General features: G+C 41.5%; 2 protein-coding genes and 4 non-coding genes across 12 annotated transcripts; 1 reads left to right on the top strand and 5 right to left on the bottom strand.

Annotated features, from left to right (window-relative positions):
• The first annotated feature begins 19,516 nt into the window (after positions 1-19,516).
• On the top strand, positions 19,517-19,598 carry TRNAL-AAG (transfer RNA leucine (anticodon AAG)). The gene has a single exon. It is a non-coding gene; the product is annotated as a tRNA-Leu (tRNA).
• A 515-nt stretch (positions 19,599-20,113) lies between these two features.
• Positions 20,114-20,186, bottom strand: TRNAV-AAC (transfer RNA valine (anticodon AAC)). The gene has a single exon. It is a non-coding gene; the product is annotated as a tRNA-Val (tRNA).
• Positions 20,187-21,069: 883 nt separating this feature from the next.
• TRNAP-UGG (transfer RNA proline (anticodon UGG)) lies at positions 21,070-21,141 on the bottom strand. Its single transcript has one exon. It is a non-coding gene; the product is annotated as a tRNA-Pro (tRNA).
• Positions 21,142-21,731: 590 nt separating this feature from the next.
• TRNAT-UGU (transfer RNA threonine (anticodon UGU)) lies at positions 21,732-21,804 on the bottom strand. Its single transcript has one exon. It is a non-coding gene; the product is annotated as a tRNA-Thr (tRNA).
• A 5,361-nt stretch (positions 21,805-27,165) lies between these two features.
• On the bottom strand, positions 27,166-45,077 carry LOC106547983 (E3 ubiquitin-protein ligase TRIM7). Of its 4 annotated transcripts, none has more exons than XM_087708623.1 (7): positions 44,114-45,077; positions 38,933-39,028; positions 37,064-37,294; positions 34,506-34,528; positions 32,200-32,315; positions 30,645-30,680; positions 27,166-28,382 (listed from the first exon to the last, which is right to left on the bottom strand). In XM_087708623.1, exons 1-7 carry the CDS (start codon positions 44,651-44,653, stop codon positions 27,868-27,870), a joined length of 1,557 nt encoding a protein of 518 aa, XP_087564749.1. In that variant the 5' UTR covers positions 44,654-45,077; the 3' UTR covers positions 27,166-27,867. The 4 variants fall into 4 exon arrangements, with proteins under 4 accessions (XP_087564749.1, XP_087564750.1, XP_087564751.1 ...); XM_087708624.1 differs by having other exon boundaries at positions 30,654-30,680; XM_087708625.1 differs by lacking the exons at positions 32,200-32,315; positions 34,506-34,528 and having other exon boundaries at positions 27,166-28,380; positions 30,645-30,716.
• A 3,703-nt stretch (positions 45,078-48,780) lies between these two features.
• On the bottom strand, positions 48,781-60,560 carry LOC106547978 (E3 ubiquitin-protein ligase TRIM15). Of its 4 annotated transcripts, none has more exons than XM_087708605.1 (8): positions 59,511-60,560; positions 56,518-56,631; positions 55,785-56,015; positions 54,145-54,177; positions 53,890-53,912; positions 53,114-53,229; positions 51,219-51,275; positions 48,781-50,226 (listed from the first exon to the last, which is right to left on the bottom strand). In XM_087708605.1, the coding sequence occupies exons 1-8, from the start codon at positions 60,465-60,467 to the stop codon at positions 49,649-49,651; spliced, it is 2,109 nt and encodes a 702-aa protein (XP_087564731.1). In that variant the 5' UTR covers positions 60,468-60,560; the 3' UTR covers positions 48,781-49,648. The 4 variants fall into 4 exon arrangements, with proteins under 4 accessions (XP_087564731.1, XP_087564732.1, XP_087564734.1 ...); XM_087708606.1 differs by having other exon boundaries at positions 56,518-56,613; XM_087708608.1 differs by lacking the exon at positions 54,145-54,177.
• Between the last annotated feature and the right edge of the window lie 2,136 nt (positions 60,561-62,696).

Here is a 62,696-nt window from a genome sequence, read left to right as displayed (position 1 = left end):
TATCTATGATACTAAAAAGACCAGCTGGATGGTGCACACATGCTGGTTTTTCGGGCCATTTTCAGGCCATTTTGGGGGAGTGTTCAGGCCATTTTTTAGCTGTTTTCTGATGCTCCAGCGCCATGAAGACCAGCTGGCCAGTGCACATGTGCATGCGAAAAAGTAGAAGAGCAGCTGGCAATGGCGTATGTGCCCAGAAAGAGGGCTCTGAGTGCCACCTCTGGCATGCATGCCATAGATTCACCATCACAGTCCTATGGACTTGAGACCTATGTGGCAAGGTATTCAGGTTATTACTGACATGTAAGGGTGACACGGATACTCTAAACAAACTAAATATGTTTTGGACGGCTTGAGGCCACAAACAACGATCCAGCAAGGACGACTGTTCCGCTCCCTGATGAGCAGGTTCTGAGGTACAATATTTGGGAATTTGGCTGACGGAGAGATGTTCCTCTATCAAGGTAGATAACTATATGAAATTGCTACAACAGGTATCCAAAGATATGACTAATTGGAGTAGCAAACAATTGTCTCTGATGGGCAGGATCGCGACAGTCAAGACACATGTATTACCAAAATTTTTGTTTTTGTTTCAAACGGCACCAACTAAATTGGACAAAAAATTTTTTAAATCCTTGGAGACAATAGTGACACAGTTTATATGGCAAGGCAAGAAAGCACGAATCAAAGCCCAAACTTTACAAAAACGCAGAGGACTGGGAGGCTTCGGAGTACCCAACTGGGAAGCATACTATAACGCAGCAATCATGACATGGGTAAAAGATTGGGTGATGTTGAATAGAAGGCGCCTATTGGCTATAGAGGGACATGACCTCCCCCAGGGATGGCATGCCTCCCTCTGGCAAGAAAGAGACACCCCCCATAGGTACTTCATGGGACATTATATTCGGAAGATTTTGATGGGCGTCTGGGAAAAAATGAGGAAAAAATATTATCTTAGGGTTCTGTGTTGGTTGGCACCATTAGAGGCCTTAACGCATCCGAGTTTATTTAATTGGACAAGAAACATAACATATAAAGATATCATGACAGAAGAGGGCAACATAAAAACAAAGATGGAATTAGAGCAACAGGGAAGGAATTTGGAATGGTGGGAATATTTACAGGTTAGAAACAGGTTTAAAAGTGATAAGGCACGTTTCGGGATCTACCCAAACCCTCAGGGGCTAGATAAGATCTTGTTTGGTGGAGACAAAAAAATGTTATCGAAGATCTACCAATTTTTGACCTGCCAAGATACTAATGAAGAGATGGACAAAAGCCTTCTAACAGTATGGGAGAGAAACCTAGGTTATGAAATTGAAATGGGCAAATGGTGGGATCTATGGAGTAAGACCATTAAACTTACAACTTCTACTGCATTCAAAGAAAACATATACAAGATGGTTTATAGGTGGCACTTCCCCCCAACGAGATTAGCTAAGATGTTTCCTGGGTTATCTCCATTGTGTTGGAAATGTGGAAGAAAGGATGGCACATTCTACCATATTTGGTGGTCCTGTACTGAGGCCACGAAATATTGGAAAAGGATTAAAAAATGGTTAAAAGAGGTTACTGGGGCAAACATTGAATGGAGACCTGAGAACCTGTTACTAAGCATCAAACCAGATAACATAAGCAGTTCAATATGGCATTTGAGCCTGCATATAATTGTGGCCGCAAGAATAACCTATGCACAACTTTGGAAATCCACCACTATACCGCCGGAAGATGCTTTAATTAAAAAGATCTACGAATGTGCAGAAATGGACAGAATGACGGGTTGGCTGAGGGACAAAGGAGAAACAGAACATTATCTTAGCTGGAACCTATGGTATATGTGGGTGACTAGGAGAACAGCAGGGACTTAAAATGGGGAAAGTTAACATAGGTACCGTAATAGATCCCTGAATCTTGCAATGAGAAGATGTGGCTTAGAGACCTAATAATGAGGAAAGAAAGAAAAACCAGGCTGTGAATGACTGTCACCGTGGGGGGGGGGAGGGGGGTTTGTATGTTTAAAACGGTATTTGTATCTGTATGTTTTACTTTATATTGTTATGTATGATTTGTCTTGCTTATGTCGTTGTATTTATGTCGCTGTATTGTTTTTTCCGTTTTTTTAAAGGTAATAATGTTTAATAAAAATTATATTTAAAAAAAAAAAAAAGACCAGCTGGATGGTGCACACATGCTGGTTTTTCGGGCCATTTTCAGGCCATTTTGGGGGAGTGTTCAGGCCATTTTTTAGCTGTTTTCTGATGCTCCAGCGCCATGAAGACCAGCTGGCCAGTGCACATGTGCATGCCAAAAAGTAGAAGAGCAGCTGGCAATGGCGTATGTGCCCAGAAAGAGGGCTCTGAGTGCCACCTCTGGCATGCATGCCATAGATTCACCATCACAGTCCTATGGACTTGAGACCTATGTGGCAAGGTATTCAGGTTATTACTGACATGTAAGGGTGACACGGATACTCTAAACAAACTAAATATGTTTTGGACGGCTTGAGGCCACAAACAACGATCCAGCAAGGACGACTGTTCCGCTCCCTGATGAGCAGGTTCTGAGGTTTGATGCAACTGGTGTTCGGAAGATTCTGCGGAAACTTGATATTTGGAAAGCTGCTGATTTTGATAATATATCCGGGTGAGTAGTTAAGGAGGGCGCTGACCACTGTTCTCACAGACATCTTCAATCTCTCATTGTATCATGCCATCGTGTTTTAAGACTGCATCATTGTACCGGTGCCCCCAAAAAACTATCATCAGATGCCTTAATGGCTACTTCTGCTGACTGCAATTTGGCAGTTCAAATCTCACCAGTTCAAGGTTGACTCAGCCTGCCATCCTTCTGAGGTGGGTAAAATGAGGACCCAGAGTCTTGGGGGAAATATGCTGACTCTGTAAACCATTTAGAGAGGGCTGTAAAGCACTGTAAAGCAGTATATAAGTCTAAGAGCTATTGCTAACGATTATTGTCCAGTTGCACTCACTTCCATTATGATTAAGAGTTTTGAGAAATTGGTAAAGGACTACACGGTTTCATGCCTCCCCCCTACATTTGACTCAAATATAGTTTGCCTATCAGAAGAACTGCTCTATAAAAGATGCACTTTCCTGCGTTCTTTATCTTAGCTTGGGCACATCTGGAGGAGAATACTGATGTGCAAATGCTGTTTGTTGATTAGTTTGGCATTCAACACATTCATTCCTCAGCATTTGGTGAACAAACAGGGCCTATTGGGTTTTAATACTTCTTTATGTAATTGTATACTGGATATCCTAATTAATAGGGCCCACATGAGTTTCTGCGAGTTGAAAAAAACGTTTCCAGTTCCATCTCCTTGAGTGAGGGCTGTGTCCTGCGTCTGCTACTGTTCACCTGGATGACCCATGATTGCTGGGCCAAATCTAGCAGTCTCATCACACTTCTATCATCGGGCAGAAGACAGTGAAGCATAGCCAGATGAACAAATGGGTTTAAAAATAGTTTCTATCCTTGGGCTGTCAGATTCTTAAACACAACCATAATCACTCCACGCACACACAGAAACATATGACTATTTTTTTCCTAATTATTTGCATAGGGATTATTCTTTATACTATTTATGTTTTTGTCACAGATTGAACCAGTGAGGCTAAAACCAATTTCATGTATACATGATGTACAATGACAATAAAGACTATATTATCTGAAATCTGCTATGAATCTTATTTAAAGTATGAGGAGGACACGGCAGTGGTGAGACGTATCCAGGATGACAATGAAGATATTTTATGGGGAAGAGGTGAAGTCTCTGGTGGACTGGTGCAATAAAACTAACCTGGTTCTAAATGTTAATAAAACAAAGGAGATCATTGTAGATTTTAAAAAGAGCCGGCATGATCATACTCCACTCCATATCAAGAATGCAGCTGTAGAGGTAGTCAACACTATTAATTATCTGGGGGTGCAGATAACTAACAATCTGAACTGGTCTCTCCACACGTCATCGTGTGATTTCGAAGTATTTATAGCAGGACTACACGATTCTGTAACAGCTCTGTCCCCTATGCCATCCATCCGGTAAACTTGCAAGACTCGTTTTTCTCGCCATGTACCTGTATACCATCCGGACTAGACTGTGCTGTTTCTCTGTGTCATATAACACATGTGGGTATGTGCATAATTTTGTATTTATTTATTTATTTTGTCATGTTTATGTAGTGTATATATTGGAGGGGACTACCTTTTGAGAGCTGTACAGTATATAACAAAATTTCATTTTAATGCATGCCGGTTACTGTACATTCAAAGTGACAATACAGTTATTCTATTATTTTATTAACATATTAAATACTCATTGTGTATTAGTTGGTCCAAAGTCAACATGCCCACTTCCATCAACATTTTCCATATGCTCATTCATTTTCCAGTGAATGAGCAAGGAATGATACAACTTGTTTAAAGTTAACTTTACAAAAGGGGAGATAAAATACAAGTGAGGGATGATGCTAAAGTCTGTTAGTTTATTTTAGAATATGGTTGTTAATGTGTATACCCTATATTTGCTTTGGGAGGTTGGGGGGGGGGGAGCTGGGTTCGCGGGGGGAGGTATATATTTGTAAAAAAAATTAAAAACTTTTAATTAAAAAAACCATTTTCCATATTACCAAAGAGGAGAAGAAGAAGGAAGAAAGTAGAGAAGGGAGGGAGGGTGAAAAGAAAAGAAAAAATAGAGTGGTCACAATACAGAGTAGGTGTATGGGAGAGTAAGAAAAGCAACCCAGGATGTATATTTTAACTTTTTATATGGAAAAACAAACATGTAAAAGTGATAAAGATAAATAAGAATAACTATGTGAATGTATACCTGTGACTACGTATATATTAGAGAATAAAAATTAAAAAAAACTTTCTATGAAAACATTTTCCATATTACCATCTATATCCTAATTTTTAAAATTGAGTTTTTCCATAAAGTCAATCTAGCATGGGAAAAGGGGTCAAATCTTCTTTTAATAGACATTACATTTCATAACTTTCTGACGTAATTGTTTCCAGACATACTAGAGTTCTAGTGTATTTTGATTCTTGTACTGTCCATCCAATCAAAGGTGATATACATTTAAATTCCAAAGTGGTCCAAATTGGAAAATTAATACCAATTCTTGGTTTCCAATATTTGATAATATGTAAGTATGATTATATAGCTCCAGATTTGGAAAACCAAATTCTTCTGTGCTAATTGGTAGTTGCATTTTCTGCAATATTCTTGGAATCAAAGAATCCTGTAGTATACAGGATATTTTCTAAGCATATGAACTGAGATTCCTCTCAGAATAAAAGTTATTATCTGGGAATAATATTCATTTTGAAAGTGTCCACCTTTCCCCCAAGGGTAAGGTTTAATTACTCCCATTTATCAATATCAAAATTGCACATTTCATTTTAAGACTATATTAGGAATGACAGATAATGTAGATCTATAAAGATCTATCTGAATATTATGCAATACCTGAAACTGTGGACATACCATTGTTTTATACATAAGGACATTATAACGTTGGCATCTTTATTTGCAATCTGACATACTGAAGAAACTCTAAAAGACTGGTGAGACACCTTTGTGGAATTCATGCTAAGTTTCCTTCACAAAGGACTAATTTCCAGGCCTTTAGCACTGAGCCATACTTGAGTAACAATTTTTATTTTCTCACTTAGAGATCAATAATTTCCTATTTGAGTTTTCTTTAACACCTTTCAGGTGGATCTTTCATCAGAACTCAGGGGTTTGTTACAATAGTCAATATTTTGTGACTGTCTTCTTTCTACATCTTAAATAACTATTGGATCCCCAGAAATTTCTGGCTGTTTAAATGCAGGGTAGCCAATTTGGAATGGTTCATTGGGTAGAGTGGTTTAGAAACCCCACAGTTGTGAATACTAAGCTCACATTCCTTTGGAGCTTAATTGCACATCATTCTGTATGGAAAGGATTTCTAATTCAACCACTATTTTCTTCAAATAAAATTAAGAAAGATATATGTGCTTGAGGCACTGGATGGATGGAGCAACACCATGCATGAGGCAATTTTTAATGGGCCTGAAGCATGATTCAAATGTTTTTTATAGGACTGATATCCTAGCAAATCAAGAGGTAAAATAAACTAAACGTGTATTTTAGGGAAAAATAGGGAGCATAGATGTCATCACAGTGCTTTAAAATCAATGGGTTATATCAGTGAGTTTCAAAACTATTATTTTGTCTTAGAATGTTGTCCCTTCCTTCCTCTTGTCCTCCCTCCCATCCACTCATCTATCACATTTATATGGCCACCCCTCTCACTGGAAGCAAATTGGTTGGCATACAATAAACATCTTAGCAATATTGTAAGCATCTAATTCTCCTTAAGCTTAAACTGTAGAATGCTTACTTGATTGGTCTCTATATCTCTTTCTGGAATTTCTAAATTTATCTCACTGTTGAATGATGGTACATTTATTGGAGGAATATATTTCAATTGAAGTCTTGAAGATAGATTGCGGCTATCTTTTCATTTTCCAGTAATGTTATTACATTTTGCAAAGCACACACATAAAAAGCAGCATAAACTAACAATCCAGAGAAACAATAAAAAGAAGAAAAAAGAAAGAATATGAATGGAAATGTAAAAAAAAAGAAAGGAAAAGATTGGAAAACATAAATATGCAAAAAGAATAACTTCTGACTTCCTTCAAGGATACAAAAAATGCTGACATCCAACTCTTAGTTTAAGACTAAAATAAAATGTATATTTTCCTCTCAAAAGAAAAGGGGGGGATCCGTTTTGTAAATATTGACAATCATCAAATTCAAATGTCAAAGTTTGATTTTTCTCCATCACCTGCAAAAAGTCCACAAAGGGCTTCCAATTAGAGATGAATTTTTTCATCAATTTTTCTTTCATGAGGGCGTGGCCATCATTGCCAGCTCTGTCATCTTTATTAACCATTTGTCTAATGTAGATATCATAGGATTTTTCCAACACGGAGCATATAAAAGTTTATTACTGTAGCAATAAAACATCTCATGATTTTCTAACTGTTTTATCCCATAACAGTAACCCTTAAATATTTTGCTTGTTTCTCAACCTTAAAGCCTGTTTTAATCATTAATTCTAATTGGTCATTTTGTGCCATGTTTTTGGTTTAAAATTGTTTGTCTTCTATTTATTAATTTTAAATCCAGCTACCGTTTCGGAGGTCAAAGACAACCTGTATAATCAGGATGTGGTGACCTATGAGCCAATTGTGATTCAGAAAACTGACTTTCTCAACTGAAACTTTTTCAATGGCCAAACATTCCTAAGATAGGATCCTTAGTTGCACACCAACTTCAAACAAGTACTATGAAGAATTCCATGCCACAGTCACGCACAACCTACCAATTAACCATTCAGATCTCATGTACTACAAAATAATAATAATAATTCTTTAAATGCTAAGGGAAACAAAAATGCACAAAGTTTTAACAATCTAACAATCTCCCCTTTTGCTCAATGCCCTTTCTGAAAGCAAGACATATTATAAGGGCCTCATAAAAAACAGGGAGAAGAATGACGATAAGTCTTCCCAGGAGGAAGAAAGCTTGGAAATTACTGTGTAACTTGCTCTGCCAGGATCGTCTGCCCACATTGCTGTGCTATTTTCTGATTGATTAATGTAGATAAGATTAGACTAGGTTCTAGAAAAGTTGCGAAAGATTTGAATGGATTAATTTAATGAATTCAATTAAATATATTAATAACTGACTTCATTCATTTAGAACACCTTATTGTTTTTTTTCCACCTCCACTTTATTTATTTAACAGAGCGATATGAACATCCATCATAATTTCAGACACTTATAAAAATATATATCAGAGATATAAAAAAAAAGGAGCAGCAAGACACTCCACATGGGCCCCCACTACCATTTTCTCTGCTATTACTCCAGGGCTCCCATTCAGATGATCACCCCCTCCCTGAAGACTGTGAGGGTCCAGACGGAGAGGAACCAGCTATCCGTCTCTTTGAAGGCTTGGAAGAGGGCCTGGACCAGGATACTTGCGAGCTGCCATGGAAGTTCCAACAAAGGACTCTATAACCCTTGAGACCTACAAGTCTCTCTGGGTAGGGCAGGGCAGCACTCTGGCTAGAAGGGGGAGGTGACTGTGGAGGGGCAAGTGGGAGTTGTCGTAGTGGGTGAGTTTTGGAACAGTTGGGCAGAGCGAAGTCCTCTTTTCATCTGTTGGGCACTTTGGGGGTGTAGGAACATGTTTTGAAAAAAAAGGGGGGATTGTAAGAAGTTATCACCCAGCCCTTTCCCAGAAAAATGAAATATCCTAGGAAATATTGAAAAGGCAGAATATTTCTCTGGATGTGAAAAGAAAGAAACATGTTTTAAAAGACAGAATAGCTGCCTGTAGCTTCCTGCCCATCCCCACTTTGTCAATGGGCCATTAAGAGGGCCAAGCTAGTCCACTTTACATAATAAAGACTTCTCCACTTCAGCTGCAGGGGGATGGGGTTAAAGCATGATAATATTGGCCCCAACTCACCACATGGCATCTGAGAACTCAACCAAACCTGGATTCAAAACACAGCCTAGAGAGTTGCCCCTGCATGGCCCCATGGAAATCTGACAACCAATCAGAATACATTTTCTGTTCTACAGGAACAGAAAACAGAGAGGTGGGACTGAACAGGTTATAAAAAGCCTAGCAAGGCCCTCCCTCAGCCCTTCCTTGGATGGTGAGTTGGGGCCAATATTATCATGCTTTAATGCTTCATCCTTGTCAACAATACTCCCCAAAATACAAACTCAATATACCACTTCAACCCTCCATACACCCTTTCTTTCACCCCCCCTCCAACTTTCCTTTCTCCCCTCCAACATTCCCCTCTACCCTACTTCCCCTCCCCCTCTATCACTCCTCTCTCCCAATACACTCCCTCCCTTCCATCTCACCCTCCCTCCGATCCTCTCCCCCACCCTCTCTACCCCTCTTTCTTCTTTCCCTCTGCTCCTCCCTTCGGTGTATTTCTACTATCTATCAATATATTCAGCTTCCTATTTTTACACTAGAATTAAAAAAGCAACAGTATACAAGTGCAATCATGTTACTTTAAAATCTAGCACATACTATATTTCCCCCCTCCCCCTCCCCCCTAGGACCCCACCTCCCTCCCCCCCCACAACTTCCCAGAGCCGGTACACGGTATAGCATTTTATCAAACACAGTCTAAAATATATTAAAACCAAGGAAATTTTAAAAAAAGAAAAAAGAGAAAAAAGTCAGTAAAATCTCTGCGTTGAACTCAGCTTCTTGCCGTTACACAAACTTTAAGCAGTTTACATTATTCCTAATCTTAGTTGTTTGATTACCTGCAGGATTTCCCCAGAGGTTATTTGTTGGTTCAACTTTTGCCTGTACTCTTCTCTAACTAGGGGTATTATCTCTTTATCTAAGTATCTGTCTATATCTAAACCCTTAATTTTGTCCCCTTTGTACAATTCTATAAAAAAAAAAATTCCTGGAATGCCTTTTAAATCTCCTCCTGTTGAAACACCTCCTTCCCTCTATAACACAATTTGGATACATTTCAAATGTTTCTTTTAATTTCCTCTTCCAATTCTTTTCGTTTTTGCCTTTGTTTATGTCTATGTATTTTGTTTATATTCATCAGTACTCCTCTCATATACGCTTTACTTGCATCCCCTACAAATTCCATGAATGTACCCTTATTCGTATTCAGAACAAAGTATTCAGATAGCAATTTTTTACAATCATTAATATACTTTTCATATCTAAATAAACTCTCATTCGACCTCCAAAACCTTCTTGCCTGCACTACCCTTCCCAATTCCATCCAGACTGGGTTATGATCCGAAAGGACCCTCGCCGCAATCTTTGTCTTCTTCACCCTAGAAAATAAATCATTAGTGATTTGAATAAAATCAATCCTTGAAAGGGATTGATGTCCATCAGAAAAAAGGGTGAAGTCATATGCCTCTGCGTTTCTTTCTCGCCAAACATTTCTCAATTCAAAGTCGTCCATCAAGTCTTTTTCCCTTCTAGAATTAGGTCTAATGCTATATATCTTCCAACCATCATAAATATGAACCATTTGCCAAGCATCTGAATTTTGATCATGTGACCATGGGGATGCTGCAATGGTCATAAGTGTGAAAAGTGGTCATAAGTCACTTTTTAAAAATGCCGTTGTAACTTTGAAAGATCACTAAATGAACTGTTGTAAGCCGAAGACTCCCTGTATTTGCAATATTCCTCTCTCAGGATCTTGTATTCACACATCTGAAAAAGTAAACTGTGGCCCACAATAGCAATAGCAGTAGACTTATATACCGCTTCATAGGCCTTTCAGCCCTCTCTAAGCGGTTTACAGAGAGTCAGCATATTGCCCCCAACAATCTGGGTCCTCATTTTACCCACCTCGGAAGGATGGAAGGCTGAGTCAACCCTGAGCCGGTGAGATTTGAACCGCTGAACTGCTGATCTAGCAGTAGCCTGCAGTGCTGCATTTAACCACTGCGCCACCTTGGTCCAGTAATTGGGTTAGTTTTTTAGATTTTAGATTTAGATTTTATTTGTGATTTATAGGCCGCCCTTTTCCCTGAGGGGACTCAGGGCGGCTTTTTAAAAGTCACAAGATATTTTTTTTGTTGCTTTTACAGCATAGAATTAACATGCTGGCTCTCTAAAAATAACTTTACTTGGGGAATTTATATTATTACAGGGCTTTTCTTGCTAAAACTTAAGAAAGAAGATAAGATAACAGACTTCCGCCTTAGGAGATGTTGCATTTAAGTCATTGTGTAGATTCCTGTAAAAATTACAGAAGCAATGTTAATCAACCAGTGTCACATTCCAAAGTCAGAACAAGGAAGGGGTACAAAGTTCAGATAAAAAAAACTGAGAAGAATTTACTCATCAATAAACAAACTCAGATGTAGACCCAATAGCATTTGATATAGAAATAGGCCTGATCAAAGTATTTCTTCCAAATAATGAGAGATAATGTTCAAATCATGAGAATCCCAAATATTTAGCCACTCAATTGCAGAAAAAGGAGGCCGGCTGCTTACATAATTACACGTATTTTCCTACAGAAAGGCCTCAGAACAATTGTGACGGGAATTTCAATCACTCTTGATCTTCCCTACCCATCTATCTCTTCACCGCTACCACCTCTGCCCATTTGGTCACACTTGCACTGTGGCACTTCTTTAGTGGCACTGCAGCTGAAATAGAGACCCAAGACTTGCAGAAGTCTCCACCTCTCAACTTAAATCACAACTGGCTCATAACAAGTTGCATCTCTGTCATCATGAAGAAGAAAGAGAGAGAGGAGATAAAAATGGTTATCAAGAGTAGAAAAATTAGTCCGGGTAAATGAAAATTGGGCCCAGGAGGAAAGTCTTGGCAAGCTTTAGCTCTCACTGAAACTCTTCAGCAAGAATTACATGTTTTTTGCTGTAGCCTGAAGTCTATAGGTAAAGTGGTGTAATACGTGCTGGAATAGAGGTATTCCTTGACTTATGAATGAATGAATGAATGAATGAATGAATGGAGCTCAAATTGCAAAGCAAGACAGTTGTTAAGTGAATGGTGCCGCAGTTTGCCACCTTTTTGCCACACTTGTTAAGTGAATCACTGCAGTTGTTAAGTGAATCATGTGGTTGTTAAATGAATCTCACTTCCCCCCCATTGTCTTTTTATTCTTTTTTTTTCCAAAGTGTTCAGAAGTTTTATTTCTTTTAAAACAAACATTTCATCATTCCTCAATCAGTAAGACATCGAAGTACAATTTTTTGTATGTCAAAATAATTCTAGTTTACCACCAAATTCTTGTCTAGCCTAATGCATACCCCTCCCTCCCTCCACCCTCCCCCCCAACCCCCCTCCTCCTTCCCGCCCCCCGACTTCCCAGAACCCGTACACGGTATGGATTTTTAACAAACATAGTCTAAAATCTATTGGAAAAAAAAGAAATAAAGAAATTAATGACATTCTACATTGACCTTAGCTTCTTCTTGCTGAACTAACTTTAAACAATTTAAATCATTTCTGATCTTAAGCATAGGCTAACTGGAATTTCTTGGTCCCATATTTATTTTGTATATAGTCAATCCATTTTTTCCAGTCTCGTTTATATCTCTCATTTGAGTGATCTTTAATATATGCTGATATTTTAGCCATCTCGGCTAAGTTTGTAACTTTCAATGTCCATTCTTGAGTTGTAGGCAAGTCTTCCTTCTTCCAGTATTGCGCCACCAACAGTCTTGCTGCCGTTATTAGATGCAAAATCAAGTTACTCTCTACCACTGTAAAATCAGTACATATACCTAGTAAAAATAACTGAGGAGTAAACTTTATCCTTCTTTTAAAGATATTTTGCATAATCCACCATATTTTTATCCAGAATGCCTTAACCTTTTGGCAGGTCCACCATATATGATAATATGTAGCATCGAGAGAACCACACCTCCAACATTTAGGGTGAACATTCAGATACATAGAAGCCAGCTTTTTAGGATCTAAATGCCATCTATAGAACATCTTATAAAAATTTTCTCTCAGATTTTGAGCTTGTGTGAATTTCACATTTGTTACCCATATTCTTTCCCATGTATCCAACATTATTGGTTCTTCAATATTTTGAGCCCACTTTATCATACAATCTTTAATTAATTCTGTTTCCAAATCCATCTGTAATAATACATTATATATCCTCTTTATATGCATTAAGCCTTGATCTCTTATTTGTTTAAACAAATTATCTTCAGCTTGGATAAAACCAATTTTTTGATTAACTCAAAACCTGGTCAACATTTTGTAGCTTCTGCTATGGAAAAGAAGAATGGTATAGTTGTATACTTAAGAAAAGACATGAAAGCTGAATTAATTGAAGCAGATCCCTTCGGAAGATATATCGCTTTAGACCTAATCCTAGAAGGGAAAAAGACATTACTTTTGGGAATTTATGCCCCTAATCAACAGCAAGATGGATTCTATAGAAATCTTCATGGTAAATTAGTACAGTGGGACTATAGCTCCTGTATACTATTGGGTGATTGGAATGGAGTGATAGACACTAAGAGAGATAAGAAGACTTCTCGCCCAAATACTAAGATGCGAGCAAAGTTACCCAAACCTTTTTTTGACATCATGGATGACTTTGAATTGAGAGATATTTGGCGAGAAAGAAATGCAGAGGAACATGATTTTACTTTCTTCTCTGATAGGCATCAATCCCTTTCAAGGATTGATTTTATACTAACCACTAATGATTTGTTTTCTAGGGTCAAGAAGACAAAGATTGTGGCTAGGGTCCTTTCGGACCATAACCCAGTTTGGATGGAGTTGGGAAGGGTAGTGCAGGCAAGAAGGTCTTGGAGATTGAATGAAAACTTATTTAGATATGAAAAGTATATTAATGATTGTAAAAAATTGTTATCTGAATATTTCGTTTTGAATATGAATAAGGGTACATCTATGGAATTCGTATGGGATGCAAGCAAAGCGTATATGAGAGGAGTGCTGATGAATATAAATGAAACACATAGATATAAACAAGGGTTAAAACGAACAGAATTGGAAGAGGAAATTAAGAGAAAAGAGTTGGAGTTAACAATGAATCCAGGCAATACAAAGGTTAAGGAAGCTATCACCATATTAAAATCTCAATTTGACATGTTGATCTCTGACCAGGTAGCTACTAATTTATTATATGCAAAACACAATACCTTTTGTAACGCAAACAAACCTGGCAGATGGTTAGCTTATCAGATTAGGAAAAAAAGGAAAACTCGAAATATATCTAAACTGATTTACAGAGGGAAGGAGGTGTTTCAACAGGAAGAGATTCAAAAGGTATTTCGGGAATTTTTTACAGAATTGTATAAAGGGGATAAAATTAATGGTCTAGATATAGACAAATATTTAGATAAAGAGAAAATACCTTCAGTTAGAGAAGAGCACAGGCAAAAATTGAATCAACCAATAACCTCAGGGGAAATTTTGCAGGTAATTAAGCAATTAAAGTTAGGGAAAGCACCAGGTACAGACGGTTTGACAGCGGTTTACTATAAAAATTTACAGTTAGAAATGGTAGAACCTCTTAGAGAATTATTTAATATGATTCAAACGGAAGGTAAAGTCCCTCCATCTTGGAAGACAGCGTTTATATCTTTGATACCCAAAGAAGATCAAGATACTACCCAACCAAAAAATTATAGACCTATCTCATTACTTAATGTAGATTATAAAATCTTTACTAAAATACTAGCAAATAGGTTAATGCTGGTTATTCAACAATTGATACACACTGACCAAACAGGTTTTATACAGGGGAGACAGATGAAAAGTAATGTCAGATTAATTATTAATGCATTAGAATATTTGGGAAAGAACAACCAGATCCCTGCTGCGTTCATATTCTTGGATGCTGAGAAGGCCTTTGATTGAGTTAATTGGCAATTTCTGTTGAAGATATTGCAAAAAATGCAGATAGGAGATAGCTTTTTACGGTCAATTAAAGCAATATATCAACAGCAAACAGCACAAATTATAGTCAATGGAAGTTTAACAGACTCTTTTCAAATTGGAAAAGGTACAAGACAGGGCTCTCCTTTGTCCCCGCTATTGTTTATCATAACTTTGGAAGTATTGTTGAATAAAATACGGGGCTTGGATGGTCTAAAAGGGATCAAGATTAGGCAGCAAGAATACAGAGTCCGCGCTTTTGCGGATGATTTGGTCATAATATTGGAACAACCGCAGGAATCCAGTAGGGTTTTAATGAATACGATAAATCAATATGGTCAAGTATCTGGTTTTAAAATAAATTTAGGAAAAACCAAAACATTAGCTATAAATATGAATACTAAACAAAAGGAAGAACTAGGAAGGACGTTAGGATGTGAGGTGGTCAAAAAAGTCAAATATCTTGGGGTTAATATTTTAACCTCAAACGGGAAATTATATAAGCATAATTATGAACCACTTTGGCATAGTATACAGATAGAGATGAAAAAATGGGAGAAATTGCACTTATCTTTGCTGGGTAGGATAGCAGTAGTGAAAATGAACATTTTACCAAAATTTTTATTTCTCTTCCAAATGTTACCTATACTTTAAAAAGATGCGAATCTTTTAGAGTGGCAGAAGGGTATCAACAAATTTGTATGGGCAGGAAAGAAGCCGAGGGTAAAGATGAAAATAATGCAAGATGTATGGGAGAGAGGAGGCTTGAAATTACCTAACCTAAAATTATATTACGATGCAGTGGCGCTATCTGTAATTAGTGATTGGACTCATTTAACTAATGATAGAATACTGAATATCGAGGGATGCGATCTGGTATATGGTTGGCATGCTTACTTGTTATTCAACAAGAAACTGGATAAGAAGTTTAAAAGTCATATTTTAAGAAATGCTTTACTCTGGGTCTGGAAAAAATACCAATATAAATTAAATGACAAAATACCCATGTGGGCAATTCCTAGACATACAATTGAAAATATGAACATAGCACAAAAACAGGATAGAACTACCTATAGACAGCTTCTCATTTTGGAAAGGGGGGTACTACAACTAAAATCTTTGGAGGTATTAAAAGAGGAGAAGGTAGTTCAAACATGGTTCCAGTATGGGCAATTACAGGCCAGGTGGAAAATAGACTTCTCCCCATTGTCAAAAGCTGGCTGGGAAGGCTATATTAATGGCGATGAAGGCTACCATCATGTGATCATGGGAATGTTGAAAGTGTGAAAAATGGTCCTAAGCAGGGGTGAGATTCAGCCGCTTCATACTGGTTCGGGCAAATTGGATGTTAATTTTACATCTGGTTTGCCGAACCGGTAGTTGCAAGGACTGGCTGGCCACACCCACCCCTCCCCTTCCCTCCCAGGAGTCTCCACGCAGAGCGTTCATCATGCCAGGTAAGTGCAGGGCCCACACAGAGGCTCTGAGAGGGTGAAAAACAGGCCTCCTGGAAGTACCGGAAGTTCAAAAATGTGCCTGTTTTTGGCCTCCGGAAGGCCTCCGGAGCCCAGAGGAAGCCATTTTGCCCTCCCAGAGGCTTGAGGAAAACCTCCAGAGCCTGGGGAGGGCGAAAACCCTACCGTGGTGTAGGAGGCTGAGTAGGCCACACCCACCATGGCCATGCATTTTTCAATGTTAGCTAAGTCACTTTTTCAGTGCCGTTGTAACTTTGAACTGTCACTTAAAAAAATAGTTGTAAGTCGAGGATTATCTGTACAAGAACACCACCCCCCTTGACATTTAACACATAGGCAACTCCGGTTGTTCTTCAGTAGCTATTGAGAAGGGCTACTTCTGAGCTCTGCTCTAGAGCTTTAAAAAAAACTACTCTGAAGTTTTAAGAAAACTGGTGCCTCCAGATCTGATTTTTCATTCTTTACGATAAAGTGTATCGTAACAACTTTACGAGAAGAGTTGTAAGCTCTTGTAAGCACACCTCTTGGGTTCAAGTTATTTGATTGCATAATGACCATAGTCAATCAGAGAGAAATCAAATGGAGTTTAAGTACTTTAACTGGGAAAAATAGTAAGTGTTGTTCTTGGCCATCAGCACATTACAATCTGGTAAATCTTCTCCAGAACCTGGTGCCAATATTCAAGATACTCTCAAATGCTCTGACTTCTTGATTTATTGCAAGTTACCTGGGGTTTTTTGCACTTTAAGATGCTCGGGAACATAAGACACACCTAGATTTTGGGGAGGAAAACAAGAAAAAAAATCTGCCTCTGCCTTCCAGCATCCATCCGGTATTCATCTGGCTAGCATCCTTACTGCTGTCTAGACTTGCCATCTAGAAAGATTGAGGGCAAAAGAAGAAGGGGACGACAGAAAATGGACTCCAGAGGATGGTAGAGGACATTAAGGCCTGAAGGAATGTTGTCCATAGGATCACGATGGGTTGGACATGACTTGGCAACTAACAACAAGCGTCCTTACAGCAAACAGCCTGGTCATCTTCAGCACTTTATCACAGCCTGATTTAGCATGAGCAGCTGATTGGCGAGTGGATCAGCCTCCTGGATTACAACCAATCAGTTGTTCCAGATCTTATATTTCATTCTTTACGGTAAAAGTAAAGTGTATCGGAGATTTGTTAAGAAAGCTGCTATCACTTGGAAGCACACTTCTTGGGTTCAAGTTATTTGATTGTATAATGACCACAGTGAATCAAAGAGAAATCAAATGGAGTTTAAGTACCTTAACTGGGAAAAATAATAAGTGTTATTCTTGGCCACCAGCACTCTACAGTCTGGTAAATCTTCTCCAGATCCCGGTACCACTCTTGTCTTGCCTTAGCAGAAGTTGACTGTGTGTTCAACCTTCAGCAAATAATCAAGATGTTCTCAAAAGCTCCAACTTCTTGATTTCTCGCAGGTTAAAAATGGAGGTTACGCATTAGAGAAGAAACACATGAAGAAGAGAACAGTAGCCCTGACTACAGCAGAAATCCAGTGATGTATTAACCAGTGGTGGGTTTCAAAAATTGTTCGAACCTACTCTGTGGGTGTGGCCTCCTTTGTGGGAGTGGCTTGCCACCCATGTGACCGGATGGGAGTGGCTTGCCACCCATGTGACCGGATATGAAGATGCCGACGACACTTGTCAGAACCACCTTAAATTACCTCACACACAGCACTGGCATGCATAAGAATATGATGTAAACTTGTTCTTTAAAAGGCATCTTTGGTTTGCGTTAAAACAACTTCAACACACGCAATGTTCCGATTGCACCACAAACACAGTAATCATCCTTACCTTTCACAGAGGCACTGAGTTTTATAAATATGAGCATGATAGCGTAGAATAATCATATCCAAGGACCAGTGGTGGGTTTCAAAAATTTTTGGAACCTCTTCTGTACGTGTGGCCTGCTTTCCGGGTCCACTGGTGAAACCTCTTCTAACTGGTTTGGTAGATTTGACGAACCTGTTCTACCGAATAGGTGCGAACTGGTAGGAACCCACCTCTGGTATTAACCATTAAGCAGACTAAGCACGTGCTTAGGGCACCAGGCCCAAAGGAGGCACCACAAAGTTGAGAAAGAAAGAAAAAACCAAATGAAGATTTGTACAGTATGTATAAAGGAGGGGGGCACTAAGATTTGTCAGTGCTTAGGGCACCAGCGAGCCTTCATCCGCCACTGCAGACATCCATTGGTAGCTGTATTTTAATAACAAAATCCGCTGCACATTAGCGCTCTGGAATGCATAACACAAACAATACTTTCCATAGTACTTGAGCACTTTCCTGTTTCATAAAATACATGAATAACTTTTGGATTTTTGACCATTTCAGTGGGCACAATGGTCCTGTCTTTGGGCATGGCAATTCAATAGTTTTCAAGTCAACATAAGTATTGTGATCCATCCCATCTAGAGATTACAATATTATTATTTTTCTCCTGGGGTTGTGAATTAATTGTAGTGACTACAGTAGTTCCTTTATTTTTTATATTTTGTCAAGCATGTATAAGATGGCATATAAATATAAACATGATTATGAATACAGGAAATGGATACGAATAAGTGGGAACATTAGGACAGGGACAATAGCTATGTTGATGCACTTATGCATTATGGACCTCTTAGGAATGGGGTGAGGTAAACAGTAGACAGTCTTAGGTTAAAATTATGGGGTTTGGGGGATGAAACAAGGGGGTCAGGTAGTGCATTCCAGGCAATGACCACTCTGTTGCTGAAGTTGTATTTTCTGCAATCAAGTTTGGAACGGTTTACATTGAGTTTGTATCTGTTGTGTGCTCTTGTATTATTGTGGTTGAAACTGAAGTAGTCATTGACAAGTAAGACATTGTAGCAGATAATTTTGTGTACTACCCTCAGGTCAGACCAAAAGTCGCATAGTTCTAAATTGTCTAAGCCCAAAATTTCAAGCTGGTGGTATAAAATATTCTATTGTGAGGAGAGAAAAAAAAATTCTGTGTAAATCTTTCTTTTGGCTTCTCCTAGTAATTGCTTGGTAACCCAAAGGTGCTTTTATTGGAAGCAACTGGACTTCCTTGTTTTTTTCTTCTTCTGGAGATGTTTCACTTCTCATCCAAGAAGCTTCTTCAGCTCTGGCAGTGGGTCCTGTCAGAACTGAAGAAGCTTCTTGGATGAAAAGAGAAACGTCTTCAAAAAAAACCCAAGAAAGTCCAGTTGCCTCCTGAAAAAGCACCTTTGGGACAACCATGACCTGGATGACTGAGAATCTCTACAGGCTTCTCTTTCTGGTTTTCTCTTCCTGGGAATATACCTGCTGTTTAGATGGACCCAGCCCTGCAGCTCTTTTTACACTTTTTATGAACTGCCTGTTTAAGAAAATATATACGTCTTTTTGTCACTGTTTTTGAACTGGACTATCAGCTGACTTTCTTTAGAAACACATAGTTTTCATTATCAAAAGAAATGGAATTTGAAAAATAAGAGTGATGTCTCCAGCATCTGGTAGCGTGGCCGAGCGGTCTAAGGCGCTGGATTAAGGCTCCAGTCTCTTCGGGGGCGTGGGTTCGAATCCCACCGCTGCCATTTCAATTTTATTATCCATCTTTCACTTTCGCCATTCGTGATTATATCCGGTTTGCGGCATATAATGAGTGCATTTTTACTGCTGTGCCCATACGGCTTCCGGATGCGAGACATCACTGGATCCGAGAGAGACGGATCGTAGCTTCCATCTTTCAACTCGTCCTGATTTTGGGATGTCTTGATTGACACTTTGGTAAAACCAAAGTAAAGCTATTAGGCCGATCGTTTAAAATTCACAAATGATACACATTCACAAAACTCACAAATCACACACACACACACACACACACACACACACACACACACACACACACACACACACACAGACATTTGGAGAGTTTTCGGAACTAAGTTGGTTGAGGCTCCAACTCATTATGGGGCACCATACATGCATTTTGGGTGGGAAATAAATTCCATTGTACTGAGACAAGCGAAGCATTTGCAAGGCAAGGATTGCGGTGTAGGACAATAAATCATTTATTTTCCATTTTAAGAAAAGAAAAGAAACCAAGAGATGTTTCTGCCCGGTTTCGAACCGGGGACCTTTCGCGTGTTAGGCGAACGTGATAACCACTACACTACAGAAACCCCTTTCACTTTCTTTTTCCCCGAAGGTCCTTATGATATATTTTTTGTGGACGAAGACCTGGATAATATGGCTTTGTTACATTAAGAGTAATTAACCGGGAAATCTTTAAGAGTAGAATAGAATAGAATAGAATAGAATAGAATAGAATAGAATAGGAATAGAATAGGAATAGAATAGGAATAGAATAGGAATAGAATAGGAATAGAATAGAATTCTTTATTGGCCAAGTGTGGACACACAAGGAATTTGTTTTTAATTATCCTTAACAGACGAAGATTTCGGGCTAGCTTCGTTTTCTCATCCTGCGACCGGAAACCCAAGATTGCATTCTGGATGTAGACACGTGTATTTCAACCCCAATTGGTTGTTTTCCCTGAGCCTTCCTCATGCGTCCAAGCAAGAAGGAGGTTGCCAAAATTAACTGGATTTTGTGGAAAGAGATGGTCGCCACATCGGTTTCCTTTGTTGCAAACTTTCCCTGTCCAGGGCCAGGAGGGACTCATATTTTAGGCTTTCCCGGGTCAAAAAAATGAAATATTAAATAACCCAACAATGAAAGATTATAATTTAATATAAAGATGTGTATTCCTATTAGCATTATGTAAGCTTGTTAAAATGAAACAAATGTGATTGATACTAATTTTCTAGTATGAAATCTACGATGCTCAGGTACTACACTTTTCACACAGATATGTTTGTAAAAGATAAAGAATAAAAAACGTATAAGAAGAGGGGGGGGAGACTTTCCGGGTCATTTCTGTTTTCACTTTAATGCCTTTTTAAGATACGTAAAAGGAGAAACTGTAAGCTATGGAGATGGCGGGAAAGTCCCGTTTTGCAAATACGGAAGTCTTGTCTCTTGAAACAAATGCACCAAAAGAAGGGCTCGTCCGGGATTTGAACCCGGGACCTCTCGCACCCAAAGCGAGAATCATACCCCTAGACCAACGAGCCGGCGATATAGAAGCCCTTTCCAGTAGCTTACTTACTCCTCGCTTGTACGGGAGCAATTGGTGTGTGCGTGTTTTCTTCTGTGTTGTTTTGCTTTTTGCTTGTCCGTTTGCTTTGAAACTTTCATTCGCTACTGGACCGTGATTTCCCGGCTCTTAATCCTCGCTTTTAAAAAAAAAACTCTTCTGATTTAAACCACGCTATGATTGACATACTTTAAAGCTGGAGAAGCCCCCACTGCTATTGCCATCTATTAAAATGCCTCCTAAACCAGCTTTTACTAAGAAGGGTACATTGCAAATCTACCCTTCACCACCGATCTCCCCTCCTCCCCCCCACCTGAACTGTTCTAGCAATTTAAACAGCAGAATTTAAATGATCCTGTTTTTCAGGGCTTATCCAAAAAAAAGATTCTGAACTGCCCACTTATCTAGGTGATATGATATTTATTAGGCAAATTCGGGGTCTTGTACAAGCTTTTGAAATGCTGCTGTTGCTTCAAACAAGGACTTGACTGCAAGATTGGGGGGGGAAAGTCAATCCTCTCCCAAAGGCAGGAAAAAAGCAAACGGGGAAGGAGAAAAAAAAAGGGAAGGCCCCAGCGAGATTTGAACTCGCGACCCCTGGTTTACAAGACCAGTGCTCTAACCCCTGAGCTATGGAGCCCACATGCTACAGGCTCTCCTCTTTCCTGTAGATAAGGCTAACGCTCCGCTTGGCTGGAGCCTTATGGTAGTATGCCAACTCGTTCCTCCCTAAAATGGGGGGCCATCTTCGGAGCTTAGCCGAGGATCCTTCTCGAATAGCCCTACATTTTGTCCCTCCCACATCGGCAAAGATAGCAGCTCCACAATAAGCAACCCACTTACGTGAATGTACTTTGCAGGGGAAAAGAGACTGCGTGGAAACAGTGCCTCCTGCTGTCTAGAATGAGTCTTGACGGCGCACAGCTCTTCAGCAGAGAAAAAAGGGGAAAAATAACCCTATGGGTTTGTGTTATGGTGATCCTACGTCCTTCCTTGATTTCAGAAAACTATCCTTGTTTAGATGTATTTTTCGAAAACTCATTTTTTACCTTTCTTTGGTCATTTATCGTAGGTACCACTTTCAAATTCATGTGAAAAAACAAAGAAATGAAATTGTCAATAAATGTACATATATATACCACTTGATTTTAGATATTGTTAATTAGAACAGGCGTTTTTGTAAAGCTTGCCTTGGGTTTGATCTCTTCGTAAAGCAAAGTCATAAACAATTGCATTTTTAAAAAATCTTTGTGGAGTTCTTTCAAATTTGCCCCCTGTTTCAGGTTTGTTTTTTGTTTTTTCCCCCCAAGAAATATATGATGACTGTCCCAAAAAGTAAAATGTCCAAAACCTGAGAAGGCTGTAGATCCACCACAGCTGTTATTAAATCATAAAACAGGCCTAATTTTATTTTATTTTTTTAAAAGACCCAATTTTTCCTTAAAAAGAACAAAGATTCCTCACCTTTCTAAAGCTTCCTGATAGCACTTTGAATTGACTCTGATTTTCTTCCTAATTGAGCATCTTAGCACAGACCCCAGAAGAGAGAATGCTACTGTTTTTAGTTGTGATGCTGTGTCCGACCCATCGCAACCCCATAGCCAACGTTCCTCCAGGCTTCCTGTCCTCTTCCATCCCTGGAGTCCATTTAAGCTCACGTCTACTGCTTCCATTCAGCCACCTCATTCTCTATCATCCCCTCCTTCTTTTGCCCTCAGTCTTTCCCAGCATTAGGCTCTTCTCCAGTGAGTCCTTCCTTCTCATTAGGTGGCCAAAGTACTTGAGTTTCATCTTCAGGATCTGGCCTTCTAAAGAGCAATCAGGGTTAATCTCCTCTAGGACTGACCGGTTTGATTGCCTTGCAGTCCAAGGGACTCGCAGGAGTCTTCTCCAGCACCAGAGTTCAAAGGCCTCAGTTCTTTGGCACTCAGCCTTCCTTATGGTCCAACTTTCACAGCCATACATTGCAACTGGAGAATGCTGACCCCTCCTCAGTAAGCCTCTGAAGGAAAAGCGGGGTTCATTTAAATGCAGAAATTTACTCTGGCATTTCCAGCTTGGGGGAAGGGGACTTCATTGATAGAAAAGTCAAATAAGAGAAGGAGCTATGAAGAGTTAATACAATATGCAAGCTTGGGTTTAAAGTATGTATCTGCAGATTTTCAAATCAGTAATGGAATAAGGCCAGGATGTCCATTCTCTCTATTAGAAATACTGGCAGTAAAAAAGGCAAGGTTAATAAATCACAGGCCTCAAAATTTGTGGCGAGGAATATAAGTTCAAATTCTATGTGGATGATGGTAGTATTGATATCATATAGAATTATATGTTAATGATAGAATATATGGACAACCAATAATCTTCCTTCCTTCCTGCTGAGAATCTAGATATCTGCTCATGTTTTCCTTGTTGTTGTTGTTAGTTGCGAAGTTGTGACCCCGTGGACAATGTTCCTCCAGGCCTTCCTGTCCTCCACCATCCTTTGGAGTCCATTTAAACTCATGCCTACTGCTTCAGTGACTCCATTCAGTAAGGTGACCAGATAAATTGAAGTGAAACCATTTTTAAAAATTCTATGCACAATACTTTGAAATATATTGTACATAGAATTTTTAAAAATAGTTTTACTTCAATTTATTCTGTGTGGAATAGTTTGAAATGTTTTACTTCAATTTATTCTGTGTGGATTCTTTTTTAAAATTATCTTAGACTGTTTAAAAAAGGATTCTATCCAAAATACAAAATACCAGCTGCAGTTATTCACTTAAGAACTGTGGCAATAAAGGTGATATAGTGACCAAAGTTACAATGGCATTGAAAAAAGTGACTGATGACCATTTTTCACACTTAGCAACCATTTTCACACTTAGCTACCGTTGCAGCATCCCCATGGTCACGTGATCAAAATTTTGATGTTTGGCAACAGTTACAATTTATATTTGTAAATTGTAGTTATGTTGAAATAAAAAAAAATTACAATACTATTTTTGCGTTGTATGAAAATTTTTGTTGCTCCGTATAAAATTTTTAATCAAGCCTCCCCCCCCCCCCCCCGGTCAAAGGTGTCCCTCTTTACCAATCTGAAAATCTGGTCACCTTACCATTCAGCCACCTCATTCTCTGTTGTCCCTTTCTTCTTTTGCTCTCAGTCTTTCCCAGCATTAGGCTCTTCTCCAGTGAGAAGAGGATAAAAGAAACTTAAGCCCAGCAATTAAATCTTACTCCTGAACAAACATACATCCCTGCCATACTCCTTAATGGGGTATAGGGCAGGTCCTGGGGTGCAGATCCAGTTTTGCGGCCCCAAGCATTCCCCATTGCTGCTTTCACCCTTATGTCTGCATCTGTTACCTGAGGCCGAGGCCTCCTCTGGCTAATTCCAGGCCTGGTCTAAGAGGAGGAAACGTAGGAGCTTTTCATCATTGCCTATGATGGCAGATAATTTGGAAATGATGCAGGATTGACTTTATGCCCCAACTGTGTACCTATTGTTTAAAATAACACTCTTTCCTTAATCCCCCTCCCACCTGTGGGAAGTTATCACCCAGCCCTCTCCCAGAAAAATGAAATATCCTAGGAAATATTGAAAAGGCAGAATATTTCTCTGGATATGAAAAGAAAGAAACATGTTTTAAAAGACAGAATAGTTGCCTGTGGCTTCCTGCCCATCCCCATTGTTAATGGGCCATTAAGGCCAAGCTAGTCCTTTTACATAATAAAGATTTCTCCATTGCAGCCCCAGGGGGGATGGGAGTAAAGGCATGATAATATTGGCCCTTTACTCAACTGACCACATGGCATCTGAGAACTCAACTAAACCTGGATTCAAAACACAGCCCAGAGAGTTGCCCCTGCATGGCCCCATGGGAGTCTGACAACCAATCAGAATACATTTCTTACACAGGAACAGGAAACAGAGAGGTGGGACTGAACAGGTTATAAAAAGCCTAGCAAGCCCCTTCCTCAGCCCTTCTCTTCTTCTCCACCAACATTGAAACATGTGATCACCTTTTCTGTTCAGGGTTCAAGCCATGTGGCCCTGTCCAACAATAAATCATCTTTCCAAGCAGCCTCCATGTCTCCAGTGTCTTTTTCCCCACTTGGAGCTGAAGCCAGAAGGATATTTCTTTCATCACATCTTTGCATGGGACCTTCAAGATAGATTTCCTAAGGCCATTTTACTCCAAAGCGGGGCAGGGGTATGTGAAAAGAACACAGTCTTGGCCACACATCTTAATAAGAACCAGTTTATTTACATGTGGACAGGTTAATTTCAGGGTTGCAGGCGTTTACAGGAGAGCATATTAAATCCACACCTAGATTATCAATATTGTTCTTCTTCCAAACCACACCAAAGCTCGGTCAATCCCAGGTCCCATTTCAGGATAGATTCTAGTAAAGCAAGTCCACAGCATTCCGCCCGACAGATGGTACATTCCACTATTTGGGATAGGCAAGCAAAGCCCACTGAATCCCCACAATGGGCTTAGCTAGACAAAGAGAATGGCTTGCTGTTCTCTCGGTGCACATATACAAGGCCCAGGGGCGGGGGTCGTCTTCAGGCATCCATAGGCATCTTCAGGATTCATTTGCAAAAGCCTCTTCACCACGATCAATCAATTCTGTGCTGCAGGGTATATATAGCAAGTGCAAAAAACCCACAAGGCCACACCCAAGAGAATCTCCCCTGCATTCAAGAGCCAGTCACACATTGAGATATCCCAAAGTCCCAAGAACTAAAGCTGGGGGGAAAAAACTTAACAAAAGTAATTATTTTTTTAATAGTAAATAGAATCATTGGCTCTAATTGTGCCTGATCCTGTAGGATGAAATCTTTCTTCAACTGTCCCTGGGAACTGCACAGTGTGTGGGCATGTTATATTTTGATGCCCCAAGCATTCTCTTTCCTCCACTAAGATACCTTGAGAAGGAACAAAGAGAGAGGGGGGGAGGAAGGGAGGGGGAGAAGGGGAGAGGGAGGGAGAGAGATTATTTTACTCTTTCCTGCAACTCATGACCAGCTGTCTTTTTTATACCAAGGTTCAAGAGCCATGTTTATGTGGGGTTCTTAATGCTCCCTGAGCTTGGTTGTTTTCTCTACCTTCTATTGTTTACAAGCAATTATACAAGCAGTAAACAATACCCCAATCAAGACACTACCCAAATGAGACAAGCAATCAAGCAGAAAATAATAGCCTAACACTTGTATATAAACAGAGAGTAAAGCCCACTCCCTTCTAGCACTGATGATGTTATCTAGTTGGATAATGAAATGTCTGCAAGAAAACATCCCCATTCAGAGAGCACTAAGGATCCCAACGGTTCAACTCGGAGCTACAAATATTATCTTCTATTAGTAGCAGTGTTTGTATTAACGTCAAATCTGAGACCCTGCTGGAGAGAAAGAACTGGACAAGGGAAAGCCTTCCATCTACCACTTTCCTGTTGCAAATCCTCACCTTTGTAACTCTTTTGGAGGAATGATGAAGCAGCTGGGGGGGGGGGGAACAGTCCTGTATGCAATTTGGACACACTCTACCCTCTCTCTGTCATACTCATTCCCTACAGCTATTCCAAAGGAAGAAAAAAAATACCATGTTTTTTGGAGTATAAGACACACTTCCCCCTCAAAACAGGGTGAAAATTTGGGTGCATCTTATACACTGAATGTTGCTGAAGCCCTGCCCACCTGCCGGGCCCTGCCCTTTGGCTGTTTTCAGCCTCCACACGCTCTATTTTAGACCTGTTCCAGGCTTCAGGGATCGCCATAGCACATCGCCACCTCCATGCCTCATGTTTTTGGCCTCCTGCCTCATGTTTTTGGCCTCCTGTGTTGCGTTTTCGGCCTCCAGGTGTTGCGTTTTTGACCACTATATGCCTGTTTTTGGCCTCTGCGCACCGCATTTTTGGGCAGTTTCAGGCAGCAGGGATTGACATCTGGAACTGCCCAAAAATGTGATGCGCAGAGGCTGAAAACAGGGCATCCGGAGACTGAAAAAGCAACATGCAGAAGCGGTGATCGGCAGCAATGTGCTGTGGCAATCCCTGCAGCCTGGAACGTGTCTAAAATGGAGTGTTCAGAGGCCAACAAACACGACATGTAGAGGCCAAAAACACAAGACACAGGGGCAGCGATGGTCTGTGGCTATTCCTGCAGGCTGGAACAGCTGATTGAGGGCATTCCGGGAGGCTGATCCAACCGCCAATCAGCTGCCTGTGTTGAACCAGGCTGCGATAATGGGCTGAAGCTGACCAGGCTGTTTGATATTTGTTGTAAGGACACTAGCCAGATGAATATCGCTGGATGCTGATAGGCAGAGACAGATTTTTTTTCTTGTTTTCCTCCCAAAAACTAATGTGCGTCTTATACTCCAAAGCGTCTTATACTCCAAAAGATATGGTGCATTTCTTCTCAACATTCAAGGCAGGCAAGATGAAATCCTGCCTGTGTGATAGGATTGGGTTAGAAACAAAAGCTCAAACATCAAGCCTGTTAACAGATTCCTGCATGGTGTAGATAAATTGGTGGCATCTTCTGTAACTTTGCCCAAGATTTAGTTTTCAGCCCCACTGCAGTCTGAAGGTGGCCAGGTTTCTCACATATTTTTCCTACAAACCCTTGCGTCTCTCTTGAGGTCAACCCCATATCAAAACAAGCATCGCCATGGCTTCTTCCTGTTTCTATCGAGGTATCTCTTTCATCTCAGGAGCATAATTTAATATAAGTGATAGTGGAGCACACCGAGAAGAGCGGGAACATCTTCTCCGTGAAAGCAATGTTAAAGGTAAAGATGTGTTGCATGGTGTCAGCATTGTAGAAGGACACTTCTTCCCCTTCGTAGTCTAAGTAGACTCTAACTTTAATCAGCTTCTCATTCAGGAAAAGTGGGGTGCGTTGAGGAGTGGTGACCGCCCAATATTGCCCTCCGTTTTGCTGTAGGGCCCAGATGCCCTCTTCGGGGCAAAATTGAGTCAGCCCTTTCCTTCGCACCGATTCCTTGGCTACTCCAAAGGCCCAGCCGTCGGCAGACCCCACCTCCACCTCCCAATAATGCCGCCCAGACTTGAACCCTTCTGTTGCCAGGACTCGAGAGTTGGTGTCAAAACGCTTTGGGCTGTAGGAGAGGTCTTGCTTCCGGCAACCCATCCGCACTGTCTTGAGATCCGGCGAGATGAGGAGGAGGTGGTTGGCCGTCTCCAGATCCAGAAGCAAGTCCTCTAAGTTGAAGCACATAGCGCTATGTCAACTATCACAACCACAGCAATAGCAATACAATCAAGATCAAGTGAGGTACTAATACCACTCTATAAAGCCCTAGTAAGACCACACCTAGAGTACTGCATCCAGTTTTGGTCATCATACTATAAAAATATGTTGAGATTCTAGAAAGAGTGCAGAGAAGAGCAACCAGGATGATTAGGGGACTGGAGGCTAAAACATACAAAGAACAGTTGCAGGAACTGGGCATGGCTAGTTTAGTGAAGAGAAGGACCAGGGGAGACATGATAGCAGTCTTCCAATATTTGAGGGGCTGCCACAGAGAGGAGGGGGTCAAGCTATTTTCCAAAGCACCTGAAGGCCAGACAAGGAACAATGGATGGAAACTGATCAAGGAGAGATTCAACCTAGAAATAAGGAGAATGTTTCTGATAGAGAGAACAATAAAACCCATGGAACAGAAGTTGCCTTCGGAAGTTGTGGGGGCTTCATCACTTGAGACTTTCAAGAAGAGATTCGATTGCTATCTGTCAGAAATGGTGTAGGGTCTCCTGCTTGAGCGGGAGGGGTTGGATTAGGTGGCCTATAAGGTCCCTTCCAACTCTGTTAATCTGTTAAAAGCAGCAGCGAAAAGCGGGGTGCAAAGGTCTGCATGTGAAAATTAGTGGGTTGAGTATTTTGCTTTGTTTTCATTTTCTTTTTTTAAAAATAAAAATAAAAAGCTATGCCTAGATAGAGTCAGCAAGTAAAAAGAATTTCTCTCCTTACTACGGGTGGGGAATTATGGCCCTTTTACAATCTGTGAACATGAGCATGGCCCAGGAATTCTGGGAGCTGAAGTTCACAGATCATAAAAGGGCCATAGTTCTCCATCCCTGCTTAGACCAAGGCAGACTGTTGTAACAGTACTGAGCAACATATTTATTTTTCACTGAAATCTCTTTGCTTACTGGGAAACCCTGAAGATTTCTAGCTGAACCTACTTAAACATTCCCATTTATTAATTGGATACGATTTGTCTTGCTTATTATGCCAGCACCAAACATTGCATTCTCTTATGGATGTTCCTCACCTTATGCCCATAAATGAGCCCATCCATTACAGTTGTAAGTTGTGAAGATCACACAGTGATCATCCATATGACCAACCCAATTTTATGACCCTTTTTGTGGTTGTCATTTAGCAAACACCACAGTTGTTCTCTGTGGGCCAGTTTTGCTGAAAACTGGAGGTAAATCCTGGTTTTCTGCAAAATCATCATAAAACACAGTTGTATGATCACTGGACTCTGCAAATGGCTGCAAACATGTGGTTGTGTGAATGTGGGGCAGTGGGGATGGAAGGCAGCTGTTGGAATTTCAGAGCAGAGAGGTAAGTACCCCTGGGGAGATCTGTCATAACTTCAGTAACAAAGTAAGCAGTTATAAGCCGAGGATTACTTGTAGCAAGTAATCCATTATTGAAACAGCCTTTTTAAAATCTATCTTATTTACCTTTCCATCAAGTCCAGAATAGCAATCATGAAGTATCATGACTACCGTATTTTTCGGAGTATAAGACACACTGATGCACCAAGATTTTGAAGAGGCAAATTTTTTTAAAAAAAATTTTTTTCTTGTTTTTTCTTTTTCTCTGCAGACTTCCCAAAAACGGCCTGTTTTCACAAAAACAGACCTGTTTTTCATGAAAACGGCCCTATTTTTGTCAAAAAAGGGGCATGCATAGCCTTTAGGAGGCTTGTAGAGTGCTCCTGGGGGCGGGGGGGGGCAAAAACGAGCAAAAAATGGCCTGTTTTTCACAAAAACAGGTTTGGTTTTTTTGTCAAAAAGAGGCATGCATAGCCTTTAGGAGGCTTGTAGAGTGCTCCTGGGAGTTCGGGGGGGGGGGCAAAAACGAGCAAAAAACGGCCCATCTTTTGCTCATTTTTACCCTCCCCAGCCCCCAGGAGCACTCTGGAAGCCTCCTAAAGGCTATGCACGGCCATTTTTGCAAAGCGGGTAGGGTTTTGGGAGGCCAAAATTGCTGTATTCAGTGTATAAGATGCACCCAGATTTTCACCCTCTTTTTAAAAGGAAAAGGGTGTGTCTTATACGCCGAAAAATACGCGTGTGTTCTGTTAAATTAATGGAAAAACAACATTTAATTGCAACTTTGAAAAAGTCCCCTACCATGGTAACAGGAAGCATAAACAGGAAGCCTACACCTATACACTGTATGCATGATTTTGTCTTTAACAATTTTGATTGGCTTATAACATTTACCTTTCTCACCTTTCCCCAGTTCATCCCGGAGATGATCTGAAAGAAGAGAACACACCTGTCAAGGAGTCGGATCTAAAAGGCAACAGAAAGCAGTTTTATCCAAATACCTTGAACTCAGTGTTCCTCAGTCTCATAGGCTCCGTATATATTACTCATAAGAACATAGGAACAGCTCTGCTGATTCAGACCAAGGACCATTCTGTTATAGCATTTGGTTTCTCACAATGGCTAATCAGGGAAGAGATCTGACCCTTTCTCTGTAATAGCCCTTGGCTTGTGAGCACAACTGAACCCAAAATTTCTATTGCTGAACAAGACAATTATTAAGTGAATTTTGTCTCATTTTACAACCATTTTTGTCAAGGTTGTTAACTAAATAAGTGCAGTTATTAAGTTAATAGCACAGTTGTTAAATAAATTTACTTTGGTTGTCAGAAAGTCCAAAGGGGGAGGGGGAGGGAGAGATGACATGGCGGCATAATGATGATTACTCCATAGGGCTCTGTGGAGGTTTGCCAAATTCATCTTGCCAAAGAGTCCCAAAGGATCTAAGCCACCTTGAAGAGGTGGTGAAGAAGAAAGGAGACTCTGTAGATCACAAGGAGACCACCAACTCCTTGTTTGACCCAGGGAAGCTCTCAATCCGTCAAGAAAGAAAAGACGGCCATTGTGTGCCTTCTGAATTTTGATCATGTGACCATGGGGGTGGTTCTATGAAAAATGGCCATAAGTAAGTCACTTTTTTTCAGTGCCATTGTAATTTTGAACAGTCACTGAACAACTGGTTGTAAGCAAGGATATCTATACTTCCTGGGTATTTCAGAATCAACTCAGAGATAAGTTGAGTCTCCAAGACTAAAAGCCCTTGATAGACCTGTCATCTATAAATTAGCCAACTCTGTTCTAAACGTAGCCATCACCATGTCTTGTGGGAATGAATTCCACAGACTGATACGCTCTCCTGGCCAACAGAACATCATTTTTAGGCTGGCCACCAGAATATTGGAAATAAAGACCTCTGTCCCATTTCAGGGCCATCCTACAATCCCATTTAACTACAAAAGCTTCTTCCTGAATATCGTTCTCAAAATCATACCTCTACATGCTAGAGGAGAATGGTGTGTGGTAAAAATAGATAAATGGGCTATTCTGTTGTAAAACCTATTAGCAAAGGTAGATAGCTGGGTGTCAAGTTAGAAGTGTAGAATTTTAATACTAATTACTTTACGAATATGGTTGATTTAAAATTACTTTACTGCTAATATTTATAAAAGGATAGCCTTATCCATTTTTGTATCAATCTTTTATATCAGACAATATAACATGAATATAGCATGATTTTATCTTACTTGTGTAATTTTCACTCTATCTTAAGTGCTCATTTTAATTGGAATCATACAAACTAGTTGTTGATTCCCTTTTTTCCAAACACAGCTATATATGAACAATCAAGTAACTCTTATTATTCTTTGCCGGCATTAGAGTTTCCATGCCCCAACTTTCTTTAAATGCTAAAATAATCAGATTTTCATGGCAAGTGTTCATTATTCTCTACCTCTGAACTTCTTAAGTGCTCCCTTGAGTGCCACCGTCTTCAGAGAGAAGTTGGAGACATGGCCCTTCATGTCACAGGAAACTGGGATAGGCTGCTGACATTTTACATTGTCACTTCTAACAAACAAACAAAAGAAAGATATCAGGACTGGTAGATGTATTATCCTAAACTTTCCATTATGGTTCAAAACAACTGGTAAGTTTGAGGCTTCAACAGTTATTTCTCACCTGTGCTTTTAATCTGAGTGGAAATTTAATGGCAAAAGAATAGAGGAAATATTTGTAATGCACCCAGGTTCTTTGGCTTTAAGTAAATTTCAGATTTTGCATTATATAGTAGAGCTTCCAGATAGATTCTACAAGGACAAGTTACTATTCTATTTCACACTTCTGAGAAGGAAAAGTTGAAATCATCTGAATCTTTAAGCTACCCTTCCCTCAGCTGGCTCGGCGGGTAAGACCCTGAGCTTGTCGATCAGAAAGGTTGGCAATTTGGTGGTTCAAATCCCTAGCACCACATAACGGAGTGAGCTCCCGTTACTTGTCCCAACTTCTGCTAACCTAGCAGTTCGAAAGCATGTAAAAATGCAAGTAGAAAAATAGGGACCATCTTTGATGGGAAGGTAACAGCGTTCTGTGCATTTAGTTATGCTGGCCACAGGAGACGTCTTCGGACAGCGCTGGCTCTTCGGCTTTGAAACAGAGATGAGCACCACCCACTAGAGTCGGGAACAACTAGCATATATGTGGAAGGGAAACCTTTATCTTTACCCTCAGCTTGGTATTTGTTTGATTGACTGATGAAGTACTATCAACCTGAGAGTAGATTCCTAGGGTTCAATAGACATATGTGCACCAACAAAACCGCGATGGACAAATTAGCGCCGTCAAAATCGCTAATTGATTTTCAACAATAGCGCGCCGACAAATGCGCGACAACAAAATTGCATCATATAGACAGCCCAGTGGGTGTACAACAATACGTGCAACTAACCCTAACCCTAACCCTAAATTAATTCAAATTATTTAGTGGCATAATAAATTTTTACTGCTGAGTTTTAAAATTTTTGCGATTTTATTGTGCTTGTCATCGCGCTTTTGTCGTCGTGATTTTATCATTGCGAATTTGTCGGTGCGATTTTGATGTCACGTTTTAATCGGCGCTATTTTGTTGGTGCACATATGTCTATCGCGCAATTGTCGGGTCACAGATTCCTAGGAATTACATGGACAGATTCCCTCCAGGATGACCTAACCTGGGGCCCTCCAGATACATTAAGACAATTTCCAGAATTTCTTTCAAAGGCACTTTTGGAAGTTCCAAAACACATCCAGAGGACATTTGTTTGGGAAGACTCACATAAGACAACAGCGCACATCCCTTTTCATGTTGATAGATTCATTTGATATTGACAGTCATATTCCAAAAACTGGACGTGGTCAAAGTAAAATGGTGTAGAATTTAACTTTATGTGAATTTACTTACACCCACAAATTTAAAGAATTTTGCCAAATTGCAGTTTGGTGTCAACTTTCATTGGGGTTCTGGAACCCACATGCTAGGATTCAGTGGTGGGTTGCCAATTTTTTTATTACCGGTTCAGGCGTGTGCGCAACACTTCTGTGCATCCGCAGAAGCATCCGGGCAGGTGGGCGGAGCTTCCCACCACCCCTACCACCAGTTCGACTGATCCAGACCGAACCAGGAGCAACCCACCTCTGCTAGGATTTGCATTTTTATTTTTTGTATTAGCCATGGTGGCGTAGTGGTTAGAATGCAGTATTGCAGGCTAATTCTCCCCACTTCCAAAAGTTCGATCCTGACCGGCTCAAGGTTGACTCAGCCTTCCATCCATCCGAGGTTCAGTACAATGAGGACCTACATTGTTGGTGTCTCTGTAAACTGCTTAGAGAGGGTTGTAAAGCACTGTGAAGTAGTATATCAGTCTAAAGGCTATTGCTATTTATGGAAATTAGATAAGTTGGGCAACTTTGGTCAAAGCAAACTTGAGCAAAGCAAATTTGAGCAAACTTAAGCTCTCTGAATACATAGAAACCATTCTTTCAATCTGGCTCCTACTAGCTCCACTGCATATATAGATGAAGGAAACCTAAGACTTTCAGAGTCGAAGAGTATCTAATTTCCATATAAATAAGACATCAACAGCCTAGGAGTATTAACCCTGATACAAGGGGGGCTGGGCCCAGCATGTCTTTAAGACCATATTTCTCCAAACAGCTGTCACTGACCTTTTGATTTATTTATTTATTCAAAGGGAAAGAGAGGGTGGAAATGCAGCTTCATACCTGGCAATAATAGCCGTCACATCCTACAAGAGATGGGGGGGGGGAGGGAGGGAGAGAGGGAGAGAGAGAGGAAAAAAGAAAAAGAACAGAGGATTAGGGAAAAAGATGTCCTGGTCTATTGTACTAACTGGAGTCTCCACTCATTAACTAAGAGTCTTTTGATGGTGCCACCAAGAATGGAGACCTGACTGCAGTTAACTAGGATATCATCTTTCTTTGTATTGGCCACGCAAGCTGTGGAATTTCATTCTCGCTGAAATATAGATAGTCCTTGTTTAGTGACTACCCCCAGCTCAGTTGTTAAGCAAAGCAGCCACTAAGTGAAATGACAACAGTGCTTATGATCCTACTTCAGCTTTCCTTTGCTGTACTGATCTGTGAAAATCATATACTTTTTCATCAGTCTTAAGTGTCAGCAGTTGCTAAATGAGGAGTATCTGTATGACCTTGGCTGTCATTACTTTTAAATGTAGTCTGAAAATTATTATTAAAAAATATATTTTTATAAGCCGGCAATTTCTTCCTGATGTTCTTTTTACATAATGTAGCAACAACTTTTTTTAATGTTCTGATAGCTTGCCTTTATCATTATTTACTTCTAGGTCTCTAATTCATTTTCACTAAAAGTTTGATTTTACTTAGTACTGTAAACTGCTGCAGGCAATTTGAAAAATAAATAAATGATAAATTTGTCTTATTTCTCCCTAGCCTGCGACTCGTCTTGTTGCTTCTCAGTTTGTTTACATTTCAGGAACTACAGTATTTGCTTTAAGGAAGACATGTGGCTTAGTCAACTGATCATGAAATGCTGCCTATAACACTCCTGAAAAAAGCAGAACCAATTCGGCTTTCTCAGTTGTCATGAAATCAGATGGACATTGACTCTTTCCAGAGAAAAAGCTGCAGAATACTCAATATACCTCCCACTGCATTTTCCACCACCATCTTTAAGTACAGTAAACTATTAATAGATACCATGCACATTTAAAGGAACCTTAACCTTAATTTCTCAAGTGCTACGGGCTTCACAAAAGAATGTGGCAATCTTTAAATAGTCATAAGAAACTCTATAGTATGGAAACATCAGGTGTAACATGAGAGTAATGATCATGGCCAAAACCTAAGGCAGGGAAGAACTTTTTTGCAAATTTCAAGTGGCAAAGATAGAAGGGTTTATTCAGTATAAATACAAACAGCCACTGACCTATATTTTAAAAGGTTGTTGAATTAAAGTCTCCAACCTCGAAACAATTTTTTCTACCAATTCTAAGAAATATTATAACATCTGGCCCTAGTTCATAAACAAATAAAAACTCCATTTACTTAGATCAGTGTTTTTCAAACTTGGCCATTTTTCAGGTGGGTGGACACGCTGGCTGGGGAATTCTGGGTGTTAAAGTCCACTCATCTTAAAGTTGCCAAGGTTGAAAAACACTTATTTAAATAAATTAGGAAGCACAAGCAGGTTTGTATCTTCCTAAAACATTACACAAGTAAGCAATAATTCCAGACAGTTTCTCTTTTATATAATGCTAGCAGATAACCTGATGTTGCCGGGGTATTTATTTATTTGAATCTTATATTAGACAGGAAAAGCCCTGATTTTGTTGAAAATGTCCAGACCAAAAGTAATTTATAATGATGGATTTTCCCCCTTACTAGAGGGAGCCCCCTTATGGAGTATTGTAAAGCCATTACCATGGCAACTCCATGGTACAGTAGAAGCCATTTTACAGCAGTATGGCAGAATCCATTTTAAGGCACAACAGGCTGCATCTTAACAGAACACACACCCTGAGGAGTGTTAGAGGTGTCTTACCCCCACTGTATTTGTTTCCAGAGAGTAAATCATCTGTGTACCAAGTTTGATTGAAATTGCTCAAAGCGTTCCAGAATTACACTGGAACACATACACATACACACACACAGCCATTTATATATAAATGGCTCTGTGTGTGTGTGTGTGTGTGTGTGTGTGTGTGTGTGTGTATGATCCCCAGTTACTAAGGCATGAAAGCACATAAATGTCATTTCTTTGATCAGTAGGATCCTATAATATACTCCTAGAATTATGTAATTTTTAGCCTATTCAGCAATACTACGTTGCTGGTATAATTTCTGTAATATTTAAAGAATTCAGGTAAAAAGCAATATGCATATCATTTGCCCCAAACATGTCCAGCTGAAAAGATTTCAGATAATATAATAACAAATCCAACTAGTAATCTCCCTCTCTCTGACATGAGTGCTTGAAAGCTATAAATTACTGAAACTAAGCCCTACCAGGTTTAGCTAATCAAGTTTTTAAGAAGATGTTGGACGACCATTTGTCTGAAGTAGTATAGGGTTTCCTGCCTAGGCAGGGGGTTGGACTAGAAGACCTCCAAGGTCCCTTCCAACTCTGTTATTCTATTCTATTCTAAAGTCACTAAATTGCTGCATTGTTCTTCTGGTGTGTTGAGTAAGCTATAGCTAAGTTTTCCCAACACCCAGTGATGTGTGCTAATACAAAAAGACCTGACGTTACACAAAATTTCTACAATCTTTGTCTGTCTTACCTTGAGGAAATCAAGCAATGATTCTTGGCTTTTGTCCTCCAGATCAGCAATGAATTTGTTGAGGAGGGAAATTTCCTTGGACAGCTCTGTGATGTTTTCATTCTGTCTCTTCACGATGCCCTTCTCCATCTTGTCCAGCTGTCCAAGGAGAACCTGTTCTTGATCATGAAGAAACTGGCGTAGCCCTTCAAATTCAGAGAGGACTTTCTGTCTCTCGGTTTCTATGGTTTTCTTTTTAAAAAGTCAAAGAAAGAAAGTGAGGAAGCAGAAGACAATTATCCTGAAAGAATTATCACTGGAATAGACTTTGCCAGTTTAATCACGCCCCCCCCCCCCCCCGCAATGCTTTGGCAACTTCAATACAGCTGAAGAGTACCAGTTTCAGAGAAAACTGGCCTAAAACTAGAATACAGGTAATCCTCGACTTACAACCACAATTTGAGACGTGGTGGCTCAGTGGCTAAGATGCTGAGCTTGTTGATCAGAAAATTCAGCAGTTTAAATCCCTAGCACCATGAAACAGGGTGGACTCCTGTTACTTGTCCCAGCTTCTGTCAACCTAGCAGTTCGAAACCATGTAAAAATGCAAGTAGAAAAATAGGAACTGAAGGTAACAGCACTCTGTGTGCCTTTGGCGTTGAGTCATGCTGGCCACATGATCACGCAAACGTCTTCAGAGAGCACTGGCTCTTTGGCTTTGAAACAGAGATGAGCACCGCCCTCTAGAGTCGGGAATGACTAGCACATATGTGCGAGGGGAAACCTTTACCTTTACAACCACAAATGAGTCAAAAATTTCTGTTGCTTAGTGAGAAATTTGTTAAGTGAGTTTTGCCCCATTTCTTTCCACAGTTGTGAATCCCTGCTGTTGTTAAGCTAGTAACGTAGTTGATAAGTGAATCTGGCTTCCCCATTGACTTTGCTGGTCAGAAGTTCACAAAAAATGATCATATGACCCTGGGACATTGCAAGCATCATAAATAAGAGTCAGTTACCCAATGTCTGAATTTTGATCACATGATGCCGCAATGGTTGTAAGTGTGGAAAAAGGTCATAACTCAGTTTTTTCAGTGCTGTTGTAACTTTCAACTGTCATAAATGAACTGTTGTAAGTCAAGGACTACCTATATTTTCCATAATAGCAATAGCACTTAGACTTATGTACCACTTCATAGTGCTTTTACAGCCCTTTCTAAGCAGTTTACAGAGTCAGCCTATTGCCCCCAACAATCTGGGTCCTCATTTTACCCACCTCAGAAGGATGGAAGGCTGAGTCAACCTTGAGCCGGTGAGATTTGAACTACTGAGCTGTAGTTAGCAGTCAGCTGAAGTAGCCTGCAGTACTTCACTCTAACCACTGCGCCACCTCGGCTCTTATAAGTTGGAGGACTATCTATAATACAGTGTATGAATGCCCTATGGACGGAAAAACAAGATATTCACTGAATTCTATAAATAAATGTTTCTCAAAGATCTCTCCAGTGTGGGCCTGAGAGGAACCTCTCCTATAGGATGTTGATATATTATTCTACTTGCATCCTGCTTTTCAAAGAACTACTAGGAGATGAGAAGATAAAGTGACATGATTTATTATTCCACCCTCAGTATATGGAAATAGGGACACAGTGCTTCTGAATATGGAAGCCTCACTTCTGATTTATGGTTGTGACATTAAAAAACTCAAAAGGATTTAGCCCTTCAAATTCAAGGAGGACCTTCCATCTCTCCGTTTTTAAAAAGTCAAGACACTCCATAGACATTAACAAACATAATTCTTTTTGAAGATTTTCTTCAAAAATCTTAATGAGTCACCTAACTGAACAATGCTGCACAAGCGTGCCAATTTCTGAGTAACAGTTAAGTACTTACCAGCAATTCTTGGCTCTTTTTGTCATCCTGAGTTTTGAATTCCAGGAGTTCTTGTCTCTCTTTCTTCAAGAAATCCAAGCGAGTCTGTATTTGTTCCTAAAGTCCAAAATATACAATTGTTTTAAAATGCTTTCACGATTCTAAGGCAAGATTTGAGAATATTCCATGCATTCACAGGAAAAATTATAAGTCTGTGAACAATGAATGTTATGAAGCCCACAGCTGTAATGATTTTATGCCCTTGTACCAACTATTAAATGGCACATTCTGGCATATTCTTCTTTATTGTGTAACAATTTACTACAATTTCAGTGTATTGTGGTAAACCGCTATGAGAGGAATGAATGAATGAATGAATGAATGAAGGAAGGAAGGAAGGAAGGAAGGAAGGAAGGAAGGAAGGAAGGAGGAAGGAAGGTATTGCCAGAGTCTTTGCTGCATTGAAATATAACTATAATTTCTATAAAAATCATATTCCAAATGACTTATAGTGAAACAGTTCACAGGAGCAGTGAAGTCAAATATTCTTGGAGGTTATAATACAAGGCTCCCCAACCCCTGGGGTACGGTCCACTTCTGAGTCGTGACCCTTTCAGAACTGGACCACATGAGTGGCTGGCCAGTATGCAGGGCTGCACGCAGTTTGACTTCCACAAGTGGAAGGCCAGCGTGCATGTACATGCGCATGCAGCTCAACTTGCACAAGCGGTGGGCCGGTAAGCTCACATGCTCACCAGCCCAGCATTTGCATGGGCCAGTTCCTCTCTCCTCCACCCCCGCCGGGCCGCCAAGTCATAAAATTTGGGGACCACTATTGTAATATATAGATAGAGCTATTATTCTCCCTACAGAAGGGCTCCAGTGCAATTTTACTCATTTCCAAAGAAAAAATTTCTGCAGAGAACTCACAAGAGCCACATCAGCAGTGTAATGAACAGGTTTGTCCAAGATGGACCTCTAGTCTGATTTGGCATAAGGCGCACAAACATCTGTAGAGTTGACTTGCTACTGGACACTTTACAATGAAAAAGAGTTAAACTGCGATTGGTCTCAGACATCAAAAATAATGTAGGTTGTGTCAGTAGTGCAGGGGTGGGTTTCAACCGGTTCGCGGCGGTCCCCACGAACTGGTTGGTAGGCGAACCCGGAAGTAAGTAACTTCCGGAAACGGCGAAGGGCCCACCCGCCCGCCCACGCTCTTTACCCAGTTTTGACGAGTTCTGCGCTTCCACGCATGCGCAGGACGCATACAGCGGCTGCGCGATCCTCCAGGAGCAGCTGGAGCATCGCACAGACGCTAGTACGCATGCGTGCACTGCGCGCGTGCACGAGGACGCCACCGGCCCCATTCCAAGTGAACCAGTTGGAACGGGGCGAGAAACCCACCCCTGCTGTAGTGGGTTGCCAATTTTTTTTACTACTGGTTCGGGCACGCTTCCACGCGTGCTCCCCCGTGCGCAGAAGCATCTGGCAGGATGGCGGAGCCTCCTGCCACTACTACTACCAATTCACCCAATCCAGCCCGAACCGGGAGCAACCCACCTCTGGGTTATGTGTGCTTAAATAAATTCCTATTGACATTTCTGGATCACACCAACTTCAAAATCTAGTCTGTTTGACCACAATCCCCATCATACCCAATCAACGGAAAGTAAGGTTTTTATAGCTTGGTGATCTGAAAGGTACCGAAGTGGGGAAAGCTGATTTAAAGTATAATCCTGCCTTAAATTACTAATCTTCTCCATGCTATAGAGACCAAGGTTGGATATCTGTACAAGGAGACTAGTGGTGGGTTGCTAACCGGTTTACTACCAGTTCGCTCGTGCACATGCGTGCGCGCGCAACACTTCTATGCATGCGCAGAAGTGTCCGGGTGGGTGGGCAGAGCCTGTCACCGCTGCCACTAACAGTTCAGCTGAACCAGGGCGAACCGGCAGCAACCCACCTCTGATGGAGACAAGTGACATTTGAAGCTCACCTACTAAGATGGCTGCCTTAAAGTAAAAATAAAACAGGAGATCTGTCTTACTGTTGTGATTCAACTGGTGCTTTCTCCCTAGGGGGAGGAGTGGGGAAGGGATTCTCTGTGCTTTGAAATGGAAGAAGAGAGGAGACAGAAAAGTTCGCTCCCAGAGGAATACCTTTTCCTGAAAAGTTGATGTAAACAGGCAGCTGCAAGAGACTCTATTATGAGTGAAAAGATCCTCCCCCTTGGCAGATCCCAGGGAGGCTCTTAGATACAAAACTAAGGACTCACCATACATATAGGGATAGATAGGCTCTAAATGAGAAACAGTTGAACTGCCCAAATTATGGAAACCATCTCTATCTTCTCAATAAATCTTGCTAAAGAGGAACTCTGCAAACTGCAGGTAGTCCTCGAGTGACCCGTTACAATGACACTGAAAAAAAATTACTTACGGCTGTTTTTCACATTTATGACCGTTGCAGCATCCCCCTAATCATGTAATCAAAATTAAAACACTTGGCAACTGGCATGTACTTATGACAGTTGCAATGTCCCGGGGTCGCATGATCACCTTTTGCAACCTTCTGACAAGTCAATAGGGAAGCCAGATTCATTTAACAATCATGTTACTAACTTAACAACTGCTGTCATTCACTTAAGAACTGTGACAAGAAAGGTCATAAAATGGGGCAAAACTCACTTAACTACTGTCTCACTTAGCAAGAGAAATTTTGGGCTCAATTGTGGTCCTAAGTCCAGGACTAGCTGTACATTTCTTCATTTGTAGAAAAAGAAAGATGGCAGAAGGTAATAGGAAGGCCCTCAAGCTTAGATAGGAAATTAGTTTCTCAAATCTTCCCCGAGTGCCTTAACCCATCTGCTCTTGTCACCTCATCAGCTGTGGTGTCTATTTTTATCTGGATATTTGCACTAGGGCCACAAAGAACAAGCTTGGCTCCTTCCCTCCAGGGAATCGGTGTCAGCCTGAGATCTGGTGCCCACTTTGGGAAGGTTTACTTCCAGAAATAGAACAGGAATTCTTGACTTAACCATTTCTTGCCTGGCATGGATTGTCTCAATGACTGCAAGTTTGCAATCAGCCCATCTGGCAATCCCTATTTTGTTATTCCAAAGTCATTTACTCCAAATGGAGTTTAGGACTCATCAGTGGGCAACTTTAGAAGTTTATATATTAAAATTGCAGGCTTCATCTTTTGTTGCTAACTTACTTTCTCTATACTATTTTAAAATGTATTGCTTTCAATAATTATTATAGAATTTTTTTTTGGGGGGGGGGTAGTTGTGCACCGTAGCACAACTTTGTTTATCCCGGTGGCAGAAAAACTTCACCTTCCTTCCTGCCTTCCTGCTAAATTGTGATCAAAAGAGGATGTTTTTCTGACTTTAACTCTTGCAAGGTAATTTGAGATGATTTTAGTAATCCTACTAAATGGAGTAAGGAATGGGTATATTGGGAGACTATAAAAAGTAATGATTGCTACTGTAATTAGGAACCGTGTGATATTTTCATGATAAATAAAGGTACTACTGTGCAAGATTTCATGGACCACAGTCCATGTGGGATAATGCATGTGGTGAAATTTTAGGACTGTACGAGAGTCTACCCTGGTTTTAATGCAAGGGAATAAAAGGCGGGATCGAATGCTTACAAAGTGTTGTTTTGTTATTATTTTGTTTACCATTGAAGAACCCAAAAGAAGGAAATGGAAAACTGTGGAATATGAAAAATGGGTTTGGCCTTGATCCGTAACTTCATTTTGAATGGAAACTTATCTAATCTTTGTGCTTTAAGATGCAATCAGCTCCTCTCTTTTTCCCCTACCAAAAAGGGGCTGAGGAAAAGTCCTGCCCGTTTGGTATCGGGATACCCAGGGAGCTAAATCTGCTCCTCCCCCTGAAAATCCCAATTCACAAAATCCAGGTCATGGTGTCTATGAGGTGCCCCTGCCCACACCTGCCTGCAGAACTTCTGCTTGACCCAGCTGGCAGACTAGCAGCTCAGCTCTTCTGTCCCCTCAGGGGTTTTTGATGGGTTTTGCTGACCTCTTCCCTCCATCCCCCTGCAACCTTTAAACCCCATAAAGGGAAATATATGAGTAGGAACCAGCCACAGAGCTGCATCTTGTGAGGTTCAGCCGTTGGAAGTGAATGGTCCAGAGGCGACTGTTTTGCCCAGTGCTGAAGACTAAAACAATTTCATTACTTTTCAATAGACTCATGTCTATTGAGCCTGGCTTAATTTGGAACGAAAACTGGAGGCAACTATGGGATTTAATTCCAGCTGGAAATCATATTGTATAACTCTCCCACCCACCTACAGAGGCCTCATGTATAGATTTTTACATGGAATCTAAGTGAACCGGTCCTTCGTTTGACATTTTCTTCAGTTTTCCCATAACAGGAGTACAGTGGTTGGACTTTTGGAAAGGAACCCCCAAGACAATGGTCTAACGTAAATCCCAACTGCAACCACAGTGACTTTTCCAGCCATTATCGTATTTCATGCCACCATTTCTGGTTGCTGCTTTTGGGTGAAATCCCCATGTATCCTCCCTTAAGTTTTTAGAGGAAAGGAGGAATACTAATGGAAGAAATCAAAAGGAAATACAGAAAGGCTTACAATGATTTTTTTTTTTTAAATATAGGTAACATTTGGATATTTTGTGCGTACCATTATTTTTTCTCAAGATTGCTTCCCTTCTACTGTTGTTTTGTTTTTGTTTTTTTTCGCTGAAAAAGTTAAGGAGCATAGAAAAACATTAGTCTTTTGTACAACATAGGCTAAAATAGGACTTTCTGGTTCAACAGATATCAGAAACTAGCCAATTACTTGGCTGCATGTTGGATGAAACAGGCCATCCACCCTATTAAACCAGAGCATGTAACTGGGAATAAAGCATGAGTGGAGGTTTAGCATGCTGTCTGAACCTATCTGCTGAGTCAGCTCTCAGCATGCTATTGTTGACTCACATTCAACAGCTCCTCAAGATTATAGAGATGGGCTTTCCCCAAGCCCTCCTTGGAGATCCCTGGAACTGAATGAGGACCTTCTCCATGAAAGCTCATGCCTAGCCCCATGGTAGTTTTCAGCAAAGAACAGGTACAACGTGGAAAGGTTTTCGAGACAGGTAGACCCGAGACGTTTGCAAACCTGAGAAGATTATTTGTGCAACAGATAGGCAGGTACGTACCTTGTATTCCTGGGCTGCCTCTTCTACAGGCACCACTGCGTGAGGTCGGTGGTCCCGAGATCGGTCACACACCACACAAATGGTCTTCTGGTCGTCCTTGCAGTAAAGCTTCAGAGCCTCCTTGTGCTTCTCGCAAATCCTGTCCTCCTCAAGGCCTCTCCCGCCGTGCAGGATGAACTGGCTGATGATTTCAGACATGTTGGCCAGCTGTCGGTTGGGCCTGAAGCTTTTCTCCTTGAACAGTTCCCTGCACTGGGGGCAAGGAAAGTCCACCTCCAGGCTCTTCCAGCTCTTGGTGATACAAGCCCGGCAGAAATTGTGCCCACATTGGATGGACACGGGGTCTTTGAAATATTCCAAGCAAACCGAGCAAGTGGCTTCATCTTGAAGGTTTCCCGGGAGGAGGACAGCAGCCATGGCTCCACCTTCTTCTTCTTCTTCTCTTCCTGCTTTCGCTGCAGCATAGAGAGCACGAATGCTGGAGGCAAAACCCAGGGCAGGGTTTTCTCGGTCAGAAGCCAGCTGATGTTGCAAGGTCATCTCTGAAGCTTCTGGTTTCTTACTTGGCAATGAGTCAGCTCCTGGGCAAGTTGGGAAATGCTAAGGTATCTTTGGAGTTTAGAAGAGAAGGAAAACCAGAGCAGGGGGGTTTGTTAGGTTTGGAGAGACAGAAGGCACGTTTCCAGATTCCTCGTGACTCATATTGTTTTTCAGTCCTGTCTAGGATGAGAGCAGAGGTTAATTTTTAACAGGGCTGAGAAGTTTCAGTTCGCCAGCAAAGTCAATCCCTCCAACCTGGAAATTGACCATGCTAACCCACTGGAATAAACTTTGTTTTAAATAACCAGCAATTGGGGAGATCCAGAAAATTCACCATAGCCACCAAACTTACTCTAATTTTGCGCTGATTTCAGGTGACATTTTAAGATAATTGCAATGCAAGTATGAGCAAAGCAGAAGGAAAAATAGTTAGTTAGTTAGTTAGTTTATTGGTCTTGTATGCCGCCCACTCCTGAAGGACTCCGGGCGGCTTACAATAAAAAGGGGAAGGGGATAAATAGACAAAACAACAATTTAAAATACATAACATTCATAGTTACCATGGGGCTGGATACTTCAACAGCCCCCTGGCCTGCCGGAGCAGCCAGGACTTAGTATTTTCTTTCTTCTCTGGCTGAGAAGTGGTGCCCTTTCCCTCCTGCCATTTCCCCCCAATCACATGGAATGATGGGGGAAATAGTTTGATGTAGTAGTTAAGGTACCAGGGAAAAACTGAGAGATGTAGTCACATAGCCAGCTGCATAGTCTTGGGCCAGTCACCCACGCTGAGCCCTAGGAAGAAGGCAAGGGCAAACCACTTCTAAGATCTTGCCAAGAAAATTGTAGAGACTTACTCAGACTATCTCCAGGAGCCAAGGCTGCCTCAAAAGCATAAAATGTTACTGTTCATTATTGATAATTGAGAGAACAGACCAACAGAGTTGGAAGGGATCTTCTAGTCCAACTCCCTGCTCAAGCAAGAAGCCCTATAGTACCATCTCAGACAAATGGATGCCCATTCTCTTCTTGAAAACTTCCAGTGTTGGAGCACCCACAACTTCTGGAGGCAAGCAATTCCACTGATAAATTGTTCTCACTAACAGGAAATGTGTCCTAAGTTCTAGGTTGGATCTTCTTTTCTTGATAAGTTTCCGTCCATTCTTCTTGTCCTGTCTTCAGGTGTTTTCGAGAATAGCTTGACTCCTTCTTCTTTGTGGCAGCCCTCTAATATTGGAACACTGCTATGATGTCACCCCCTAGTGCTTCTTTTCATTAGACTAAACACACCTAATTCCTGCAACCATTCTTCATATTTTAGCCTCTATTCTCTCTTCGATGATTTTCTCTGCACACTACTATCTCAATCTTTTTTATGTATTTTTTTTCAATTTTATTTTATGATATTTTGTTTCTATATCTTGCTATACACATTTCCCTTTTCTTTAAGATAATTATTTGTTATTTACAGTCAGAGTGCATTTCAGAGTGCATTTTAACTTATCTCCATTTATTTTTTATGAATCTATAGGCCAATAATATTCCCAATACAGCCAGCAGGGGGCACTGGAACTTCAGGATCTTGGATTTACAGTCCTTCCTTGTATGTGAGTTTAATAGGCGATCAATGTGTTCACCCTGCAAACAAAAAATAATTATCTCCTCTCCATCTGGTATCTATCTACCTTTCTATCTTAGTTGGAGAGAAAGAAAGAAAAGGTCTCTGTAACTAACACTCACAGAGAAAGTCTATCTAAATTAGGAGTCAAAAAACAATTTGATGGCATATAACCGAGAAAGTTATTTGTGGAAATGAGAAATTCAGCAGTGCATCCAGTAGTAAACTTATTAGATTTTTAAGATCTCAGACTCAAAGATTCCAGTAGTTGTGTCTCTAACCACATAAACATTCAAAATGTTTTCATGACCCTCAGCATGGATGGATTCGTGTTGGTTTATTGTGGTAGAATGTCTTTTTGTCATCGTCCCCAATGAAATATATTGAGACTGTTAAAATCTCCTAAAACAGAGGGACTTTTGATATAGCTAAGAGCTGAAAGGGACTTGACGATAACCACAGTTAAATGGAAATATCCCTGAGACAACCCCAGCAGGAATCCATTAATATTGCTATCAGTATTTTTTTTAAAACTTTGGCCAGGGGTGGGATCCTCCCGGTTTAACAACTGGCTCAGTGTTCGCGCACTTCGCAGTTTGCTTCGCTGCATGCGCATGTGCAGTTTTGAGAAAACTTTCCTTCTGCATTACTGCTGGGGAGGGAAACAGCTGAGGTGCGACAATCCGCTCTGCCACACATCTCAACTGAGATGATATAGGTCAGTAAAGTGCAGGGGTTGAGTGGGGGGACAGGTCCACTTGATCATCGGAGCGAACCGGTTTGCTCCCAGCTGATCAACAGAGCTACCGATTTGCCCGAACTAGTAGAATCCCACCCCTGACTTTGGCTCCCCCTGGTAGAAATAGCACAGCCAGACTGAGTTCAGCAACGAGAAGGCAAGTCATTTTTCTTCCACTCACAAGCAAAAATCTACCTCGTGGTCCATCCCATAATATGTATGAGATGACATCAGTTTTGTATTTCATTTTCATGATTGCATGAGCAAGAAGTAAAACAAATGACTTGTATATCCCAAAGTTGCTTTTTTTCAGGAGGCAAATGGATTTGTTGTTGTTTTTTCTTTTGAAGACATTTCGTTTCTCATCCAAGAAGCTTCTTCAGCTCTGACAGGACAGTGGGGAATAGAGGGATTTATACTCCTTGCAGGCAACTGGTCATTTGCATCCTTTTGAAGCACTTGGAGGTTTATCTGTGTCCTCAGGGTCACCTGAGTGGTTCTCCTGGTTCCTGTAGTCTGCAATTTTGTCCTCTGGAAATCCATTCCTACTCCCACACCATTCCAAGGGTGTTCATCCCAAATGGTATAGCTAAAAAATCTGTAGAGATTTTCAGTCATCCAAGTCATGGTTTTCTCAAAGGAGGCAACGGGATTTTTTCTTTCTTTCTTTGAAGACATTTCGCTTCTCACCCAAAAGCTTCTTCAGCTCTGACAGGATAGCAGGGAATGGAAGGATTCCTTGCAGGCAGCTAATCATTCGCATCATTTTAGAGCAGGGCTGTCAAACTCCGGGACCATGGGCTGGATGTGTCACACACTGGCCACGCCCATGCCCGGTTTAGCAAAGGGGGGGAGGAAAGTCCCGATAGGTCATGTGATGCCACCGTGAGTTTGACAGCCGTGTTAGAGGGTCATTTCAAAGAAGAAAAAAACAAGAAAGTCCAATTGCCTCCTGAAAAAGCATCTTTGGGACAACCATGACTTCGATGACTGAGAATCTCTAAAGACTTTTACTTGCATGCCTGAAGTCAGAAAAGCCAGCCAAAAGGCCTATGGCTTAATATTGTTTGCCAACTAATGCTTTACAAGTAACCTGGACTCCAATTCCCATCCTCCTTTACCATGGAAGAATGGAGTCTAACACATCCAGATGTGCAAGGTTGAGGAAGACTGTTTCAATTGACGGGACTACAGTCAAGTTTCATACCTTGTTTTGATTCCCGTATTTTCTTCACAATTAAAAGGGAGACTCTCTTGCCTCAAATAGTCTAATTTCCTCTGCTAACATATCACAAAGTTTGCCATTGCCCATTTCAATTTTCTTTTCACTTCCCAGTTTAGCCAGGGACTTCCTGGTGATCTTCCATCCAAATCATGCTTGGTTTTTTTTTTCTGAGATCAACTTAGTCAGCTGGGAGTTGAAATCCACTCTCAAAATGGAGAAATATAATTTGATATACACCCACGGTATTTTCAACTTTTAAAGTTCCTTTTTACTGAATCAGAAGCCACTGCAGTCAACCAAAATCATTGGATAATATTCTTGTCGGTTGTTGGGAAGAACTAAGCTAAGCATGTTTAAAAGATTAAAAGATAATGTTATTAAAATTGGGTCTTGGTTTTTTCTCAAAATTATGATTTAAAAAAACTCCACAGCTTTATTTTGGGTACTTGCTCCTTCTTACAGAAACATGCAGACATGGCAAAAACTTTTTAAAAATATGCATACAGAAAAGAGATGCTACACAAATAAAAATATGAAATATACCAAAGAACATACTAACAGTCTTTATTATGATTTGTATATTCAGTAGGCATCAACCATAACCCCAGGGTTCCTTTTACATATCTTTCAGACATTGCATTTCATCTATTAAACCAGAGCATCCAGGTTATTATTATGGCACAAACATCTGTCCATTTCATCTCCAGAATCAGACTGAAGACTGGGAAGATTATAATCAAGTTTCGGAGAACGGCAGCAAAAGGGAAGACCCTACAGATGTAGAGGAAGGACGATCCAGTCAAAGCTGCCATAGATGCCAAGACTTCAGTGCTTCAATTTAGGATCTCTGACCCAGGGGCGGCCAAAATGTATGTATGGTTCTCAAACAAAAACATTTCTCCAGCACAAAGGACAGAGTTAAAGCCTTTCCTTTCAAAGGAATACATGCTGCTAGGTATTGCAGCCGAAATACATGCAGCCATTTTTAAAGTAAAATCATCAAAATGCAAAATATGAACTGATTGAGAAGGAACTAAAAATGGGAAATTTAATAGCTAATTTTCTTCTCTTTTTTTTTCAAAATGAAAAAAAAGATCGAGCCTAGCGCTAAGAAGGGGTCACCTTGATCCCTTGGTGAAAGAGGATGTCCTAAAAGGGATATTATGTCAGGAAGGCCAAGCCAGCCTCCCTGCTCTTTGTAATTCTTCCTTTGTTCCCCAGGGGCAACAGTCTTAAGGCCTTGGTGTGCAAGGAGAGCCGTTCTGCTTCCATGTCACATTCTACGGTACACAAGGCGGCAATAAAACAATCAATCTTTCCAATTTCATTAAATCAAAATGGCTCAACACCCTGCTCTGAGCTGGCAGGTTTAGTGATCTGTAATTTTTTTCTTCTGGGTACGGTGGATACTTAAACTTATGGACTCATCATATCCATTTCCTGTACCCCAACTGGGTATTTTACACCCATGCGCCTCAGAAACACAGTCTGGGCTGGGAAACCTACTACCCACAGCAAAGGATGGGCACGTGTCCCATTAAAGGAAGCTGGTGGGAACGTGAAGATGGGGTCCTCCGTGTCTGCATCGGTAAAGGTCACACATTCCCCCACGTAGTCCAAGGACACTCGGATTCTTTTGGGGTTTTTGCTCAGAGACAAAGCCGTAACAGGGGAAGTGAGGGCCCAGTGTTGGCCCTTCCAAAGCCCCACAGCCCAGATCCCCTCCTCTGGGCTAAAGTCCATCATCCCCTTCTTCTTGGAAGGATCTCGGGTGACCCCCACTGCCCAGAATTCCCCATCGCCCACTTCCAATTCCCAAAAGTATCTCCCAGAGGTGAACCCATCACAGCCCAGAACCAGAGCTCTGGAATCCAATCTTTGGGGGGTGTCAGGGACATAATGTAAGGCAGGCAGCCGGTGCCGAGATTCTCCATCTCCTGCATTTCTTTGGTCCAGAGGCAGAAGAGCACTTGAGAAATCCAGATCAAAAGTTCCTGTGAGCAGAAAGAAGCAAACATCTGTCAGCACCTTGATTTCCCTTCCATTGCTGCTGCTTGCTTCTGGCTCTGTTTGCTCAGCTGAGTATCACTGCATCTTCTCTGTACCATTAGCTATTCCTGGCAACACCCCCAAAATTCAGGTACAGTGCAACTCTACCTTGGACTGGGATCCCCATAAATCACAACAGAATTGAATTAGCAAACCACCTGCACAAATTCCCTGGGTGGTTTTAAAAAAAATGTGAAAAATAAATACAACCAAATAAAACTATTATCTACTGAGCCATAGAATCCTTGTCAAGGTGGTTTCAGGACTGAGAGCTCTCTGCTAAGAACTTAAAGAGAGCCATCAGATGGAATTAGACAGATCAATAGATTCAAGCAAAGGACAAGGACCCTCAAGTCCAATTCAAAGGACTTGTTACACCCAACAGCCATACAATTGAGACTCTGAGTATTACAATTAAAGAACAGCTGCCTCACAGATTAGGGAAATTAAACCTCATACTCGGGAGAGTACTTTTCATTCATGTATCTGCCATATATCTCAGATATGCAATCTTGCAGAGTTTTTTTAAAATATTGTCTCATTCACACAGTTAAGAGCAAAAGGGGGGGGGATCAAAGCGCCAATCTGCGGATGATTAAAAAAGCAAAAGGAAGTTCCACATAATACTTTAAAAGAATTCAGGGTTTTTATAATCACCAGCTTCAATCCTTGGATTTACAGTTTTGATTTTCTTTCTTTAATAAACTTGCAATCATTATATCCCTTTGGCAAAATACTCTACAAAATAATTGTGAATGCAAAATGAATAACTTGCTAAGAATTTACATCAGATTAATAATAAAACTGGAATAAAAGCAAGCCATGTTCCCACTCTGCGTTAGCAATATATCCTCAGTAGTTGAAGCAGCTTTCATTGGAAACAAAGTAAAAATATAGAAACAGTTACAAAGTCAACAGATGTTTCCCAAAAACTCACCTTTATCATTCAGTGATTTCATAGTGTCTGTTCTCTCGATGGCGTATGTCACATTATCTAGAAAAAACAGATATTTGCCAAATTTAAGCTCCTCCAATGTAGAGAAATTAAGTTTACTGACTAAACAGTGAAACCAGAGGGACGTGATGGCACATGGGTTAATGATGCTGGAACTGCCAGACGGTTCAAAACCGGCTCCATGAGACAGAGTGAGCTCCCCACACTTGATCCCTAGTTTTTGCCTACCCAGCAGTTTGAAAGCATGCAATATTGTGACTAAATAGAACTTAAATGGGGGGGGGGGGGGGGGGAAACCTAGTCACCTCACTGGGAAAATCCTAGCTGTGTTTGCGTATACTGAGAGAAGCAGCTGGCTGTCAACAAGTCTCTCAACTTGGGCATTTAGGAAAGAAAGACCCTTGACTCCATTCATAGCGAAAGGTATACTTTTACTAAAGCCAAGCGGTTAGAGAGTAAGCAAAGCCAGATCTGAATATTCCTATATAAATCCAGTGATTTTCCCAGGTCCCCTTGATCATCTTGTTAATGGCCAATGATATTCAAACTAGGTGTTTTGGTAACAGTTCTAAAGTTTGGCACCTTTTTGGTGGGCGTTTTCATTCCACTCTCATGCCTGGGTCCTTGGATCTTTCACCTATTGTCTCTAGTTGGCACCTCTAGTTTCTGTCATCCCCCCTCCCTATATTCCCCCAATCCCCCTCCCACCTTTTTTTGTCAGAATGCTATCAAATGAAGAGGTGTGATGATGGATCTGGACCTGGCTTCCTGGCGGAGCCTATAAAAGCCAGCCACCTGAGTACTGCTAGTTAATTAGCATAAAGCTAGTGTCCCCCCCCCCAATAATGCACCAAAAATAGATGTGCAAGGGCTGAACAGAATGAACTAGCAATCTATGCGGTCAATACTGTACTGTGTACCTAACATGTGTAGATTTCCTTGACATTGTATGCCATACGCTAAATAAATAATAACTGTTTGAGTCCCATCAATGTATGGTCAATCTGTTAGTCAGGCATTATTTTATCTTCCAGAGAAAGTATACTTGACACAACTTACTTTTAGCAGAGTAGGTTTGATAACGTGATTCCCTCATTCAAGGTGTCTATTGAATGGCTTCTAACAGCTGAATTCTATTTTCCCTTCCTATTTATTTTCTCAGCACATTCTGCGTAGGGAACCATTTTGATTTTATTCTTTTCCTACAGCAGCTTCTGCCTGCCTCGTATTCTGACTTTCAATTCAAAGCTTCCATTGGCCATGTCACTGAAATATATTGTATGTCCGTATATATCCTACCGTCCCTTGTCCTCACTGCTTATCACAGATTTTCAGAAGTAAAACAGGGGCTCCTCCTATCTAAGCTGGCACTTAACACATTATATCAAGATTTAAAGACTAGCATATTGATAAATAAATAGCATACAAAATGCCTTAGGATGAGTATAGTCTTAAAAAGGCCTGCAGTCTCTTAGGTTAGCAATTAGAAATTAAGGAAAAAGGTAAAGATTCCCCCGCACATGTGTGCCATAGTCGTTTCCGGCACTAAAGGGCGGTGCTCATTCCTGTTTCTAAGCCAAAGAGCTGTCTGAAGACGTTTCCGTGGTCATGTGGCTGACATGACTCAATGCCAAAGGCACATGGAACGCTGTTACCTTCCCACCAAAGGTGGTTCCTATTTTTCTACTTGCATTTTTTACATGCTTTCAAACTGCTAGGTTGACAGAAGCTGGGACAAGTGACGGGAGCTCACTCCATTACGCAGCGCTAGGGATTCAACCGCTGAAATGATGACATTCTGATCAACAAGCTCAGCATCTTAGTCACTGAGCCACAGCGTCCCCTGGATAACTGATTGTTTAATCACTTTCACATACCTTGAAATTTATTCATAGTTTCCTTTAGAACCACCCCTTTCCGTGACAACAACTCCAGTCGCTCTGCCAGCTTGGATGTCACTTCCTCAGCCGACGGGAACTGTTCTGCGGTGCATCTGAATTTTTAAAGAGCACATTTACACCACTTACGAAAAAAGTTCAATTTTTGTCATATTGTGCATTTTTCCTACATATTTCTTAAGGGCTACGCTGAGAGGAGCACACTAGCCTAGTATACTAATCCAAGGAATGAAGCACTAATGCATACCAAATTCCAGCATCTCACTTTTTATATATTTGCCCTTCTTGCTCCAGAAATGCTAACTCCTACTTCAAGCATGCAAAGTGATACGATGGCTTCAAGATGGCAGATTTTTGAGCGGGTTGGCAAATGACACCAGTAATAGAAACTACTTTTTTTTATGCAAAACTCCGGCATCTATTTTGATAATATATGGAGAATTAATAATACATTATGCTCTCTGTTAATTAGCATAAAGTGTGGCAGCTTCACTATTCTAAAAATAATTCTTCTTGCTTCGTCAGCTGCCACTTTTTCTCTTTTTATGGCAGCTGAGCACTTGTATCCACTTTTCCTGTCAGATTAGAGCTACTCTCATTGATCATGTGACCCCCCCCCTCCGAGAGCACCTCAACTGCCCTGATTTTAGCAGAGAATACAAGAGCACCGAGCATGACCTTCCTTTGCCTACAAAACCCAAGGACGGTGCTTCAAAGACCCTGCGGAGAAGGGGAAGGAGGAGAATCACACGTACCTGTCCATGTTTTTTTTAATGTCCTAGAAGAGAAAAAGAAAAAAAGAAGAAAGGCATTGAGCCTCACAATGCTCTACCCCTGCAGTCTATTGCTGGCTAACGGGGAGCATGCCTCAGCACCCTTGTCTTGGGCTGCGGAGGAGGACTCTGTGAGCGCTGTCCAAGGCATGATGGGTGGGAGCTTTGTTCTAGCCTCTGGTGCTTACTAGGCAGGGGGAAGTAGCCTGCCCCCCCCAGTCACCCTCAGGCTCTTACCTGTGATCCCTGAGGTGGAACATCGGATGTTTGCTTCAAGACAAGAGGTGGGGGATGCTCCGGTTACACACGGGAGCCTTCAGGCCACGTTGCTCTCCCTGGTGCTGTAACTGGTTCTCTGAGGAGAAGGGCTGCCCTAATTCTTTCAGCAGCCTTCTCCTCCCCGAACTGTCCGCCCACCCTTTCTGCCAGTGAGCAGGCTGGCTTTGCGCCCCCTCCAAGGCCTGCCCACCAGCTACGCCTTGCTTCACCACCCACATGACCTCTAAGCGGGCTGTCCGCTAGGCACACCTAATGAAGGGGAGGGCATGACTCATTTCAGCCCAACCGAGGCAACTGTGCCTTGTGCTTTGACAAGCCCAGGCCCAGAAGGAAGGACCCCCAAAGGCCTCCCCCCCCACAATGCCCCGTGTCCCAGGATCACGGTGCCTCTTCACCATCACCCGTTGTGCCTCAGAGAGATTCTCTGCACGTCACAGGTTACCTAAAAATCTTGTCCTTGTTGCTTGTGGTCAGAAAGCTGGTTGCAAAATAATTAAAAAACAAAAACAAAACAAAACAAAAAAAAAGGATTCTGTGCCAAGAGATCAAGTGCGCAGGAGGTGCTGCTCGATTTTTAAAATAAACCAGCCTCACATCCTTGGAATAGCTACATATGATGTTCGCCACGGAGTGGACCACAGGAAGACCCTAAGGAGATCCCAGAAAATGCAGGCTTTTTTGCAGGCACACATACGGCACAACACCCTCTTGTTCTTCTCCACAAAAGAAACCCCACTTCTTCGCTATGTGCCCAAGTTATTTTCCCCCTCCCCTCCGCCCGTGTCTCTTTGGAGGCATGCAACTCATCCATGGACCAAATGTTGGGAGCAACATCGAATCCCATCCCGTCACTGCAGCGGCTGCAGCCCGGGAAACCCAATCACCCTTGAGAGAACCCATATTAACAGGACAGTACGTACTAGAGGTCTGCATGGCAGCCATACCCGATGGGTCCGACATGAACCTGAAGGAATGGGGTCATCCAGGCCAGCTTCTCAACAGCCTTCAGGTCAGGCTGAGGGACCTGGAAGTACATCTGCCAACAGCAGAATGCTATGATGTCATAGCATTCTGCAATGAGAGGAGCTCCAGAGCTCCAGCTCTCCCTTGTAGAAGACCAAGGGCACCGTTCCACGAGAGCATGGACCAAACTAGTAAGGTCCCCCTTCGTCTTCCCATGAAAGGCCAGCACTCTGCAAGGGTGGAAAATACTCCCACCCACAGCATTCAATTAATCTGGTTTCATCACAAACAGCCACATCAACCAGAAAGGCCAATGCCAGCACCTGCGCAGAGTAGAAAGGGAAGGGGGAAACACTTTTCAGAGAAGCCCCCATTACCTGTCTATGGCCTGTACCCCACTATCGCCAATATGCAGATTTTATTTTTTCCCCCATATGAATATAAATAGTTGAATCCTTGTTCTGGGTTCCAGTAGGGATCACATCCAAGTTCATGTTTGACCAACTGTATCTAAGGGCCAGGAATTCACAAACCTCACATCCAAAACCTTGGGAGCCCAGTGCCAGGGCCTCTGACTCATTGGCAAGGTCACCTCCAAGCCAGAAAGAGAGACCTTTGTGATCGCAAAGTCTCACCTGCAAAAATTCACTCGCCGGTTGCTTGCACTTCACCTCCATCTCAGTGATGACATCACCAAGACGGGAAAGTTCTTCTGAGATTTTGGTCATCATGTCATCTTTCTGTTTCTCTAGGTCTTTGTCTAGCTCTTCCAGCTGGGTCAGCAGGCGTTCCTCCTGTTCTTTCAGGAACTGATGCAACTGTTCAAACTCAGTGACGATGTCCTTCCTTTCGGTTTCAACCTTTTCCTACAAGGAGCAGAGGTGGGATGAGAAAGGAGCGAACCATCCCAAATGAGGACTATAACCAGAAGGTCATTACGGGGGTCGAAGGACACACAATGCAGAACTGATTGTGTTATACAGCATCCTGAAGTCATGGGATCACCATTTGCAACTTTCCTAGCCAGCTTCCAACAAGCAAGGTTAATGGGGAAAGAGGGATTCATTTAACAATCATGTTTCACTTAATAACTGTTGTGATTCGCTCAACAACCATGGCAAACTAGGACATAAAATCAGGCACAACTCACTTAACAACTGCTTGCTTAGCAAGGAAATTCTGGTCCCAATTGAGGACTTCTTGTAGATGTTGCATAAGAGACAGTGCAGGCACAGAAGAAATGGCCATAGAACACTTTGAAGAAAGGGAGAATCAAAACACAACAAGGAGAATTTTTAAGAAGGGGGGGGGGAGGAATTCAGAAATTCAAGCCTTACTTCTCTGCTCATGGTATGTAATGGTACCTACCGTGTATTCTTGGATTTTCTTCTCGCCTGTCAGCTTCTGACTCCACAGATTATTCTTTTCCTGCTTCAGAGTTTCTAACTGTGCCTTAACTCGCTCCTGAATAAATAAAAATGGCTTGAGATAGGGGGGAGAAGATTAGAGGTGGTAAGACCTTGGAAATTACAAGCACAGGCAGCCCGCGTTCACATAATATGCTAATTTTTGGTTAACTACTTAACCTCAATTGGCTAGTTCACACAACATACTAACCCGTAAATGGACCAAACTGGATGGGACTGCATACAAACTAGACTAGTCTTTTTCAGCTGGGGTCCCTGAGGAGTTGCTAGGGTTCAGCAAGAGGTTGTGATTGACTTTGCATGCCACACAATGCTAGCTGTAGATATTTATTTTATTCATATGTCAAATTTAGAAACTGCCATCTCCCTCCCAGAGCAACTCTGGCTGCTATATATAATAATTTTGTATGCAGGGAAACTCTGAGACCTAAACATTATTTCAAGGGTCCTTCAGAATACAAAGGTTAAAAAATACTATAGTGGATGATTGCAATATAGGTTAGAATGTTGTTGGGCCAATATTTCTGATCCACTTCACTGCCATAATGCCTATCCAAAAGAGATAGGTATACAAAGCAGAATACCGACTGCTTCTCATTTCCACTGGTTTGAATGGTCTTGGGTTTTTTAAGGCTTCATAGCTGCTGACAGCCATGAAGCTAACTCTTGCTTCTTAAAAGAAAATTTAAGAGTCTTGGGCACTGATTATATCTGTACCCAACCCAGTCCCATAAGATCAACAAAATAATACAATACACAAAACCTTGATATTGGACACCAGAGATCACAATGCTCCATCCAGCTGCAGATTTTATTTCAGAGCTAGAAATAGAGAAGGCGCTTGTCCAAATGTTCTTCTAGAGCCTAATGTTGGTGACAGTTGAATTTTCAAATGCTTGCATGGATTTGTGAAGCAAACGTAGGTTTTTTTAATAAAAAAAAACCTTCAAAACCTAGTGTAGAGTTCTGGGATCCTCTGACAGTCTTTCAACTAAGTACTAACTAGGCTCTAATACTACTTAGCCTTTTCATGATCAGACAGTCAATCAGATGCTGCTAATTTGTAAGATCATACCGTAGTGTAGCAAGCATAAATAAATAAATCAAGAATTTCTCTTCTGAACCCGGTCTTGTCAAAGAAACAGGAAAATACAGTAAATGTGAAGCTCTATCAATAAACACATGAGATTAAGCTACAAACAGAAGTATGGTTATTTAAGATGTTGTGCATTCCATATAGTAAACTAACTGTTATGTATATGGGCTACATATATTTTAGCTTTAGGTGCAATAAAAAGGGAACACTCAAGAAACAAAGGTAGCTTGATGGGCAATTGCTGCTACTTTACTTGGCCCAAAAGCTAGATGCTTTGATGAACATAAACAAGCAAGTCAAAAAAAGGCAACACAAGTAGCCGTACAAATATTCATTTAGTGACTGTTCAAAGTTACAGTGGCATTGAAAAAAGTGACTCATGGGCCATTTTTCAGACTTACTGTTGCAACACATGGTCATGTAATCAACATTCAGCTGCTTGGCAACAGGCTCATATTTAGGATTGTTGCAGTGTTCCAGAGTCATATGATCATTTTTTGCAACCTTTTGGCAAGCAAAGTCAAAGGGGAAGCCAGATTCATTTAACAACCATACTAATTTAACAACTACAGTAATTCAATTAACACCTGTACCAAGAAAGATTAAAAGATGGGACAAAACTCACTTAACCACTCTTAGCAACAGAAACTTTGGGCTCAATAAATTGAAGACTATTTAAGTGTCTTGCCTTCCAGATGATTGCGCAAACATGTGTTTAGTACTTCTGACATTGCTGGATACCCATATTCATAACCCTGCTGTCAACACAGTAGATAGCTCAGTCGAATTAAATGACCATATTATTAATTTACAATTAATTCAAACCTTGGTCATATCTGGTCTCCCACTATGTGCTTTACATGGGGAAGCCCTGGAAGTCCATTCAGAAACTTAGCTGGTTCAAAACAGTGTTGTGAACAGTAATGGGGCCTTATAAATATATGAGCTGTATATATTTTAGCTGTAAGTGCTATAAAAAGGGAATATTAAAGAAACATTGGTAGCTTGATAGGCAATTGAATTGTACAAAACAGTACTGCTAGTCAGCTGCATTGCCTGCCAGTTGGCTTTTGAACACAATTCAAGGTGCCAGTTCTTACTTAACCCCTTATGGCATAGAACCTAGTTCCCCGAGGGACCATTCTTCTTCCATTGTTTCTGGCTAGTTGGCTGGTACCTTTGGGTTGAGCATTATCTGGTACCTTTTATTAAATGTTGTCAAATGATGGCACCTAGAAAGCGTGCATTCTCTGTCATGGCCTATACCTATTTTAGACAGCGCTCCCCAAAGATACAAAAGGCACAGCCAGGTGCTCTTTAAAAAACTCTTAAAATCTGGTTTTGGTCTTAGGCCTAGGGTGTGTGTCTGTGTGCGTATCTATGTATCTATATCTACCGTGTCTTATTTTCTCTTGACCCCCCTGAAATAAGCGCTTGGCCTTATTTTTGGGGAATTCTTATTATTTTTGAGGTACAGGAGGCGGCGAGTGTGGTTATATCATGGCTGCTGCTGTGTTGTAATATTTCCTGGGCTGGCTTATTTTTGGGGAGGGCTTATTTTAGATAGTAAGATTAGGTTTACTATCAGGGGAGATCTTATTTTCAGGGAAACAGAGTGTGTGTGTGTGTGTGAATAGCAGCTCTATTAAATGATGATTATTTGGGGAAAAGTATATCTTAAACTGGAAACCAGAATTTTAATAGATGCTACTTCCATCTAGCATTCCCCATATGTAATTTTCCTCAGGGAAAAAAAAACATAACGAATTTTTTTAAAAAAAGAAAAGAAAGGAAGAGGGGGGGACGTTTAGACGGAGGGCTCCCTGGCTCCTCCTTACCCTGTAATCCCGGGCTGCCCTCTGGACGTGGAAGATGGTGTGGGCGCGGTGCTCCTGGGATCGGTCGCAGTGGGCGCAAATGGGCATCTGGTCCTCCTCGCAGAAGAACTGCAGCACGTCCTGGTGGATTTCGCACAGCCTCTCGCCGATCCCGTCTCCAGCGACTCCCACGGGCGCGATGGGCGCCCTTTTCCCGGTCGGGGAGGCCACGGGCAGAGGGGCCGGCGGCGGGGTGGAGGGAGGGGCCGGGGACGGCGCGAGAGGGAGCAGCGGAGGGGTGGCCGGCGGGGGCGTGGGCGACCGAGGCGGCGGGGTCGCGGGCCTTGAGACCACGGGCGCCGGAGGGACGATGGTTGGAGCGGGCACCACCGTCGCCGCCGCCGCCACCACCGGAGGCGCTGCTGCTGCTGGCAATACGGCTGCGCTCGGAGGGACTAGTGTGGCGGCGGCTGCTGCTGCGGCAGCTGCCGCCGCCGCCGCCGCGACCCCTGTGAAGGAGTCGAGCCTCTGCCGCTTGGGCCTCTCCACCACCAGGTTGGCCAACAGCGGCGGCGGCTTGATGGGCCGGAGGTTCCTCTTGCGGGCGCTGGCGCCGCATTCCAGGCAGGAGATGTTGATCTTGGGCTCGCCCAGCCGCTGCCCGATGCAGGCGGTGCAGAAGTTGTGCCCGCAGGGAAGGCACACTGGATCCGGGCAGTAGACGCGGCACAAGGAGCACCAGGTCTCGCTCGGGTAACGCGGGCCGGCGGGGATCTCGGCGGGCGTCGTGCCGGGCGGCGGGGAGTCGGGCGGCGAAGGAGGCGAGAGCAGGCATGGCGGGCCAGGCTGTTGTAGCAGCGGCGGCGGGATCGGGCCTCCCATACCCAGGCCCGCGTGCTGCGAGCTTCGCAGGCGGCTCCGGAGGAGCCTCTGCTGCAAGAGCTGCTCCGCCGTCATCCCTCCCAGACCTGCGCTCATGATGCCCGCTTGCCTGCCTGCCGGCCGACTGACCGACCGCGCACGATGCCGCTCTCTTTCGCCCGAGACGGCGCGAGGCACCTTCCGGCGGGGGACCCGATTGGCCGAGCTGCCTCGCGGAAGGGGCGCGGCCGAAGCGACGTCGAGGTGGTGAGACGGCAACGGGAGACGTTGGTGCGGTAACGCTTCGCGCGCCGGAAGGGACGTCAGCAGGAGAGGAAGTCCCTTCTTCTCTATGGAAATTCTCAAGTCATCCAAGTCATGGTTTTCCAAAAGGTGTTTTTTTTTTCCAGGAGGTAACGACTTTTTTTGGTTTTTTTCTTTGAAGACGTTTCGCTTCTTATCCAAGAAGCTTCTTCAGCTGGGACTGGATGGTGGGGAAATGGAAGGATTTTTATACTCCTTGCAGACACCTGGACATTTGCCTCCTTTTATTTTTTTTAATGTTTTATTTATTTCGTCAAGCATGTATTAGATAACATATATAAGTATAAAAGTGATTTTGGATACATGAAATGGATATGAATAAAAAGAAGCATTAGGACAGGGACGGTAGGTATGTTGGTGCGCTTATGCATGCCCCTTACAGAGAGTTGTTGAGGCATTTGGAGGTTTATTTGTGTCCTCACAGTCACCCGAGTAGTGCAAATGTTCCTGTAGTCTCCAATTGTTTTCTCTGGAAATGCGTTCATACTTTTAGCCTTGCACTGTAGGATAAATATCCTTCGAATGGCATGGGAGTATGAGCGGATTTCCAGAGAAAACAATTGCAGACTACAGGAACATTTGCACTACATTTGTCATTATTATCCATCTAGCCACTTCCAGGGGTGATTCAGTTCTCTCTTGAGGCCAATCCAAAAGACATGGTCTCTTGTGAACATTCTCATAAAAGCCTTTAAAACAAAAATTGTGCATGTTGGAACCTTGCACTGCTAGATCCCCAGCTGAAGTTCTAAACTTACACAAAAGCTGAAGAGACTATAAAGTTATCTTTTGAGCAGTAATTAACCCTAATAAAACATACCTAGTAGTTCTTTAGTGAGTGGCAAAATGGTAGACGCTAGTTAACTTTTTTAAAGTTAAATTTTAAACCTTTTGTAGAAGGGGAAACACTGATTTTCCTAGAATGGATCTTGGCAATGTCTACAGTTTTGCTGTTGGCTCCTCTGCTTCTGAAATTCACATTTGGGAATAGTTATCAGATGTTTCCGAGCTTCTAAACAGGAAAAAATGAAAGAAGCAGATGACAGTGACGTTTATTTCAATGATTTTCTTAGATTTTTAATTTTCTGCTTTTACAACTGGTAAGTTTTGGAACCTGGAGAAGATTCAAAGGATTTTGCAGCTTTTACTCATTAAGGCATCTAAGGAGATTTTTTTTAGTAGTAATAGAAGAAAAACCTTTAACTTTTTCATGTTGTAGAAGAGCAGGCACCATCAATGAAACAACAATACTTCTATGGTATCAAGTTACATTACTCACCATTTCCTCCTTTGTAATTTTTGAAAGAGAGCCCTGCAGCTTTTTCTCCTCATCCATATTCGACATTCCTGGATTTGTATGATCTGGAATTGGAAATGGGCCTATCACAAGAAGGAATGCCAAGATCCTTACAGAAGTTGGAAAATTACTGCTATTTTCAAAGAATTGCTTTTTATAAGTAGGATACAGCCTCTTAAAAAGTGGGGACTAGATAGTAATTTGTCATAGAAAGTTCTTTATTGCCATCAATAAACTGGGCAACTTTTTTAGTAGAAGAGCAAAAAAAATCCAACATTCTGTTATTTACTTCATGCCAAAAGGGTTGAATTCAATTGAGAATCCAAATTGATCTTGGCTAATCTTAAAAGAACCTTTCCCAAGTCATAATTTCAGCAGAAAATTTTATAGTGGAGACCCAGGCAGCAGATGATAGCTTCTATGTAATTTTTCTCTAAACACCAACACCTTTTCATTCATTTATTTTGATTCTACCCTATGAAGCGGTATATAAGTCTACTGCTATTGCTATTGCTATTCAATTCAGTGATTTGCCCACTATTTCCTATGGGCGTTGGGGAGTCTTGGCCTGTGCGCTGGGAAGCCCGTTTGGGCAAGGACCCAAGGGGTTCCTTCTTTCCCCACTAGGAAAGACCGGATTCCCAAGAAGAAAGGAAAAGATGCCTGTCGGGTCTATTGCAACACCGAGAAGAAAACAATATTTTTACACATGTGTACAGTAGAGG

The sequence above is a fragment of the Thamnophis sirtalis genome, unplaced genomic scaffold (genome assembly GCF_051295495.1).
Source record: "Thamnophis sirtalis isolate CommonGarterSnake01/CBP01778 unplaced genomic scaffold, rThaSir2_p1.2 scaffold_3, whole genome shotgun sequence".
Taxonomy (NCBI): Eukaryota; Metazoa; Chordata; class Lepidosauria; order Squamata; family Natricidae; genus Thamnophis; species Thamnophis sirtalis.
This window is presented reverse-complemented; position numbering and strand designations above follow the sequence as displayed.

What these genes read in the sequence shown, in the direction of transcription:
- LOC106547983 (XM_087708623.1), bottom strand. Translation starts at nt 44,653, where the DNA reads ATGACCTTGCAACATCAGCTGGCTTCTGACCGAGAAAACCCTGCCCTG. An exon ending in CATTGCTTGATTTCCTCAAG is followed by an intron (nt 34,529 to 37,063) that starts GTAAGACAGACA and finishes CATCTCTTGTAG; the next exon opens with GATGTGACGGCTATTATTGC. An exon ending in AGCACTTAAGAAGTTCAGAG is followed by an intron (nt 30,681 to 32,199) that starts GTAGAGAATAAT and finishes CTCTTCTTTCAG; the next exon opens with ATCATCTCCGGGATGAACTG.
- LOC106547978 (XM_087708605.1), bottom strand. Translation starts at nt 60,467, where the DNA reads ATGAGCGCAGGTCTGGGAGGGATGACGGCGGAGCAGCTCTTGCAGCAG. An exon ending in GGGCAGCCCGGGATTACAGG is followed by an intron (nt 56,632 to 59,510) that starts GTAAGGAGGAGC and finishes CCCTATCTCAAG; the next exon opens with CCATTTTTATTTATTCAGGA. An exon ending in AACTATGAATAAATTTCAAG is followed by an intron (nt 51,276 to 53,113) that starts GTATGTGAAAGT and finishes TGTTTTTTCTAG; the next exon opens with ATAATGTGACATACGCCATC.